Consider the following 55,961-nt stretch of genomic DNA (forward strand, 5'->3'; position numbering starts at 1 on the left):
TATCTCATTAATATTTTCTTATATTGATTACATGCTGAAATAATATTTTGTATATGTTGGGTCAAATAAAATATGTTATTAAAATTAATTTCACTTGTTTCTTTTTACTTTTCAAAATATGGCTACTAGAAAATTTAAAATTACATTTGCGGCTCACATCACCTTTCCACTGGATCCATGAGGTCCTACAGGATCTGGGCCCTTCTTACTCTCTGACCTAATCTCCTACATTTCTCTCCCTTGCTCACACCACCCCAACCACACTGATCTCTTTGCTTAGAACAAGCAAAATACATTTCTGCCTCAAGAACTTTGCACGCACTAATTTCTGCCTAGAGTTCTCTTTCTCAGTGTCTGTGTGGCTTACTCTCTTGGTTTCTTCAGGCTTCTGCTCCAGTCACCTAAGTTTTCAGAGATACTTACCTGATCTATATAACACCTCAACCCATGAACTTCATTCTCTATTCCCCTTAATCTGCCTACTTTTTCTTTATAATACTTATCACTAGTGACTTTTTTTGTTTTGTTCATTTATCTTCCCATATCCTGAGCATCTAGCATGATGCTGATACAGCACAGGTATTTGGTAACAATTTGTAGAGTGAATGTCTATAGATTGTGCAAATAATTATATCAAGTTCAATACTGACTTCTTCTGCAGTAAGGTTCGGTTTCCCCAAATATATAAAGATTAAATATTCTTCAAGTAAAATAAACTTTAATTATAACTACATGAAATTCCCTGCATAAGAAAACAGATGCTTTATAAAATGATGTAAGATGGCTGTTTTATGTTTTATTCCTTTCAATGGAGTTAAGGTAAAATAAATAACCTTAAACTAATAAATTTATATATATTTGTATAATTAGTAAGAAAATTTAGGGTAACTTAAGAGGAATTCAAGAAAGTAAATAAAATACAGACCAAGACTTATGGGTCAGAAACGTTTTTTATCCAATAGATAATATCTCACTTCTCAAAGGAATTTTCCAAATTCTTTTATTAGTTTGGCATTTTCATTGTATTAATGGTAATCTGGTAAGGTGGGTTATGTTAAGGAGCTTAGAATTTTTTTTTTGGATACACTGAAATTTTTGTTGTGCTAGTAATTATAACAAAACTTGATCTGTTTATAAAACAACTTTTCAAGGCAGTCATTGTTCTTTATTTAAAGCTAAAACTATGACGCATGGAAAGGAACCAAAAACGGAAAAAGGAAAAAGAACTATTTTTAACCTATGATCTTAATTTTAAAATGTACGATGACTAATGTACTAATGAAATAATTTAAAAACAAGGGGATCTTTTCCTTATCTGAATATATTTGCTTTTCTGTTTTCTGTTAATTTCAAATAGTCTTGGTCACAACATCCCTTCAACTGTAACTGTAAAAATGAAATGACAGCAACAAGGTATATGACAATTTGGATTGTGAAATTTTTTTAAAAAGATTTTTTGTTTTTTATTTTTTCCTTTTTCTCCCCAAAAACCCCCAGTACATAGTTGTATATTCTTCGTTGTGGGTCCTTCTAGTTGTGGCATGTGGGATGCTGCCTCAGCGTGGCTTGATGAGCAGTGCCATGTCCGCACCTAGGATTCGAACTGATGAAACACTGGGCTGCCTGCCCCAGAGTGCGCGAACTTAACCACTTGGCCACAGGGCCAACCCCTGGATTGTGAAATTTTAATAGGCAAAACTCACAAATCAGGACTAGCACTGTATTAAAGACCTTTTTATTTATTTATTTTTTTGAGGAAGATTAGCCCTGAGCTAGCATTTGCTGCCAATCCTCCTCTTTTTGCTAAGGAAGACTGGACCTGAGCTAACATCTGTGCCCATCTTCCTCTATTTTATACGTGGAACATCTGCCACAGCATGGCTTGCCAAGCAGAGCCACGTCCACACCCAGAATCTGAACTGGGGAACCCCAGACTGCTGAAGCAGAACATGCACACTTAACTGCTGTGCCACTGGGCTGGCCCCTGCTTTAAAGACCTTTAACTAAGACTTCTAAGGTATCCTCAGTGAGTTTTTGGAATATTATTTTGCACTCATTTAACAAACATTTACTAAGTGTATATTGTGTATCAATACTGCATGAAACACCCAAGATTACAAAAGTATACTTTCATAGTGGCTGTCCTTCGCTAGGAGCTAACAAAATGTCAAATAAGCGCTTTTCAGATAATATCCTAGTAAATTCTCACAGAAGAGGTAATTTTATTACTCTCAGTATACAGATGGGGAAACAGAGGCTTTCCAAAGAGCTCTGCTTTCAAAGAGTTCATCATCTAGAGGGATGAGAATAACCGTTGATAACATATAAAGTGCTAAATGTTACAATAGAGAGTGCAGAAGGATTGCCTCTGGGGGTGGGAATGAGGAGGGCCTTCCAGAGAACAGGATGCTTGTTCTGAAGCTAAAAGGCAGCGAGGAGTTTGCAAGGTGGAGAAGAGTGGAAAATATTGCTAGCATATGTAAAGACACTGAAATCTGAAATGATTTGAGCATTAATGAAAATTTTTCTACTAGCTTTTGATTTATTATTATATACCACACATTCTGTCTTTCCTCATGTGAAGGAAGATCTGGCTTGGGCAATGAGGGCTCATCTGATTGAGCTGTTATCAAGGGCCTGGAGTGCTGTCGGAGCTCGTCGGGATCATCGTATCGGTTAGAAATTCATGTCCCAGGCTCTGACCTTATCTTTGCAGGTCTCTCCGGGGCAGATCCTACACTGAATAGCAGAGTGGCTGAGAGAACAAATTCTGTACGAGACTGCCGGGGTTTAAGTCTCAGCTCTGCCACTTCTTACCAGTGGATATGACCTTGGATAAATCACCCAACTTTTTTATGCCTTTGTATCTTCATCCAGAAAATGAGAACAACAACAGTAGAACCTACTTCACTGTAGAGTTGTTATAAGGATAAAAGGAGTTAACATATACAAAGCTCTGAGAACAGTGCCTGGTACATCAGAGGCTCTACATGAGGGCTAGTTACTAGTAATATTCAAGACTGGCATTCAAACTGAAACGCTACTTTGTGAATTTAGAATAAACTTTGTTCCTTTCTAATGATGCTAGAGTCTCCTAGCTCCTACTTTTTCAGTATTAAAATGCCTGAGAAACTAAATTTTGAATCAGAATGTTGTTTGGTGGGAATGAGCATCGAATATTTATCTTAGATACTGGTAGAGGCCACTGAGATATCCCCATGCCATAACAAAGAAATATTTTCTATTCATTGGGTTACTTCTGTCTCTCAGAGACATTATCTTACTCCTGTGTTTCTGTCTGCCCAGCCAGATATAGCTGGTGAGTTCTGAGTGGATGGAGAGAGAACTTGGAAAGAAGTGCTAGACTTTAAGCCAGGATCTTTTTGATAAGACACCCAGGGTGACCTGTTTGAGGCATTCTCTCTATCTTACTACCTCCCCTGGGTGGAATGTGGCTGGAGTTTCCCTAACTTGGAAGGACTTTGTAATTGTAATAGTCAAGGATCTACAGGAACTGCTCAATGTCCCTGAAAGAAGACAGAAAAGGAAGGCTTTGCTATAGAGCTCTTGATGCATTCTTTAGAACCCTCAGCTAAGTAGAAGTGTCTCAGAAACTTTACCTTGGGGCCCTCAAAGGCTGTTTCTCCCGGTTTTGCTTGGAAGTGATGCTGCGATAGGCCATCAGAGGCTCAGGACATGACAGGTAGAAAATACTGTAGTGCTTAGGTACTCAATAACCTTGTCAGTGTGAAGTCCTCCAAGATGCAGGCCATAAAAGGCTTAAAGAAGTGAAGGCATTTTACAACCCAAGTGACATTCCAATATGTTCATACTGATCAAGGCTTGTCTGGAAGGTTGTTTTCCACTTGCCTCCTCCCAGAGTGAAGGTGAGGTAATAGGCACCTTGGAGTTCTTATTTAGTAAAAACTCCTTGTTCCAGGGAGCTACTTCAGAAGATCAGAGATCAGTGGGAGCCAATAACTCATGGATAGACCAGTCTGAGACTTCTGCTGTGGCCACAGAAACAAAACTTACATCTTTTTTTTTAAAGATTTTATTTTTTCCTTTTTCTCCCCAAAGCCCCCCAGTACATAGCTGTATATTCTTCGTTGTGGGTCCATCTAGTTGTGGCATGAGGGATGCTGCCTAAGCATAGCCTGACGAGCAGTGCCATGCCCGCGCCCAGGATTCGAACCAACGAAACACTGGGCCACCTGCAGCAGAGCGCACGAACTCAACCACTCGGCCATGGGGCCAGCACCCACAAAACTTACGTCTTTTGTTCTCATGAAGAAAACTGGGTTTTCCTCTGTCACCTATCTCTGTAATCTGTATCTTATCTAGAGGGAAAAGACGTGTCATACCATGTAAAGTGCTAAATTCTATAATAGAGAGTTCAGAGAAGGGACAGTCTTTGGAAAGTGGGAATCATGGAAGGCTTCATGGAAGACTGGATGCTTGGTCTGAATTTTAATGGTGCGGAGGAGTTTGCATAGCAGACAAGGGAGGAGAAAGGTAGGTGTTCCAGAAATATTGCCAGCATAAGCAATAAGGTGTGAAATCTGAAATGGTCTGAATATTACTGAAAACTTTTCACACTGTCAGCTATTTCAATGTTTTTAAAAGGCCTGAAACTGCAGGGCTGGGAAATGGAGTTACTTCCTTTCCAGAGGAGGGGAAATTTGAGCTGAGTCTTGAGGACAAGAGTTTGATAAGTAGAAATGGTAGAAGGAGGGCTGACGCTGCATTAGCCATTTTGTGATGATGAAGAAAGGCCAAGACCACTGGAGAGATGTCGGCCATGACATCATTTAGCTGCTGAGCCAGCTACATTTTGTTTATGCCACTCAAGTTGAGTTTTCTATTGTTTTTAGTAAAATGCATTCCTACCTCTAGAGAATTCAGTACCGTAAGTGGGATGCTATCAGCAAAAGACTTCAAAATATGGAATTGGCTGAGTAGTGAGGTTAGGATAGCAGACAGTGAGGACCTACAGCTTTCCTAAGCTGGTGGTAGCAGTCGAAAAATTGGTCAAATTATCATCTGCTGTGTTTTGGGACCAAGAATATGTAACAATAAAAAGGCTATAGTTTTAGGAGAAATGTTTGAAAAATCTCAGGCTTTTTATGTGTGTTGGCTACTTCCTGCTGTTGAAAATAAAAGAATGGAAAAAGATATACAATTGAGATAAAGTTGGTGTGGTTATATTAATAGCAGGTAAAATAGACTTTAAAAAAACCCTACTAAAATTGATTTATTTCATACTGATATATAGTTTAATGCACCAGGAAAATGTAACAATTATAACAATTCTAAACTTGTATTGCCTACTAAAGTTTAGTAGTATTCAAAATGTGTAAAACAGGGGCCGGCCCTGTGACCGAGTGGTTGAGATCATGCGCTCTGCTTCAGCGGTACGGGGTTTTGCTGGTTCGGATCCTGGGTGCGGACATGGCATTGCTCATCAAGCCATGCTGAGGTGGTGTCCCACACAACACAGCCAGAGGCACTCACAACTAGAATACACAACTATGTACTGGGGTGCTTTCGGGAGAAGAAGAAAAAATAAAAATAAAAAAATAAAAAAAGATTGGCAACAGATATTAGCTCAGGTGCGAATCTTTAAAAAACAAACAAAACATATAAGACAAAAAGTGAAAGAAGTGATTAAGTGAAAATCTGAAGGAGAACATTGTGGATCAAGCTGGCAACAACTGAACCCAGCGATCAATCTTAACATTACAAAAAGAGACAACCAAGCCTTGTATGTGTTTTCCAGATGGAAGTGCACACCACCACCTATGAGGTATTCTTGCCAAAAGTTTGAACCTCAATCTGATCAAGGCTCTAGACAGTTCATGAGGAATATAGAGTACAGAAAGCATGACCACGGGAATAGAATCAGTGGAACTCAGAATGCAGAAAACTCTACAGGAAAATGGGCTCAGTGTCCTCAACAAATACATTTAAAGGGGGAAAAAAAGAATAAACCCACAGATTAAAATAAATCTAGGACACTGTCTTTGCCTGGGTTTTGAAAGTGTGAATATTTTATATGAGACTGTGAACCCAGAGATTATCAAAGTAAAACAGAGATGGAAAGAGTCAATGCAAGGACAGGCTATGGATCAGGAAACTGCTCAATCTCATGGGACCTTCTGAGGAGCCATATGAAATGCATCTCAGAAATATCCATAGGGGAGAAAGAGGGACATGCTTATTGACTCATATTCCCCATTGGCCAAAGTTTGCTCTCAGGGCATTAACTTGCACTTCTGGGTTTTTGCCTGCACATGACGAACAGGCAGTTTCCTGCACTCTGAACAGAATGCTCCAGAGACAGGAGAGAAAGGCAGGAAGCGTGGGCTGAGGGCCTGGCACTGTCAGGTCACACTTGTGTGAAGCTGGCCAATGCAGCAGTGTCTGAAATAAGGACAGATGATCCAAGAGGATCTGAAATGGTATACAAGAGTTATCCCAAACAGAGACATTTATGAAAATGTGGCATGTGGACCTTGTTTGGACCCTGATTCTAACCAATTATGAAAAAACATATTTGAGACAACTGGGGAAATTTGAACACTGGATATTTGATGACATTAGGCATTATTATTTTTTAGATATTATAATAGTATAGTAGTATTTTAAAGAAGTGTCTTTAGTTTTTAGAAGTACATACTGAAATATTATAAGAAAAAAACCAAAAATTAAATATTAATGGAAAAAATTGGTGTAACTACAGGAGAAATTGCCAAAGCCATCATAATGAAAGCTTTTAATACTTCTCTTTCAATAATTGCTGGATCAGACAATTGGTAACACTTACAGAAGATCTGAACAATTAACAAGCCTATTATAATGGACATATAAAGAGTACTTCCCAAAACAACTGAAGAATATGTATTCTTTTCAAGCACATATGAATCATATCAAAAAACGGACCATGTACTAGGCTATAATGCATATCTCAACAAATTTCAAACAATAGGAATCATTCAAACCACATTCTTTGACCACAATGCAATTGTTAGAAATCAATAACAAAAAGGTAAGTTTTAAAAAATATATATTTGGAAAATTTCAAAACCCACCTACAAAATTCATGCATCAAAAAAGAAATCATAATGGAAAGTACAAGTCAGAAATGTATGATAATGAAAGTATCAGATAACAAAACTTGTGAGATACAGATGAAGCAATAATTAGATGGAAATTTATAGCCTTAAATGTATATATTGGACAAGAATAAATGCTGAAAACTACTGAGCTGAAAAGTCAATGTAAGAAGTAAAAGAACAACAGAAAAGTGCAAAGGAAATAAAAAGGAAACTATTTCTGGTAATATGACAGGTTAGTTAGGCTATTTGAGCCAATTCTCCTTCTGAAATTGACAAAATGTTGGCTAAAATATTTTTGAAAAACACACAACCCGTCTTCTTAAAAGCATCAAAGAGTTGTCAGGCTGTAAGGAATTATCATGCTAACCTTATTTTCCTGGATCACATTATGAAAATTTTCAAACACACAGAGGTTTATAATGCAATGAACACCTGTTACATGCACCAGTTAGATTCAACAGCAGTTGAACCATTTGAAAGAAATTGCTTGACATCATGATACTTGATCCTAAATATTTCAGCATGCATCTCTTGAGAATTATAGCAATCTCCTATATAACCACAATACCATTATAACAGCTAAGACAATTAATAGTAATTTCTAATATTATGTAATATCAAATCCTGGCAAATATCTAAGAAAATCCAAGAATTCAGACAGGAAAGCAGGGCACTAAAACAGCTCTTGCCTGAGGATATTAGTTGCTCCAGGTAAACTTGCTCTTTGGTTTTGATGACTTAGTTCAGTGAGAGAACTGAAGTCAAAGCCCAAGGCCTGCCCAAGGTGGGGAGTCTGATAGGAGACCCTCTCCACATTAAGCCAGGACCTCAAAGGGTGCAAAGTAAGGGCGAATGAGGTATATTCACCATATCCCCCTTATCCACAGAGGATTGCAGAGAAAATGACCTTGGTGCTGAGCTGGGTTGAGAGATGGAGAAGGGAGGGATAAACAGGTTCTGAAGTATGCAGCACCACCTTCTGTGGTCCTTATGAGAATTTGCAGCTCAAATTCACATCACCTGAGCTGTTCCCAAAACTTCAAGTCACAAATTCAGGACATAGTACCATCAGTAAAGTACTCTATTGAAAAGAACTTCTCCAGAATCTAATACCTAGTCAAGTCTTCAGATTTATGTACCAGTTTACAGGAGATATAAGTGCTAGAAGAACATATTAAATGACATCTTTTTGCAAACATTTAAATCAAGAAAGATATTCTACAAGAAAAATGACCCAGTTTCTTCAACAAATAAATGGTACTAAAAATAAGAGTGGCCAGTGGGAATGCAAACTGGTGCAGCCACTATGAAAAACAGTATGGAGACTCCTCAAAAAATTAAAAATAGAAAGACCATATGATCCAGCTATCCCACTACTGGGTGTTTATCCAAAGAACATGCAATCAACAATTCAAAGAGATTTATGCATCCCTATGTTCATTACGGCATTATTCACAATAGCCAAGACGTGGAAGCAAACCAAGTGCCCATCAACAAATGAATGGATGAAGACGCATATATATATACAGCAGAATGCCACTCCGCCATAAAAAAAGACAAAATTATGCCATTTGTGACAACATGGCTAGACCTTGAGGGTATTACGCTAAGCAAAATAAGTCAGACAGAGAAAGACAAATACAGTATGATTTCACTCATATGTGGAAGATAGACAAACACATAGATAAAGAGAACAGATTAGTGGTTACCAGAGGAGAAGGGGGACAGGGGAGGGTGAGAGGGATAAAGGGGCACATATGTATGGTGATGGATAAAAACTAGTCTATTGGTGGTGAACATGAGGCAGTCTTTACAGAAACTGAAATATAATAATGTACATCTGAAATTTATACAATGTTATAAGCCAATATGACCTCTTTAAAAAGAAAATCAGAGTAGAAGAAGGGGAACTGTTTAAATTTACAAAGACTTGTTATATATTAAGCACATATAAACCAAATGCAAAGTGTGGACCTTTATAATTAGAACAAAATCAGGGAAATTTGAATAAGGACTGGGTATGAGATAATATCAAAAAATTATTGCTTAATTCATTAGGAGTCATAATGATATTATGGATTTTTAAAAAGTTATTTGTTAGAAATACATGCTGAAGTATTTATGGGTAAAAAGATATGCTATCTTGCATTTTGCTCTAAAACACTTAAAAAATATTAGGAGAAGGATAGATAAAAGAAGAACAGTAAAATGTTGATAATTGTTAAAGCTGAGTGATGAGTACATTTTACTATTCTCTCTACTCCTGTGGGTTTTAAAATCTCCATAATAAAAATTTGTAAAAAGAAAAGAAATGAAATGGTTCCAGACTGGTAGTTTTCCTAAGCACATGGCCGAAGCAAATGTAATACATCTCTGGAAGAAAGCAACTTCAAGCTGGCCTTTAAGAATCCTCAAAAATAGTTCTTTAAGGGCAATGGTACCATGAGTGAGAATCAAAAGCAATTATTTAGCAGAAACAAGCCTGCAAAGGCTTTAGATAGCAGAATTACCCGATATAGATTATGAAACAACAATGATTGAATGCTATGTTTAAAGACATAAATGCAAACTTGAAAATATCTCCAGGAGACAGGAAAATGTAAAAGTGACTTAGCAGACTTGTGAAAAAAATAAGTACAATTTTTAGAAATGAAAAGATAAAATTTAAAGCTCAAAGGATGGGTTTAACAGCAAGTTGGACATAGTTAAAGAAAGAATTTGTTAAGTGAAGGATAGGTCAGAAGAAAATACCTAGAATGCAGCAAGGAGAATAAAAAAGAAGGAAAATGTGAAAATGAAGTTGAGAGGACAAAATAAATGTGTATTTTGAGCAAAAAGCTTTTAACACCACAAATTGTTATTAAAATAAATTCTTAAAAAATATACTTAAGGAGGAAGGGAAATGATCCCATATGGAAAGTCTAATATGCAAGAAGGAATGAGGCACAAAGAAAGCAGGAAATTTGTGGGTAAATGCCACACTCATTTGCTAAAACAATAATAAGATTTTGTGGAGTTAAAAAAAACAAATAGTTGAAAAATAACATGGAAGTCACAAAGAATATGACTAAAATAAGATCAATAAATAAGATAAGAAAATAAAATGACTGGAAAGAAACAAACAACTCTGTCATTTTAGATGGATAATATAATTGTTTATGCAAGAAATCTGGAATAATTTATAGTTGACTTAAAATTAATAAGTGATCTTAGTAATGGCACAGAATACAAAATCATTACATAAAAGCCAACTGCATTATTTATTCATTGGCAACAAACAGAAAATGTGATTTTAAAAGATAATATTTGGAATAGTAATAGGAACACACAATAATAAGAATAAACCTGAAAAACTCTATGCAGAAATTTTTGAGGGAAACTAGAAAACTTTATTAAAGAAATTACAGAAAACCTAAAAATATATATATATATATATATATATATATATATATATAGCAAACTCTTGGATTGGAAGACTAAACCCTCAAAGATAACTATTCCGTAATTGATCCATGGACTCAATACAATCCTAATTGAAGTTTCAATATATATGCTTTTGGTAGGATTTGACAAGCCAATTCTAAAATTTATATGGAAGTATGGAAAGTTCAAGTTAGTTAAGACTATCTTGAAGAAGCTTTGTAGCAGTTAGACTACCATATATTACTATTTATTTCAAAGCTGCCAGAATACAGGATGATTTTGGTAAAGTGTAAATAAATAGACCATGAAACATAATAAGGTATCTATGGCGAAAAATCCATTCTTATTTGGACACTTGATAAATCAGTAGAAAAAAGAAAATTTTCAATAAATGGTGCTGGGACAATTGGATATTAATATTGAAAATAATGAAATTAGATCCTTAACTTTATAGCACACACAAAAGTCAATTCTAGGTGGATTAACATTCTAAATGTAAAAAACAATATGGAAGACTATATTTATGACTTTTGGTTAGGGAGTGATTTCTGAAAGAGGACATGGATGATGTCAGCAACATGGTTGAGCGAGTAGTTTTCTTTGTCTCTCCCACTTCGAGCTACAACTAAATGGACATTCATTGATCAATGGAGGATACTCGCACAGCACTGCAGGACACTTGAGAGACCCACGTTGCTATACATTGAAAGGTAAGGTGGATGGACTGCCCCCAGGGAGGAGGTGGAGATAGTTGAGAACTCTCCAGCCCCCAGACAGCCCAGTACCTGAGAGCAACTCTCTCCTGGCTGAAACACTCATAGCACTGCCATGGCCCCGAGGGTGGGTGTGCACATTGACACGACTGAGAAAACAGGTGACTACAGCCCTAAGCCCCCCATGACTGCTCTTTGGACCAGTGGGAAGATCCAGTCCCATTGCTACCCCAGGGAGTGACTTGGGCTCAGACTCAGCAGGGAGGCCCCACTCACCAAGAACAAAGGCTGGGTGACCTAGGAGCAGATGTGGCAAGGCTGGGTGAGCTAACCACTGGTTGCATTAAATGCACATAGCTTTGCTGCAGCCCCGAGGGGGCAAATGAGACCTAGCGGGACCATAGGAGTGGGCAGTGACAATCTGGAGCCCCAGTGTGATCGATCCTTGGTCCAGTGGGAAAATCCATGGTCCCATGGTGGCCCCAGGGAGAGTCTCAGCTTGGCGCTAGGGGAAAGGCCCTGCCTACCAAGCACAAAGGCTGGTGCGACCTAGGAGCAGATGCGGCACAGGTGGGTGAGCAAACCACTGGCTGCCTTAAATGCCTATAGCTCTACCTAGGCCCTGAGGGGGGCAAGTGAGATCCAGCAGGACCAGATGGTGGCAGAGCTTCAAGTCTGGGTGAACAAGCTCCTGGCTGCCTTGAAAACCCATAATACTGCTGCAGTCCCTAAGGAGAGAGCATGTCTAGGTGGGTCTGTGGGAGCAGGCAGCAGCAACCCAAAGCCCCTGTGTGATTGTTCCCACAGTTGATGGGAGACCCCACAGGGCCACTGCAACCCCAAGGAGTGGCCCAGGCTCAGTCAGGAACAGCTGACGGGGATCCTGGTGGGAGCAGATTACACAGCTCCTGACCCCTCCTCCCAGTGGCAGCAAGTGGAAGCAGTAACCAAACTCTATCTCTATGTGGAGAAACAAATCCATGCCATCAAGCAGTATGAAAAAATATATTACATCTCCAGAACAGAAGGAAAAGGACAAGTACCCAGAAAACAATCCTGAAGACACAGAAATCTATAACTTAAATGACAAAGAATTCAAAATAGCTGTCATTAAAAAACTCGATGAGTTAAAAGAGAACACAGATAGACAACTCAACAAGTTCAGGAGCTACATTACAAAGGAGCTTGATACTATAAAGAAGCACCAATCAGAAATGTTGAAGATGAAAAACACAATAGATGAAATTAAGGAAAATCTGGATTCCCTGAACAATACAGCTGATAATAAGGACGACAGAATTAGCAGTCTGGAGGATAGGTATATAGAAATGCTTCAGATAGAGGAGGAGAGAGAACTAAGACTAAAAAGAGAGGAAGAAACTCTCCAAGAAATATCCTACTCAATAAGGAAATGCAACATAAGGATTATAGGTATTCCAGAGGGAGAAGAGAAGGAGAATGGAGCAGAAAGTTTATTCATAGAAATAATAGCTGAGAACTTCTCAAACCTGGGGAGGGAGCTGGAAACCCATGTGGCAGAAGCCAATAAATCTCCAAATTTTGTCAATGTAAAAAGACCAACTCCAAGGCATATAGTAGTAAAGCTGGCAAAAGTCAATGGCAAAGAAAAAATGTTAATGGCAGAAGGCAGAAGAAAATAACCTACAAAGGAACCCCAATCAGGCTGTCAGCAAATTTCTCAGAAACATTACAGGCTAGGAGAGAATGGAATGATCCTTTCAAAATTCTGAAAGAGGACACAAAAAGCAGAAACCATAAAGAAAAAGATGGATAAATATGACAACACTAAATAATTTTTGTCCATTTATGCTACCATTTGGAGAAGATATTTATAGCATATATAAAACAAAAGATTGTTATACAGAATATGTAAAGAACTCCTACAATGAAAGAAACAATCATAAATAGGAGAAATTTGTAAACAGGCATTTCTTGGAAGAGAACATAGAAACGCTTAATAAAAGTGAAGAGGTGCAACGTCATAATTGTCAGGGAGATACAAATTAAAACGATGTTGGCAAACATGAAAAGAAGTCTGACAGTTGTCAACGTTGGTGAGGACATGGAGCAACCTCAATGTTTATATTTTGCTGCTGGGAGCACAGTCATTTTGGAAAACAACTTGACATTATCTAGAAAGTAGAACATGCCTATATCACATGACTGAGCAGTTCTACACTTATCTACATAACCTAGAAGAATCTCCAGACCAGCAGCGTAGCATTAGAAATAAAAATTCTCAGCTCACTGCAGACCTTCTAAATCAGAAGAGCTGAGGGTGGGGTCAACAGTCAGTTTGAACAAGCCCTCCAGGTGACCTTAATGTACACTCAAGTCTGAAAATGATTGTCCTAGAGAAACGTTTTTTTAAGGCATATTTTTTTACAGCTCTATTGAGTTATAATTTACATATCATAAAATTGTTTTCAGCATGCCCTAGAGAAACACTTGCACCAGGAGAGATGTACGTTGCATATTCATAATAGCAATGTTTATAATAAGAAAAAACTGGAAACGACCCAAATGTCCATTATACTAAAATGGATAAGTAAATTTTATATAATTGCTTGATTCCTATTCAGAAATGAACAAGGATAATCTAATACAGACATCAAAATTGATGAATCTCAAAAACTCAAAGATGGTTTCAACAGCAATTTTCAGAAGAACAAATCTTATGACGTTCAAAAGGATGCAAAATTAAACATATGATTTAGGGATAAATTTTCCATAAAAAAGAAAGAAAAGATTAGCAATAATACTGGTATTGGTCTATTTCTTTTTTTTTTTAAGATTGGCCCTGAGCTAACATCTGCTGTCAATCTTTTTTTTCGTCTTCTCCCCAAAGCCCCCCAGTACATAGTTGTATATTCTAGTTGTAGGTCCTTCTGGTTCTACTATGTGGAACACTGCCTCACCATGGCCTGATGAGTAGTGCTAGGTCCACACCCAGGATCCAAACTGGTGAAACCCTGGGCTGCTGAAGTGGAGCGCGAGAACCCAACCACTTGGCCACCAGGCCCACCCCTGTGTTGGTCTATTTTTTAAGATGGATGGTGACTACTTGGATGCTCATTTTATTATAAAAAAACTAAACTGTGCAAATACATTATTTATGTGCTTTTGCATGTGTAATAAGAGTTCAAATAAAAATAAGAAAAATTGATTTTGTCTAAACATGTATTTGGCTGTGGTCACTCATACATACAGCTGATCAAAAGAAATAAAAACATTTGAAGCCTCCTAAATTTTTGAGGAAACTATATTGCCCCCCTGCCATTCCCCCCACCCCCATAATCTCAAGGCTGCCTGGAAAAGCTCATGTGTCTTCATTGCTTAACATCCCCTGGATCTTGCATTTGCACCGATAGGGAGGGGATTGTGAAAGTTGTGCAATTCTACCAGAAAAGTCTTTTTCCTCAGTGCCCACATTAGATGCTGCCACAGGTGGCTTTGGAATAAGAACATTTTCCAAAGAGGTACATCAGAAGCTGGAAGGGGATGGATAAGGGACATCTTTCCAGATAATGGAATCCGAGGCTGACTGATCTGATGGGTTGTTCAAGGAACTTTCTCTACTGTTGGAACTTGGAGTCGTTACTGTTCCTGCCCAGCAGGATTTGGTATGTGCCATGGACTAGTGTCTTCTGTGTATTCCCCATTCTCCCTTTCTCTGAGTTACAGTTTTTATTGTAATTATCCTATTCTATCCTCATCACTGGGTATTGGGTGTGTGGGTGGGTGGTGGAACAAAAAACTGTCTTGTCTTTTAGTTCTCAACTGCCAAATCATTAAGAGTGAATGACTGATAGAGAAGACTGCAGACTCCAGAATTCAAGGTGGGTGCAGTAGCTGACTGAGACTTTAGGGTTGCCTTCCTTAGGGGTCTAACGAATGCATTCAATGTAAGATGTCTGTACAGGAAGAAGAGTGTGCAAAGGTATTAAGCAGTTCAAGAGGTAAGTTGTGGCAGACTCTATGGATTGACTAACCAAACACACATTTCTAACGCTCTCCTTGACCACCTCTATCATAGAGCCTGGAAAACCTAAGTACTCTACTGGCTTTCCCAGCCTCCTCTATACAACTAGGATGGACATGTGACATAGTTCTGGCCAGTGATGCATAAGTGAAAATCTTTTGGGAGAGGGGCTTCTAGGAAAACTCTTTCTTACATGAGAAAAGGAATAGATGATGTTGGTTATCCCCCTTCTTCCTTCCTTCGTTTGATATGATTTCTGGAGCTCTTGCAACCATGGAGGAAATGCCCTGAATCAATGCCAGCAACGGCCTACCCCAACACTTCTTTAAAGTAACAAAAACCCCTATGTTTAATTAAGCCACTGTTAGTTGAATTATTCTGTTATTTGCAGAAGATAGCATTCCTAACTTATACATCACTGCAAAATGCTGATAATACCTATCTCATTTTATGAAGACTATATATGTAAAATATCTAACAGTTGTCTAGGCAAATTTCAAGTCCTTTTGTCTATCCTACTTCCTAGATCGATTTAGCTACCTTTCGGGAGGAAATTATAGTGCCATTATACTTGTTTATTAAAGTAGAAGTCAAATCCATATACAGTATTCTGATTAGCAACGGTGTGAGTTTTATACAAGGTTAGGATAACATTTTCTATTTTTTTCATAGTCTTATTTGTCACGTCTAATATTTTTGTTGACTTCTTTGGTCAGAAGAGTTTACTGCTTCAGCTTATTCCTGGAAGAGTCCACAGTTACACCAAGCCTATTTTAATTATTTACCTCTAGATTTATTAAATTGTATTTGCCTCCCTAGATACTCCCCTGCCACTAGTCTATAAGCTCACATAGCCTAGCACTTTCTGCTATTTATATTTGTTAGTCTAGCTGCTGCCTAAAGTAGGGCTAGGTGCTCATAACGAGAAATCTGGTAGCAGTGCCCCACAGGGCGTGACTGGGGAGAGTACTGAGCAGGGCTCCTTACCCTAAAATAACCCCATTTCAGGATCACTCCTTTATCTGAGTGTTGAAAGATTTTTTAACCTTAAAACCTCTCTATAAAATGCAAATATGTTCCAGAGACTTGAAAGTTTATTGGCTAAGGCTGAGTTAGGAGATAACACTCGTGGAGAGTAATTAACAAAAGGTAGTGAGGACGTCAAAGTGGGAATGGGATCGCCTTGAGAGGAGGACGACTTTAGAAGTGAAGAAAGGACAGTGAAAAGGGAGGTAGGAGGAGCACCTAAACAATCTGTCTACATAATATTTTGTTTTTTGGACCAGAAATATTCGGGAAAGTATTTTTGGAATAAAGTATTGTAGTTCAATGAATTATTTTTCTTGTTTGCCGGTTCTCCCTCTCAGATAATTTACAGAGGGCGCTCAAGCTGATCCCCAGGGAGCCTGAGAGTTTAGACTCCTGAGTAACGATGGATTTCCGACCCCTTTTCCAGGTTGCTAAACCAAATTATGGACAAATCACCAATCGCAAGGTAATTCAACTTAAAAAAAAAGATTTTGTGGCTATTTCCAAAGGTTTTAAAAAATCTTAACCAAATGGTTTCTATTTATTTCCCCTTAAACCCGCTTTTCACTTCCTTTGAAGAACATGTTGCTTTCGTGACAGCCAAACTGGAGGCAGGACTATTGATTACACGTCACAGGTTTTTAAACGCCAATTTTGAAAACACGGCTGGTGATTATGGGGAGGGGGTCCTGAAACTATCCAGAACTTTCTCAAAACCAGCGAAAATCTCTGCACAAAGAAATAAGCCACGTCCGTGCGTGCATTCATGCGAGGTATTGCACGCCCTTGTCACTTGTTCCTTTACAAAGAGTCCTGCCAGACCCGTGAAAGGGAGAAGCGTCAGCGGCAAGCTTTGGGGAGGGCGGTAAACAGCACCCCCTGTCGGCCGGGGCTGGCTTGGAGACAGCGCGCTCCTCGCGCCCGGCGCGGGCGGCCAGGTGGAAGCGCGCGCCCTGCGCCGACGCCGCGGTCTTCGGGCCGGGCCAATGGGGAGGCGGCCGGGCGGGGGCGTGGCCGCTCGGCGGTCTGCTCGCGCACTGGCGGGCGCAGGGCGGGTGCGGCTCCCTTCCCCGGCGGCCATGGAGCGGCTGACGTTCCCCGCCGGCGGCGCGGCGGCGCTGGACGAGTACCTGGAGTACCGGAGGTGAGGCGGCGGCTCCGCGGGGCGGCGAGGCCTCGGGCGGCCGGGCCCCTCGCCCCAGGGAGCGCAGGTGGCACGCTCGGAATCCGTCCCCGGGCTGTTGGGGGAGGCTTACGTCGATGTCAAGTTTTGTCTTTCTGTAATTGAGTATTTGAATGACGGGCAGTTCTATTCCAGTCAGTCTCTTCCAAGGCGGTTTAAGAGGTCTCCCGCAGCGACCGCTTCCCACAAGGATTAGTAACTCTAGATTTATGCAGAGGTCCAGTTGTTTTTTTCTAAATGGCCATGGAAGAATTACACATGGAATACTCGGGGCCTATGAACTTAGCAGACGTCCAGTTGGCATGGTAGTTTAGTAATGGGATGAGTGGTGAAATTCCAAGCGTGCTCCCAACCCCAAAGGGCTGGTTTTAGGAGAAAGACACCGACTGGTGTAGTTTCCGTGGTTCTGGAGAAACTCCTCTCCAGAAGCTGGAGAAGCAGCTGCCTCTTTGGCTTGAGAACACGACTCACTGCCCCGGGCCTTGACAGAGGCCAGTGCACCTGCGGCGACCTGTTCTTTTGGCCGGCATCCGAAGAAAGGTTTTGATAGTTGGGGAAGTGGGTGAGTGGGAATTACTGGAGAGGGACAAGCAGGAGGATGCGGGTGTGTGTGTGTGTGGAATGTTTGTGTATAACCGGGAAGTGAGACAATCACAGCTCTGCCTGGGAAACCTCATTGAGCAAGGGGGGCTGCTCCACTTAAAAGTGGTCACCCCAAATCACCCAAGAGTTCACATGCTGACTGCACCCCCTCTGACTGTCTCGGTGGTATAGTTTGGGTAATGCCTAGAAATGCCTGGTAGTTCTGAGCCAGAAAAGTGAGGGTGAGGAGCTTGGTGCGTCAGGCCTCATGCCCGGTTCAGGTGGGTCCAGGTAGCTCCAGGAGTCCTATGTCAGGACGGCTTCCACCCAGCCCTCACCCAAGGCAGAGCTGGCCCCTGAGTCTCCAGGGCTTTTCCCTGGGAACAAGTTGCTGGGCCCTGGTTTTGACTGATAACTTAAGATATTTAGATATGTGGAGTGTGGGCCTCCAGCTGTAGTCTCTTGCGTGGCCCAGAAAATGTTAGGGCCTGGTGGGAAATTATTTTTGCAAACATAGCTAACCTGAAACAATTTGCTATAAAAGGTAGAGCCGTGCTACTCAAAGTGTGGTAATCATGGACCATTGGTGTAGACATCACCTGGGAGCTTATTAGAAATGCAGACTCTCAGGCCCACTCCAGACCTATTAATCTGAATCTGCATTTGAACTGGATCCCTCGGGGGTTCCGTAAATGCAACAAAGTTTGAACTGGATTGGTTCAGAACTTAAATACAAATGATCTTTTTCTTTAAAGATCTGCGCTGATCTTAAAGTCTTTCCAGTACCTGTTGGTGTACTTCTTGGTAGCTATTATAAAAGTGAAATGGCCTAGAACTTAGAATAAAATTCCCTTTGTTTTTTCTCTCTTGTGTATCTAAATTATTTAAGGAAGAAGGGTGTGATGATTTCATAGCTTCTGAATTGGTTTTATTTATCTACTTCAGCTAAAGGCTTGAAAGTATGGAAGAAGGTATGGATTGCACAAAAAATTCTGGATCATTCTTCAAACAACACTTTTCATGACTTTTAAAGGGGGGTATTTTCAAGAAGTTTCTTCAGTTTTGAACAGATTCTTTTAATTGTGCTTCCTTCTTCTCTGGGGAAGCCAACTCTTAATTTCTTAAGAAATTAAGAAATAGCGGTGGATTAATTTTTCCCATAAGATTTTGAGGTCTTGCTTCTGGAATTAAAAAATCATGCGCCTGATTACCCAACACACATGTGGGTTTGAGCTTGTGCAGGTCCAGGGGTGTTTGTGGGTCCCACATGAGTTTAAGTTCCTAGCCAGCGTTTGGATTCAGGTGTGCACATTAGTCATGTCTTCTGTGTTGATGTTTTTTGTACTGTTTTTTTGCGGGGAGGGGTACTATTTATAAAGGAGGAAAATGTTAAAATTTTTAGCAGTTTAGGCTCCAGCTTTTAATGAGAAGACTAGGCATGTTCTCCTTCAGAAACGAAGGAGAAGTTGAGATGAATATGTGGTAATTCTCCAGTGGTGAACCTTAATCAAAGTCAGATGTTACAAATTCATTGACTGTCTTATTTATAATCCTCTTTGATATGGGGAGCAAAAGCTTTATTACCATTGTGTGTAATTTTGCTATTAATATGAGCTTAGGGGCCAGCCCCGTGGCCGAGTGGTTAAGTTCGCCCGTGCACTCTACTTAGGCGACCCATGGTTCACTGGTTCATGATCCTGGGTGTGGACCTACGCACTGCTCATCAACCATGCTGTGGTGGCATCCCACATAGAAGAACTAGAATGACCTACAACTAGCATATACAACTATGTATGGGGCTTTGGGGAGAAGAAAAAAAAAAGAGGAAGATTAGTAACAGATGTTCACTCGGGGCCAATCTTCCTCACCACAAAAAAGAAGGAAGAAAGGAGGGAGGGAGGGAGGAAGGAAGGAAGGAAGGAAGGAAATATGAGACTAAAGTAAAAAAAAAAAAAAAGTCAAAGCTGAAGCAGCCTTTCTTTTGACTATACAAGTATAGTTTACTTTTAGGGTTTAGTATTTTTAACCTGCAAAATAAATACTCAGGGCTTGAGAAGTTTTGTTTTGTTTTTTTTTTTTAGGATTGTTGGTGAGGACGATGGAGGGAAACTTTTTACTCCAGAAGAATATGAAGAATACAAAAGAAAAGTTTTACCTATGCGCTCAGAGAACAGATTATTTGTGAGCTGGCGATCACCAACTGGAATGGATTGTAAACTTGTGGGTCCTGAGACACTGTGTTTTTGTACACATAGGTAAGATATTTTATTTCTAAGTTTTCTGGTGATTAGAAAATATAAAACTGTAGCAGAGCATATCTTCCTTCTATAAATAACATTATGTGTGATAATTGAGAAACATTAAAAAACAGGCCATTATATAATATGCTGGAAATTATCTAAAGTGGTTTTCTTTGCTATAATATAAAAATTTCTTTTCTATTCTATTAGAATTCCCTATGGAGTCCATCACTTTAAGCGTCTCTTCTCTCTCCATTGCTAAGAAAGATGTGGTGCCCCTGTGGCTTTGCCAGGGCTCTTTCAATTAGGCTGGGAGCAGTCTGCTTCTCCCACCACCGGACAAGGTAGTGGAGGATGGGTCGTCAGACTGAACAACTGCTGTAAGAGTTGCTTAATTTGACCCACCCTGAACAGGTTACCAGTCTACAAATAGAAGGATTTCTCCTCAAATGTACTAATCTTCCTTTACACTTTAAGCAATGTGTTGTGTTGATATCTTTTTTTAACCAAACAAAAATATAAGCACACAGCTTTTTATTACAAGTGGTCCTTTTCCAGGGAAAGCACATGGAAGGAAGGAATACATGAGGCTTCAAGTCATTGATGTGTGTTGGCTGTACCTGAGGTTTGCGTTTGGCTATTTGTCATGTTCTACTTTAAATTTTCCTGCTGTCAGAGGTCCTGGTTGTAAAGCTCCAAAGGACAAAGCTGCTTCACGGAAAAATCACTGAACCCATAATATGTTTTTAGGTAACAACTGTAACTTTCTGTTCCCCAGGAACAGCAGAAGGAGGACTGCCCTGTTCTGTTAGTTTCTGGGGCTCTCTGATGAGAGACTCTTTGTCTACTTGCTGTTTACAGACTTGCAGTTTGCCAAAGGTTGTTAGGCAGTTGCTAGGATGAGTAATGTTGTGTATAGCTTGTCTTGAAACTTATGTAGCAACCCCAAGTAAAAACATTGGAGGAATGGAGGATGAGGGTTACATTGATATCTTTTGGAATTACAGAGGAGTTTGGTGAATTTGTGTTAGTTTTACGATTTATTCTTGTACAAATTTAGTGCCAGTCTCTTATCAATGTATGATTATACAGCATGGAATTAGCCTTCAAAATGGACCCAACCCAACTTCGATGGAAAAGTTTTCTTTAGTACTAGTCACCCAGTGAGATCTCTGTCTAAATTTTTTTTTTCCCTAAAACTGAAACATGGTTATTAAAGTAAAAGAGGAATATATAGAATAGTTGAAAGAAGACTCACCGCCAGAAGCCACCCGCTGTCCCTACGTTTTACTATATTCGTGTAATTTTTTCCTTATGTAGTTCATTTAGTTGTTAAATGTGTGCGTATAAATATTAAACCAGTTTTTCTTGACAGAGTCACAGAAATATGTTTCCACATTGTTATGCAGTAATTGTAAACAAGACTGTTAATCCTTCTCGGTATTCCGGCTGGTCCAGTGGTGTTCATGGTGTCCTCCAGAGCTGTGAGGGCGTCTCAGGGTGTACCAGGTGGACAGGCAGGTTAGAGGAAGGACAGACTCCAATTCTGGCCCTTTCCCTTGCTTTAACCAATTCTGCCTTTACCTATTTTATATATTATGATTCTGTAAAAGATTTTATTTGAAGAAAGGGTTTCACTGCTAAAAAATTTGAAAATTATTGTCTAGTAACTCGCTTATCCATTCCCTTATTATTAGTATGTTGAGTATGTGTATGTACATATATTTTTTGCCAGTTTTAGGTATTGTTGCTACTACTAACTTTATGCACAAAGCTCTTTCTATACATGGAATTATTTTCTTAGGGTATATTTTCTAAAAAAGAGCTGTCTAGGTTAAAGGATGGATCTTTTTAAGTTTCTTAAAACATTATTTTGTGGGATTGGTTCTTCTGTAACTCTCTTGACGGCATTGTGAATTGCATATAGTTTAAAAATTATGTATAGTTTGGCTCTTCTTGCTAAGTGAAAAATGATATCTCATTGTTATTTTAACTTCTGTTACTGAAATTAATATTGAGAATAATACATTTAGTATTATTTTACTGAGTACCATCTTATGAGAAGAACGCAAGTGGTCTATTTAAGAAAATTACTTACAGTGTTTTAATGTAGAGCTTTGTCTTTTGAAAATGTTGATAATTTATCTTGAAGTTAAAAATTAAATTATATTAAAATATATTTTTATAAATTCAGTTTATTTTGATTACATTTAATTTTTTAATCATTTATGCAATAAGCCTTTTTTAAATTGAGATAACATTGATTTATAACACTGTGTAAATTTCAGATGTACCTCATTATATTTTGCCTTCTGTATAGACTACATTGTGTTCCCCACCAAAAGTCTAGTTGCCATCTGTCACTGTACGCATATGCCCCTTTACCTGTTTTGCCATCCCTAACCCCCATTTCCCCCTGGTAACCACCAATTCGTTCTCTGTATCTGTATTTTTGTTTATCTTCCACATATGAGTGAAATCATGTGGTATTTGGCTTTCTCTATTTGGCTTTTTTTCACTTAGCATAATACCCTTAAGGTCCATCCGTGTTGTCACAAATGGCAAAATTTCAACCTTTTTATGGCTGAGTAGTATTCCATTGTGTGTACATACTATATCTTCTTTATCCATTCATTTGTTGATGTGCATTAGGTTATTTCCAAGTCTTGGCTATTGTGAATAATGCTGCAATGAACATAGGGGTTCATATGTCTTCTTGAATTAGTATTTTTGTGTTCTTTGGATAAATACTCAGAAGAGGAATAGCTGGATAATATGGTAGTTTTATTTTTAATTTTTAAAAAGCTTCATACTGTTTTCCATAGTGGTTACACCAATTTACATTCCCACCAGCAGTGTACGAGGGTTCTCTTTTCTCCACAACCTCTCCAACACTTGTTATTTGTTGTCTTTTTAATAATAGCCATTCTGACGAGTGTGAGGTAATATCTCACTGTGGTTTTGATTTGCATTTCCCTAATAATTAGTGAAGTTGAACATCTTTTCATGTGCCTGTTGGCCATCTATATATTTTCTTTGGAAAAATATCTGTTCAGATATTATCTGCCCATTCTTTAATTGGGTTGTTTGTTTGTTTGATATTGAGTTGTATGAATTCGTTATATATTTTGGATATTAACCCTTTTATGGATGTATAATTTACAAATATCTTCTCCCAATTGTAGGTTATCTTTTCATTTTGTTAATGGTTTCCTTTGCTGAGCAGATCCTTTTTAGTTTGATGTAATCCCATTTGTTTATTTTTTCTTTTATTTCCCTTGCCTGAGGAGACATAATCAAAAAGATTCTGCTCAGTCTGATGTCAAGGAGTATGTTGCTGGTCTTTTTTTCTCAGAGTTTTATGGTTTCCGATCTTACATTCAAGTCTTTAGTTCATTTTGAGTTAATTTTTGTGTATGGTGTAAGATAATGGTCTACTTTCATTCTTTTGCATGTGGCTGTCTAGTTTTCCCAACACCGTTTATTGAAAAGACTTTCCTTTCTCCATTGTATGTTTTTGGCTCCCTTGTTGAAAATTAGCTGTCCATAGATGGGTGGGTTTACTTCTAGGCTCTCAATTCTGTTCTCTTGATCTGTGTGTATGTTTTTCTGCCAGTACCAAGTTGTTTTGATTACTATAGCTTTCTAGTATATTTTAAAATCAGGGAGTGTGATACGTCCAGCTTTATAATTTTTTCTCAGGATTCCTTTGGCTATTTGGGATCTTTTGTTCCATATAAATTTTAGGATTCTTTGTTCTATTTTTGTGAAAAATGTTGTTGGGATTTTGATAAGGATTGCATGTTGTCTGTGGATTGCTTTAGGTGATATAAACATGTTAACTATGTTAATTCTTCCAGTCCATGAGCACAAAATATCTTTCCATTTCTTTGCATCTTCTTCGATTTCTTTCAACAATGTTGTATAGTTGTCAGTGTATAGGTATTTACCTCCTTGGTTAAGTTTATTCCTAGGTATTTTATTCTTTTCATTGTGATTGTAAATGGGATTGTAGTCTCAATCTTTCTGCTAGTTCATTGTTAGTGTATAGAAACACAACTGATATTTGTATGTTGATTTTGTTACCCTACAAATTTACTGTATTCATTTATTATTTCTGATAGTTTTTTTGGTGGATTCTTTAGAGTTTTCTCTAAGAATCATGTCATCCATAAATAGTGACAGTTTTGTTTCTTCCTTTCCAATTTGTATACCTTTTATTTCTTTTTCGTGGCTAATTGCACTGGTTAGGACTTCTCATACTATGTTGAATACTATGAGAGTGGGTATCCTTGTCTTGTTCCTGTTCTTAGGGAGATAGCTTTCAGTTTTTCACTGTTGAGTATGATGTTAGCTGTGGGTTTGTCATATATGGCCTTTATTATGTTGAGATATTTTCCTTCTACACCCATTTTATTGAGATTTTTTATCATAAATGGATGCTATATCTTGTTGAATGCTTTCTCTGCATCTATTGAGATGGTCATGTGATTTTCATTTTGTTAATGTGGTGTATCACGTTGATTGATTTGTGGATTTTGAACCATCTTGCATCCTCAGAATAAATCCCACTTGATTGTGGTGTAGGATCCTTTTAATGTATTGCCATATTCGATTTGCTAATATTTTGTTGAGGATTTTTGGATCTACGTTCATGAGTGATATTGTCCTGTAATTTTCGTTTTTTGTGTCATCCTTGTATGGTTTTGGTATCGAGGTAATATTGGTCTTATAAAATGAGTTAAGAAGCATCCCCTCCTCTTCGTTTTTTTGGAAGAGTTTGAGAAGGATGGGTGTTAAATCTTCTTTGAATGTTTGGTAGAATTTACTGGGGAAGCTGTCTGGTCCTGGACTTTTGTTTTTTGGGAGGCTTTTTTATTACTGTTTGACTGTCTTTACTAATGATTGGTCTGTTCAGATTCTATATTTCTTCTTGATTCAGTTTGGAAAGTTGTATAATTCTAGGAATTATCTGTTTCTTCTAGGTTATCCAGTTTGTTGGCGTATAGCTTTTCATAGTATTCTCTTATAATTTTTGTATTTCTGTGGTGTCCATTGTAATTTCTACTCTTTGATTTCTGATTTTATTTATTTGAGCCTTCTCTCCTTTTTTTCTTATTGAGTCTAGCTAAATGTTTGTCACTTTTGTTTGTCTTTTCAGAGAACCATTGTTAGTTTCATTGATCCTTTCTATTGTCCTTTTAGTGTCTATATCATTTATTTCTGCTCTGATTTTTATTATTTCCTTCCTTCTACTGATTTTGGGCTTTGTTCTTCTTTTTCCATTTCCTTTAGATGTAATGTTAGTTTGTTTATTTCATATTTGTCTTGTTTGTTGAGATAGGCCTGTATTTCTATAAACTTCTGTCTTACTACTGCTTTTCCTGAATTCCATAGATTTAGATATGTTGTGTTTTCATCTTCATTTGTTTCCAGGTATTTTTTGATTTCTCCTTTGATTTCCTCATTGATCCTATAGTTGTTCAGTAGCATGTTGTTTAGTCTCCACATATTTGTGACTTTCCCAGCTTTTTTCTTGTAGTGGATTTCTAGTTTCATACCACTGTGGTTGGAAAAGATGCTTGATATGATTTCCATCTTCTTAAATTTGTCGAGTCTTGTTTTGTTTCCCAACATGTGGTCTATCTTTAAGAATGTTCCACGTGCACTTGGGAAGAATGTGTATTCTGCTGCTTTTGGATGGGATGTTATATATATATATATATATATATAAAGTTCTCCTGGTCTAATGTTTCATTTAAGGCTGATGTTTCCTTGTTGACTTTCTGGATGGATGATCTATCCATTGATGTAAGTGGGGTATTAAAGTCCCCTACTCTTATTGTGTTGCTGTCAATTTCTCCCTTTAGGTCTGTTAATAATTGCTTTATATATTTTGGTGCTCCTATGTTAGGTGTGTATATATTAATAAGTGTTATGTCTTCTTAGTGGAGAGTCCCCTTTTTCATTATATAATGTTTATCTCTATCTTTTGTTATCTTCTTTGGCCTGAAGTCTGTTTTGTCTGATAGAAGTATGGCTACACCCACTTTATTTTGGTTGGCATTTGCTTTGAGTATCATCTTCCATCCCTTCCACTCTGAGCCTATGTTTGTCTTTAGAGCTGAGATGGGTCTCCTGGAGGCAGCATATTGTTGGGTCTTGTTTTTAAATCCTTCAGCCACTCTGTATCTTGATTAGTGAATTCTATCCATTTACATTTAGGGTGATTATTGATATATGAGGGCTTAATACTGCCCTTTTATCTTTTGATTTCTAGTTGTTCTACATTTCCATTGTTTCTTTTTCCTTGTGTTTCTGTCTGCCATTTCAGTTTGGTGGTTTTCTGTAATGTGTTTCTCGGTTTCCCCTTTGTTGTGTTTTGTGACTCTGTTCTGAATTTTTTGTTTTGTGGTTACCATGAGGTTTGTATAAAAGGTCTCGTAGATAAGATAGTTCTTTTTCTGCTGATAGCTTTGTATCTTTATTTGCCTTTGCAGATTCTGTCCTTTTCTTCTTCCCATCTATGTTTTTGTTGTCAGGAATTATCCTTTTTTTTTTTTTTGAGGAAGATTAGTCTTGAGCTAACTGCTGCCAATCCTCCTCTTTTTGTTGAGGAAGACTGGCCCTGAGCTAACATCCGTGCCCATCCTCCTCTACTTTATATGTGGGACGCCTGCCACAGCATGGCTTGACAAGCGGTGGCATGTCCACACCTGGGATCCGAACCGGTGAACCTCGGGTTGCTGAAGCAGAACATGCGAACTTAACTGCTGTGCCACCAGGCTGGCCCCAAAATTATCCCTTTTTGAATTGTGAGTTTGTTACCAAATTGAAGTGGTTATAGTTATTTTTAATGCTTCCTTTCCCTTTAACCTTTATGTTATAATTAAGCATTTACTACCTTATTTTGATACAGATTTGCAACTTTCTCATTCCATCTATTTATCATGTTGCTGAAAGCTTTGTATATTGTTGCCTTTTTGTTTCAGGTAGGAGAGCTTCTTTCAACACATCTTATATACAGGCAGGTCTAGTGGTGGTGAACTCCCTTAGTTTTGTTTGTGTGGGAAAGCCATTATTTCTCCCTCACTCCTTTATATCTGAAAGACAACTCTGCTGGATAGAGTATTCTTGGCTGAAAATTTTTATCTTTCAATATTTTGAATATATCTTTCCATTCTCTCCTGACCTGTAGGGTTTCTAATGAGAAATCTGCTTAAAGCCTAATGAGGATTCCCATGTAGGTTGTTTTCTTTTTCTCCCTGGCTGCTTTTAATATTTTTTCTTTGTCATTGATTTTTGACAGTTTTATTATCATGTATCTTGGAGAAGTTCTTTTTGTGTTGCAATAATTGGGTGTTCTATTAGCTTAATGGATTTTGTTTTTTTCTTTTTTGTGAGGAAGATTCGCCCTGAGCTAACATCCGTTGCCAATCCTCCTCGTTTTTTTTTTTTTTTTGCTTGAGGAAGATTAGCCCTGAGCTAATATCTATGCCAGTCTTCCTCTACTTTGTATGTGGGATGCCTCCACAGCATGGCTGATGAATAGAGTAGGTCCACACTGAGGATCCAAACCCACGAACCCCAGGCCACTGAAGTGGGGCATGTGTAACTTTAACCACTAGGCCATGGGGTCAGCCCCTATGGATTTTTATATCCAGTTCCTTCTGCAGGTTTGGGAAGTTCTCAGCTATTATTTCTTTAAATAAGCTCTCTACTCCCTTCTCTCTCTCTTCTCCTTCTGGGATACCCGTTACCCTTAAGTTGCTCTTTCTAATGGAGTTGGATAATTCTCATAGAGTTTCAACATTTTTTTTTTTTTGATTCTTCGTTCTCTCTCCTTTTCTACCTGCATCATTTCTAGGTTCCTATCTTCAAGCTCACTAATTCTGTCTTCTGTGACATCTGCTCTATTTCCAATGCTTTCTAATTCATTCGTTGTCACATTTATTGAGTTCTTCAGCTCTAGAATTTCCGTTTGGTTCTTTTTTAGAGTTTCAATCTCTTTGGTCTTTCTGTTCATTGATTTTATTCTTGAGCTCATTGAACTGCCTTACTGAGTTTTCTTGTAGCTTGCTGAGTTTCTTCATGACAGCTATTTTAAATTCTTTATCAGTTAGATCACAATATTCTATGACTTTATGTTTAGTTTCTAGAGAATTGTTTTCTTTTTGTAATGCTCTGGTACCGTGGCTTTTTGTGGTGCTTGCTGAGTTATACCTCTGCTGGTGCATTTGTAGCAAACATGTTTTTTATTTAGGTATAGCTTTGTTTTGATTCAAATTTTTCAACTGCTTAGAGATTAGAAGGCTTTCTTTTGTTTTTCAGTAGGTGGTGCTGCAGCACTAGTTTTTAGTATCTATTACATCAGCTGCCTCTGGCTATATTTGAGGATTTGCACATTCCACCCTCCACTGCCTCTATTGGGGCAGTTGCTGGTACTCTCTTCATTACTGCTTGCGCTTCTCGGGGTCACTGATGCCTTGCTGTTGCTTGTGTTGCTGTGGTCACTGATTTTGCTGCTGGGGCTACAGGAATGGCTGGCACCTCAGCCGTGTCTGGGATCATCTGGATTGGAAGCTCAGCTGCCATGGTAGGAGAAGTGTGGGGAGGGAACCTGGTACACAGGGCACTGTCTCAGCTGTTTCCTGTTACCTTGTGGTGACACATGCCACTGTTGTTGGGATGTAGGAGTGCCATGCACACCTTTGCTGCTGCTACCAGGGTCTGAGCTGAGCCTGGAATCACTGGGCTCCACCTCCACTGCTGCTCCATTCCCTGTGGCTGCAGGAGTTGCATGTGTGCCTCTGCTGCTGCCTACCAACTTCTCTGGGGCTGGGGATGGCTGGCTCAGCTGCTGTGGCCAGAGATCCAGCATCTTGGGTTCTGCCTCTGCTGTTCCCCTGTTTAGCCTCCTCTCTGTGCTCCAACCCACTCACCTTTGTGTGTACCAATGTATGATGTCTCCGGCATCCTGATCTGTTGGGCAGTGGAGCCTTTGTTGGGTTATGGATGTTTTACTCACTGTAGATGGAAGGAGGGACAAAGGGATTTTCTCATGCTGCCATGATGATGACATCCTATTAATTATATGTTTATTAAACTTATTTCACTTTTAAATAGCAAACCTGTGAAAATAAATGCAAGTCATGCACTTTGATAAAAAGAATTTTTATAACAAACTTTTTTCATACTCTTAGGTTGTCTTGCATATTAAAGAATCTATAGTGGTAAGTATTTTAAGGGAATTATATGATAATTCTTTGTATATTGCTGTGAAAATTCTTCTTAAATAACTGAAAATAAAAATGTAAAGACTGGAGATTTTCCCTGACCAAAGCAACATGGCTGACAGAAATACTGCATATAGGGGAGTTTATTTTCGCCTTACTAACAAGAACAACGAAACAAAAATAAAAATAAGAAAGAAGCGTTTTGTATATAACAGAAGAGAAATTGTAATCCCTGGCAATACTTGCAATATGTTTTTCCCTTTTATTTTTTTATTATTAATATTATTTATTCCCTTTTATTGTTTTTAGGTATAAGCAACATAAAACTGACTTCAGAACGATTCCACAGCAGCGCCCCCTTAGCCTGCCTTGCCGAGTGACTGGCTGCCAGTGTGGAGCTTACCTCTATGTCCCTTTGAATGGTGCACAGCCCGTTCGCTGCAGGTGCAAGCACTTTGCTGATCAGCACAGTGCTGCGCCTGGCTTTATATGCAATGCCTGTGAGTTGCATTGTTATAAACACACAAACAAAATATTTTTATTTCTTTATTGAATATTTAATGTGTCTTTGTGCCAGTTTTATTCAGCTGTAGAGTATTAAGCAACCAAGAAAAATTTGATGGGTAGCTACTCTAAAGTTTTATTGTTGTGGGAAAACTCAGAGTTATTTGTATGCTTTGTACTCATAAACCCTAATCTCATACAATTCAAATAAGTAATAGTAAAAGTTTTTTTTTAAGATTGACACCTGAACAAACATCTGTTGCCAATCTTCTTTTTTTTTTCATTTCTTCTTCTCCCAAAGCCCCGCAGTACATAGTTGTATGTTCTAGTTGTGGGTCCTTCTGGCTGTGCTGTAGTCAAAGATTTTAAAGAATCACTACACGTGATCTGATTCAAATTTTTGAATGGGGGAATTTTATCAACTAAATCCTATTTACAAGTTTTTAAAAAAGATTTTATAAGTCAGAAAAAAGTTTATAATTTGCTGGTAGATTATTGTTATTGCCTAAAACATAGGCTGATGGGAAAATCAAAATGTAACAAGATAATTTTAACACTTTCTGTGGAATAGCACCATTACCTCAATATCTATACCCAAATTCCAGCCCCTATCTCACATGCCCTTTTGCTTAATCCTCCTTTTAAAAACCCTTTGAAATAGGTAGGATATTAGTCCAGTATTTTTCTTCAGGGGATAGTTATTCCAGTTGTAGTACTTTGAATTGAAATTTTATGATGAAATATGTTATAAAACATTTTTAATGACGATGGCAGGATTAGATCTGTTTCATTGGCTAAGTATTGAAGTAGTTGGATAAAACTCATTTGTTATGTGCCTTGGTTCTCATACACATTTGTCAGAAGTGTGAGTGTGTAAAGATTTTATTAATGGTGTATTCTGGCCTCCATTTCAATATGGCTTTTTAAAATATAATAATTTTATTAAGATATAATTCACACACACGCAACTTATCCATTTCTAGGAGGCAATTTAATGGCTTTTAATATATTCACAGAGTTGTGCAACCATCACCCCAATAAATTTTAGAACATTTTAGTCACCGCAAAAAAGAAACTCCATATCCATTAGCAGTCATTCCTTATTCCTCCCTCCCTCCATCCCTAGCCAACCAATAGTCTACTTTCTGTTTCTCTGGATTTCTTATTCTAGACATTTCATATTAATGGAATCATAGAATATGTGGTCTTTTGTGGCTGGCTTCTTTCACTTAGCATAATCTTTTTATGATTCATCCATGTTGTAGTGTGTATCAGTATTCTTTCCTTTTTTTGTTAAATAATATTCCATTGCATCCTTTCTATGTCTGTGGGTAGGCCTTCCAATATGGCTTTTTTTGGGAATTGGTCCACAAGGAGGTTTCCACATTCTCTCTTCACCTGGTCCTGGCCCCTGCGCTGTCCCTGCCACACCTGCTTTTAACTCAGTATTTGAGGAGGGGGCCTGCATTTCCTGGCTTTCCAGTGTTTAACCCAATTTCTTTTAATCCCAGTTGGTTTTTCCAGTATGTTTTTTTTCTACTACATACCCCTTTACCACTTTAGCATCTTTAAGAAGTGTGATCAGTGGCTGAGAGGGAGTCCAGGGGCTGGAGGTGGAGTTACAGGGCCAGAGGACTGTGTATGAGGGATCCAGATTCAGGTGATTTTGGCTAAGCTAAGCATTTTTAGGGCAACAGCTCAGTACCTATATTTAGAAACATTTACTTTCCTTTACATCTTAATTCAGGTTCCAAGTGTTCAGGATTCCATAGTTGCTTCACTTGTGCTTGTGGTCAGCCTGCATATGCCCATGACACAGTAGTGGAAACTAAGCAAGAAAGACTGGCTCAGGGAAAACCAGTGGGACAGGATGTTCCTTATGCAGCAATGGGAGGATTAACTGGCTTCAGCTCACTTGCAGAAGGCTACATGCGATTAGATGACAGTGGAATTGGTAAGTGATGATATATGAAATGTGAGTTTGTCATATTGTTTTATGTGTGCTAACAATATGAAGCCTTATATTTGTTTAGCACTTTATGTTCTTCATGTTTTATTTCAGAAAGCATTCTCTCCTTTGATTTTTATTTTTTAAAAAGGTTTTATTGCCACTATGCAATCTATAGTTATTATAGAAAACTTAGAAAACACAAGAGAAAATATCACTTCTACCCCAGTACTCATACCCAAATTCTAACCCATAACCCCATTGTCTGTCATAGCTGAATAATACTTCTTTAACTTGATATGATACAGTTTACCTAAACTACTACCCTATTGTATGCAGTTTTTGCCATTGTAACCATCTCATTTTGGAAACATGGGCTTATGTCCATGTGTGCATATGGTACACATATGTATACATGTTATCACATCTATAGTAATGTATACACACATGCATGTGTGTCTGTACATGTATGTGCACATATACATCTGCTTGTATATGTAAAAGTTTTAAGTAATGTAGGGAAAAGTTTGCTTGGTTATATCTCGAACTGTTGAAGGAAGCTGGATCCCTCTGAATTGAGTGGGATTGGGGAGAAGAATATGGTTCCTGTTTATTTTAAATATTTGTGTGTGTATGGATTTTTTTTACAAGTATTTGTTTTATTTTTTCATTACAAAAATTACGTAAATATAAATGAATATTTTGTTATAAAAGATTTTAACAAGAGAAATGAAGTATAAGGCCCCCTTGAATACTTCTCTTTACCCCAGATTCTTTCCCAGAGGGTAATTTGCTGTCATCAGTTGATATGTATTTTTCTTTTTTTTTTTATTAAGGTTATGAAAGTTAACATCCTTGTGAAATTACAGTTGTACATCATTATTAGTCATGTTGTAGGTACACCACTTCACCCCTAGTGCCCTCCCCCAACCCCCCTTTCCCCTGGCAACCACTGATCAGTTCTCTTTGTCCATATGTTAACTACCACCTATGAGTGGAGTCATACAGAGTTCGTCTTTCTCTGTCTGGCTTATTTCACTCAACATAATACCCTCAAGGTCTATCCATGTTGTTGTGAATGGGACGACTTTGTCCTTTTTTATGGCTGAGTAGTATTCCATTGTATATATATACCACATCTTCTTTATTCAATCATCAGTTGCTGGGCACTTAGGTTGGTTCCATGACTTGGCTATTGTGAATAGTGCTGCAATGAACATAGGGGTGCATGGAACTTTTGGAATTGCTGATTTCAGGTTCTTAGGATAGATACCCAGTAGTGGGATGGCTGGGTCATAAGGTTTTTCTATTCTTAACTTTTTGAGGAATCTCCATACTGTTTTCCATAGTGGCTGCACCAGTTTGCCTTCCCACCAACAATGTCTCAGTGTTCCCTTTTCTCCACAACCTCTCCAACATTTGCCACTCTTGATTTTGGATATTTTTGCCATTCTAACAGGTGTAAGGTGATATCTTAGTGTAGTTTTGATTTGCATTTCCCTGATGATTAGTGATGATGAGCATCTTTTCATGTGTCTATTGGCCATCCGTGTATCTTCTTTGGAGAAATGTCTGTTCATGTCCCCTGCCCATTTTGTAATTGGGTTGTTTGATTTTTTATTGTTGAGTTGTGTGAGTTCTTTGTATATTATGGAGATTAACCCTTTGTTGGATAAATAACTTGTGAATATTTTTTCCCAACTAGTGGGCTGTTTTTTTGTTTCAATCCTGTTTTCCCTTGCCTTGAAGTAGCTCTTTAGTCTGATGAAGTCCCATTTGTTTATTCTTTCTATTGTTTCCCTCATGTGAGGGGTTATGGTGTCCGAAAAGATTCTTTTGAAGCTGATGTCAAAGAGTGTACTGCCGATATTCTCTTCTAGAAGACTTATTGTTTCAGGCCTAATCTTTAGGTCTTTGATCCATTTTGAGTTTATTTTAGTAAATGGTGAAAAAGAATGGTTGATTTTCATTCTTTTACATGTGGCTTTCCAGTTTTCCCAGCACCATTTGTTGAAGAGACTTCCTTTCCTCCATTGTAGGCCCTCAGCTCCTTTGTCAAAGATTAGCTGTCCATAGATGTGTGGTTTTATTTCTGGGCTTTCAATTCTGTTTCATTGATCTGTGCATCTGTTTTTGTACCAGTACCATGCTGTTTTGATTACTGTAGCTTTGTAGTATGTTTTGAAGTCAGGGATTGTGATGCCTCCAGCTTTGTTCTTCTTTTTCAGGATTGCTTTAGCAATTTGGGGTCTTTTGTTGCCCCATATGAATTTTAGGATTCTTTGTTCAATTTCTGTAAAGAATGACATTGGAATTCTGATTGGGATAGTGTTGAATCTGTAGATTGCTTTAGGTAGTATGGACATTTTAACTATGTTTATTCTTCCAATCCATGTACATGGAATGTCTTTCCATCTCTTTATGTCGTCGTCGATTTCTTTCAAGAAGGTCTTGTAGTTTTCATTGTATAGATCTTTCACTTCCTTGGTTAAATTTATCCCAAGGTATTTTATTCTTTTTCTTGCGATCGTGAATGGGATTGAGTTCTTGAGATCTTTTTCTGTTAGTTCATTGGTAGCATATAGAAATGCTACTGATTTATGCAAATTGATTTTATACCCTGCAACTTTGCTGTAGTTGTTGATTGTTTCTAATAGTTTTTCTATGGATTCTTTGGGGTTTTCTATATATAAGATCATGTTGTCTGCAAACAGCGAGAGTTTTACTTCTTCGTTGCCTATTTGGATTCCTTTTATTTCTATTTCCTGCCGAATTGCTCTGGCCAAAACCTCCAGTACTATGTTGAATAAGAGTGGTGAAAGTGGGCACCCTTGTCTTGTTCCTGTTCTGAGAGGGATGGGTTTCAGTTTTTGTCCATTGAGTATGATGTTGGCTGTGGGTTTGTCATATATGGCCTTTATTATGTTGAGGTACTTTACTTCTATACCTATTTTATTGACAGTTTTTATCATAAATTGATGTTGGATCTTGTCAAATGCTTTCTCTGCATCTTTTGAGATGATCATGTGGTTTTTGTTTCTCATTTTGTTAATGTAGTGAATCACGTTGATTGACTTGCAGATGTCGAACCATCCCTGTGTCCCTGGTATAAATCCCACTTGATCATGGTGTGTAATCTTTTTGATATATTGCTGTATTCGGTTTGCCAAAATTTTGTTGAGGATTTTTGCATCTATGTTCATCAGTGATATTGGCCTGTAGTTTTCCTTCTTTGTGTTGGCCTTGTCAGGTTTGGGGATCAGGGTAATGTTGGCTTCATAGGATGTATTAGGGAGTGCTCCATCTTCCTCTATTTTCTGGAATAGTTTGAGAAGGATAGGTATTAAATCTTCTTTGAATGTTTGGTAGAATTCTCCAGAGAAGCCATCTGGTCCTGGACTCTTATTTTTGGGGAGGTTTTTGATTACTGTTTCTATTTCTTTACTTGAGATTGGTCTATTCAGATTCTCTATTTCTTCCTGATTCAGTTTGGGTAGGTTGTATGAGTCTAGGAATTTACCCATTTCTTCTAGGTTGTTCAATTTGTTGACGTATAGTTTTTCATGGTATTCTCTTATGATCCTTTGTATTTCTTTGGTATCTGTTGTGATTTCTCCTCTCTCGTTTCTAATTTTATTTATTTGAGATTTCTCTCTTTTTTTTTTAGTGAGTCTGGCTAAGGGTTTGTCGATTTTGTTAATTTTTTCGAAGAACCAACTCTTTGTTTCATTGATCCTTTCTACTGTTTTTTTTGATTCAATATCATTTATTTCTGCTCTAATTTTTATTTCCCTCCTTCTACTGACTTTGGGCTTTGTTTGTTCTTCTTTTTCTAATTCTGTTAGGTGTTGTTTGAGGTTGTTTATGTAAGATTTTTCTTACTTATTGAGGTGAGCCTGTATTGCAATGAATTTCCCTCTTAGGACTGCCTTTGCTGCGTCCCAAATAATTTGGTACAGTGTGTTTTTATTTTCATGTATTTCCAGATAATGTTTGATTTCTTTTTTAATTTCTTCAATAATCCATTGTTTGTTCAGTAGCATGTTGTTTAGTCTCCACATTTTTGGCCCTTTCCCAGCTTTATTCTTGTAGGTGATTTCTAGTTTCATAGCATTATGATCAGAAAAGATGCTTGATATTATTTCAACCCTCTTGAACTTATTGATGCTTGCTTTGTTTCCCAAGATATGGTCTATCCTTGAGAATGTTCCATGCGCACTTGAGAAGAATGTGTAACCTGCTGTTTTTGGATGAAGTGTCCTATATATATCTATTAGGTCCATCTGATCTAATTTTTCATTTAATTCTATAATTTCCTTGTTGATTTTCTGTCTGGATGATCTGTCCATTGGTGTTAATGGGGTGTTGAGGTCCCCTACTATTATTGTATTGCTGTTGATGTCTCCTTTTAGTTTTGTTAATAGTTTCTTTACGAATTTTGGTGCTCCTGTGTTAGGTGCGTATATATTTATAAGTGTTATGTCATCTTGGTGGAGCGTCCCTTTTATCATTATATACTGCCCCCTTTGTCTTTCTTTATCTGTTTTGCTTTGAAGTCTACTTTGTCTGATATAACTCTGGCAACACCTGCTTTCTTTTGTTCATTATTAGCTTGGAGTATTGTCTTCCATCCCTTTACTTTGAGTCTGTGTTTGTCTTTGGGGCTGAGGTGTGTTTCCTGGAGGCAGCATATTGTTGGATCTTGTTCTTTGATCCATCCTGCCACTCTGTGCCTTTTGATTGGAGAGTTCAATCCATTCACGTTTAGAGTGATTATTGAAACGTGGGGGCCTACTGTTGCCATTTTATCACTTGTTTTCTGGTTCTTTTGCATTTTGTCCTGATGGAGAGCTGTTACTTTGTGTTATTGTCCTTCTGCTTATCTCCTTTGTTCTGGATTTTGTAACCCCTTTCCTTTTTTTGATTTTTCAGGAATGAGGTTCTTCCTGAGCATTTCTTGAAGAGGAGGTTTTGTGGTGATGAACTACCTTAACTTTTGTTTATCTGGGAAAGTTTTTATTTCTCCATCGTATTTGAAGGATATTTTCGCTGGGTAGAGTATTCTTGGCTGCAGGTTTTTGTCCTTCATAGTTTTGTTTTGAATATTTCATTCCAATCTCTTCTAGCCTGTAAGGTCTCTCCTGAGAAATCTGCTGATAGCCTTATGGGGTTTCTTTTGTAAGTTATTTTCTTCTGCCTGGCGGCCCTTAGTATTTTCTCTTTGTTGTTGACTTTTGCTAGTTTCACTACTATATGCCTTGGGGTTGGTCTTCTTGCGTTAATAAAGTTTGGAGATCTATTGGCTTCTGTCACATGAAGTTCCATCTCTCTTCCCAAGTTTGGAAAGTTCTCAGCTATTATTTCTTTGAACAGGCCTTCTGCCCTCTTCTCCTTCTCTTCTCCCTCTGGTATACCTATAATCCTTATGTTGCATCTCCTAATTGAGTTGGATAATTCTTGGAGAGTTTCTTCATTTCTTTTTAGTCTTAGTTCTCTCTCCTCCTCTGCCTGCAGCATTTCTGTATTCCTATTCTCCAAATTGCTAATTCTGTCCTCCATATTATCGACCCTACTGTTCAGAGAGTCCAGATTTTTCTTAATCTCCTCCATTGTGTTCTTCATCTCCAGTATTTCTAATTGGTTCTTCTTTATAGTGTCAAGCTCTTTTGTGACATAGCTCCTGAACTCATTGAGTTGTCTATCTGAATTCTCTTTTAACTCATTGAGGTTTTTAATAATGGCAGTTTTGAAATCATCGTCATTTAGGTTATAGATTTCATTGTCTTTGGGATTGTTTTCTGGGTGCTTATCATTTTCCTTCTGTTCTGGAGATTGAATATATTTTTTCATACTGCTTGATGGTGTGGATTTGTGCCTCTGCATAGAGATAGAGTTTAGTCGCTGCTTCCACTTGTTGCGACTGGTGTGTGTGGGGGGGCAGCTGTTTAGACTGCACCAACCAGGTACCCTGTCAGCTGTTACTGACTAGACCTGGACCCCTCCTCGTAGTCACAGTGGTACTATGGGGTCCCTCGTCGGTTGTGGGGGCAATTGCAAGGGGGCCTCAGGCTGCTGATGCCTACTGTTGCAGCCCACTTAGACACGCTCCCTCCTTGTGGTGTGCAGCAGTGTTGTGGGCTTTCCCAGCAACCAGGAGCAGGATCACCTATAATCGCTGCTTTGTCCCTAACAGAGCCCACAAGATCACACTTGTCCACTATAGGTCCCAGCAGAGCTATGGGTATCTTCTGAAGTCTGTCGTTAGCTCACCTAGCTGTGCTACTTTTGCCCCAGGGCCTTCCCGCCTTGCGATTGCCAGTCAGGACCTCTCCACTAGTGCTGTGCAGAGGCTTTCGCTGAGGCTGCTGTAGGAACCTGGAGTTCCCCCCGGGCTACGTAGCCGTTTCACCAGAGCTCCACTCTGCCCCACTCCACTCTCACGGGATCTCTGGGAGCCCCTTGCCTCGTCTGGATCATGGCCAGAGTCCGTGGGCCTGGCAGTGGCTTGTAAGCTGCTGCCTTGTGGGGAATTCTGCTCTAGGGAGCTTCCTGGTGTTCTGAATGCTGGGTGGGGGCTCCCAGCTAATGGTGAGCAGAGGCTTTCCCTGCCGGGGGGGTGCAGGACCCCGGAACCTCCCCCTGAGCCACAGAGCCGGGTGCTGGAGCTCCAACCCTGTCCCCAAGCACGTCCACGGGAAGTCCCGTGTGCCGGAGACCGTGGGCCCAGCAGCAGCTTGCAGTCTGGTGCTGTGCCAGGGAATCCGCCCACTGGGAGCTTCCCTTTGTCCTGGATTCTGGACGTGGCCTCCTTGCTAATGGTGAGCAGAGGCTTTCCCTGCCGGGGAGGTGTGGGACCCCGGAGCCTCCCCCCGGGCCGCAGATCCAGGCACTGGAACTCCAACCGTGTCCCCAAGCACGTCTACGGGAAGTCTGGGTTTCCCCCTGCACTGACCCGTGTGCTGGAGACCGTGGGCCCAGCAGCAGCTTGCGGTCTGGTGCCGTGCTGGGGAATCCGCCTGCTGGGAGCTTCCCTTTGTTCTGGATTCTGGGCGGAGCCTCCCTGCTAATGGCAAGCGGAGGCCTTCCCTGCTGGTGGGTGCGGGACCCTGGGGATTCCCCCTGGGCTTAGGTGTAATCGTGGGGGGCTTGAGTAGGGCTGTTGTCACCTGTTTCCACCGTCGCTCCGCTGGTGAGTGCACACTCCCGCCCTTGGTGTGTGGCGATGCTATGGGGGAGTCTGCTGGAAGAGAGCCTCCTGCAGGAACTAGGCTGTCCGGGGGTCGGGGGTCGGGGTCAGGCTCAGAGAGTTTTCACCTATTTCCACCTCCTCCCAGGGGGAAGTCCGTCCACCTTCCGATGTATAGTAGTACGAGACTCTTAGGTGTCTTGAGATGCTATCTGGATATCCTTTGTTAATTGGTGAATGTCCAATTAGTTGTAGATTTGACAGGGGAGAGACAAAGAAGACCACTCATTCCGCCATCTTGGTCCTGCCTATTATCACACTGTTATTGCAATTGTCCTCTTAATTGGGTTGGTACCCAGTGTAGCTGGTTGCTAGGCTCAGGGGCGTACAGTTGTGATAGGCGTGAGGCCAACAAGGCTGATGTCAGTTCTCTTAGGAGTGCGGCTGAGTAAGGCTAGCCCTTGGCATGGAGGCACTCAGTTGTTTCAGGGTTTGGAAGGTGGGGCTGGTCCTTTTTATGGCTGTTTGTGAAATACAGGTCTTCTGCTGCTGATAAGCCTCAACCCTCTCTGGACCACATACACTGTCAGCACAGTCCTAGTCTGTGTACACTTCTCAACCCCCTGGAGCGTACCCTACTGCCACACTGCAGAGGCCCCCACCTCTGCCCCAATGCCCCCCAGAGTTCACCAGGTCCTCACACAAGCCCTGCCCCACAGAGGCAGACACCTTTGCCTGCCTGTAGAGGATCAAGGCATTCAGTCAATGCAGGCTGAAAAGTAGCCTGAGGGCTTGCTGTTAGGTGGGGCCAGTCCCTAGGGCAGGTTGCCTGCCCTGGCTGAACTGGATTAAATCTGTGCTCTAGTGGGTGTGGCAGACCCCTGGGCTAACAGCCCAAGGGATGCACCTGAATGGCCCCCACCTGTGTCCGTATCAGCACGCCTGGACCAGCTCAGAACAACGGCCCCCACCAATGTCTCTGTCTCCGGAGAGGATCCTCCTCTCACCAAGATGCCCCCCAGAGCCCACCAGGTGAGTCTCGTTTCACCAAAGGACAGTCAGCCTTCTCTATGGTGATTTTAGGTTTCTGCAATGAGTGAGTTTGTGCGTGGCCCCTTTAAGACCCGGATCTTTTCAGCTTTCGTCCGATAGCTTTTCTCGGGCTGTCCTCACTGCAGTTAATAGCCAGCAAACCCAGACAGTAAGACCCCCCTTCTCAGTTGGGCTAAGTACAAAGGATGGTTATAGCAGTATTGTCCCGCTCCGGACCTCACTCCTCCAGGGAGGGCTGCGTACCTTAGGTTGGCTCCTGCCTGGCCAGCTGAGAAGCTCCGCTGCTCCCATAGGTGGCTTTTGTCCTCTCTAGCCAGAGTTACTGCCTCTTCTGCTTTCGTCAGGACTGTCCCTTGTTGTGGGGGTTCTTTTTGTCCAGTTTTCAGTTTTCAATCCAGGGTGATTCTTCCTAAAATTGTTGTAACCTGGTTGTGTTTGTGGGAGGAGGCGAGTTCAACGTCTGCTCACAGCGCCATCTTGACGAGAACTCTATGTATTTTTCTTTTTAACATACATTTTTATAGTTTACTTTTTTTTTTAACTTAGAAAAATTTTGAAGGCTTATTATGTCAGGACACACAAATCTACTTAATTCTTTTTAACTGCTGCATGGTATTCCACCTATAGATATATCAGTTTACCTAAACCATTTTCTTTATGGCATTAATCTAAAATTTCCATTTTTTTCCTTTACAAACAATTATGGCAAAAAAATCCTTGAACTTATTTCCTTGTACACTATGTGAATATGACTCTAAGATAGATATAGAAAAGTGGAATAGTTGGGTTGAAGTGTGTGCAGGAGTGAAATTTTAGTACCTTCTGTGAAATCATCTAATAATGCTGTACTTGTTTCTACTTCCCCCAGTGATGTTTTAGTTTACCTCTTTCCTCTTGTTTATGCTGATCATTGATGTCATTAAACTTATTTTTACCAGTCTGATGTGTGAAAACGTTATTGTTGTTTCAGTTTTATTTCCCCGGTTGTTAGTGGGATGAGAGTCTTCTCATATTTATTTGTCTTCCTACTTTCTTTTTTTAAATTCTTTTAATTTTATTTATTTATTTTTTGAGGAAGATTAGCCCTGAGCTAACATCTGCTGCCAATCCTCCTCTTTTTGCTGAGGAAGACTGGCCCTGAGCTAACATCTGTGCCCATTTTCCTCTACTTTATATGTGGGACGCCTTCCACAGCTTGGCTTGCCAAGTGGTGCCATGTCCGCACCGGGGATCCAAACCGGTGAACCCTAGGCCACCAAAGTAGAATGTATGAACTTAACTGCTGCGCCACTGGGCTGGCCTCCGGCCTTCTTACTTTCTATTCATACACTTTGCTCATTTTTCTGGTTTTATCTTTTCTCATTGATTTATAGGAAATCTTGTTATATATTCTGTATACTAATCCTTTGTTATTTATCTTGCAGCATTTCTTCTAATCTATCATTTTGTGTTATTCTTTTTTTTTTTTTTTATCAGTTTTTAAATTCTGGAGGCAAGCCTTCCCTACTCCAATTTCATAAATATGTTCTCCTTCATTTACCTTTAATACTTTTTTGTTTGTTTTTATGTTTAGCTTTTTCATGTATCTGAAATTTATTTTTTTGTGAAAGTGTGAGGTGTACATAACTTCAGTTTTTGTCCAAATTGATGGCAAGTTATCCAAGCACCATTCTTTCCCAAATAATTTGAAACTTGATTTTTATAATATTCTGTCATACTCTCTATTTTGTGCCATTGCCCTATTTGTCTATCCTATACCAATATTACATGTTTTAAGTTATTATTCTTCATAGTGTGTTTTGATATTTGGTATGGTAAATTCCTCCTGTTTATGTTCTCTTGTCAAGATTGCCTTCATATGTTTGTGCATTTTCTCTTCTCGGTAATTTTATAACTGGCTTGTTAAGTTCCATAAATAAATTCTCTTTCAATTTTCATGGGTGCATGATTGTATTAGGTTCATGCAATAGATACAGAAAACCAAGTTACCAGTGGCAAAAAGTAGTGATGATAATGATGTTGTTGATGATGGTTGCAGCTTTGTACTGCCAGGGTCGTTCCAGCCTCTTTACATCTATTAGCTCATTTAATCCTCATAACAACTCTGAGGTGCTATTATTAATCCTGTTTTACAGATGAGGAAACTTAGCACGGAGAAGTGAAGCATGTTGTTCTGTGTTATTCAGCTAGTAAGTGTTAGAGTTGGGTTCAACCCAGAAATTGTTCCGGGCTCATTAGTCTGCCTTGTTGTTGGTTTCTGTGCAGCTGCCGTATTGTTTTGATTACTACAGCTTTATAGTAAATTAGTATTTATGACTTCATTTTAATATTTCAGAATTTTCATGACCTGTTCTTACCTTTTCTTTCAGAACTTTGGCATCATTTTTTAAAACATTCTGTTGTTATAAAACATACTATTATTATAAAAACGTTATTTTAGTTGATGTCACATTGAATGTATAGATTAATGTAGGAAGAATTGATATTTTAAAATACTGAGTCTGTTCATTTATTCATCTTCTATGTAGCTAAGTGGAATTCTACAGTTGTCTTCATAAAAGTTCTGCATAATTCTTAATTTTATTTCTAGGTATTTCATCTTTGTTTTTTAATAGCTATAATACCTGAGTTTTTTTCTTTCCTTTATATTTTCCAGCTGATTATTGTTTGTTTATCTGAAAGCAAATGTTTTATGCTGCTTTTGTTACCAGTCATTATTACTTAATCTTAGAGTTTTAAGTAAATGTTTAGTTGATTTTACAAATAATGATATTTTTGCGTCTACTTTTGCAATATTTATGACTCCTTACTCTTGACTAATCAAAATGGCTGGTACTTCAGAATAATGCTAAGCAGTAGTGGTAGTAGTGGCATCTTTGCCTTTTTGTGACTGCTAGTATTTTATCACTTCAGGATCTTATAATATAAAGAAGGAAAACCTCCTCCCCTTTCTGGCCCCTGCGGGAAGGTGATGTGAAGAAAGGGGAGAGTGAGGAGAGGAACAGAATGTGTTTTTGTCTTGATTTCAGATGTGAGGGAGCTTGGGGCAGAGGGCCATCTGCTCTGTCAGCCATGTAGTCCTGGACAGAGATGACTTCTTGCTGGAATTTGTTCCTTTATGATGTGGAAGGAGTCCATAATTCTCAGCTCTTAGGGGGTGCTTGGAAGGCAGCTGAACTGTCAGGCAGTGTGTCATAGCCTAGGGCAAAGGTGACCCCAGAGCAGAGCTAGAGGTGGGTCCCCTGAGCTCTGGAGGATTCAACAGAGGAAGTGGCAGGCATCAAGTGGTCTGTAGTGGTCGTGAGAGCAAGCATGAGGTTACCAGGCCCTACCAAGCTGAGAGACTAAATTATAGCCTACACCAGCCTTGAGCGTTTGAGATCAGCAGTGCGTGCAGCAACCAGAGGACAGCACAAGGACCTGACCCGACCTAAGCCTCCTCTTACATTCCCACAAGCCACATGAGAGGAGCTGCAGAGAAAGGGGGCAGGAATCTGAAAGACCGAGCTATTGTCCCACGCTGTTTATGTTATAAGAAAGGATTAACTTTTGAAACCAAATAGGACTGAAAGTTCATTTCCTTCCCTCTACCTGCGGTGTGGGGAGAGGGATGTGGGGAGGTGTGGTTTGTGAAGAAGATAGAGCTCTTATAAATTTTCTCTACAGCTTCCTAATTTTTGGTCCAAAAGTCAATGTATGTAGCAGTTGTGGTTTGGGATTGTGGACGTTTCCTCATTTCACTGAAGAAGTTTTCTTTATTTTTCATACTTTGTTTTTAGATGGTTTCCTAGTGAGGAATAGAGTAAAAATATACTTAATCTGACGACTTCAACTAGAGGGTTATCGCACATATCTTGCTTTTGGTAGTGTTTTCTATGCTGATACACCATTAATTTTCTGCATATTTTTTTTCTTGTGAAAAAGGTCTCTGACAAATGCAAAAATACTTTTACCTTTTTGTCTTTACTTTATGTGGCAGATAAAAATCTAAATAAAAATTTCCTTTTTACAGATTTTGCTGAAGTTCACATTTGAAATAACTTCTTTGTATCTGAACAAATAGAGATTTGATTTTCATTCTTCATATATTTTGTTCTCAGGTGCACCTTCAGTTGAAGTTTTAGACTCTCCAGTTACGGCCAGGGACCACCCATTTCTAAAAGCATTTCAAGCATCATCTAGTTCTCCAGAAACACTAACAGATGGTAATGAAATTGGGAAATATTTCTGGTTGTAGTAAATAAGAATACAGATTGATTCATTTTCTAGATATCACTCTTTTTTTTTTAGTATTACCACAGTTTGATTATCACTTTATTTTTATATTGGCCAGGCACTGAGAAAAAGCAAGGAACTTCATTTTTTTATTGGGAAAAATTGCTAAATCTGAGAATTATGAAGATTCTGGTAATACAGTAATTGGAAGTTTTGAAACCATACTGTGGTCCACGTTATTGCTTTGCTGTCTGAGAGAGTCCTCTAGTGGACTAATTGCTTCGATCCTTTAGGCTCTCTCAAGCAGGATGTAATCCAGTGATAACTCTAGGTTAGCAAGGTTTTATCACTTATAAATTATACATAAAAATGAATAGAATCCATTCTAAGTGCAAATATTCTATTTCCTTTGTTGAAAAGAAGAATAAAAACATTGAAGAAGGAATTCACATGATTAATTAGGTATTGAATGTTTAAAAATATTTTAAAATGAGGATTTTCTTTGATTTATTTGTATTTTCGTACCTTTCCAGATATCCTGACTTTCTCCACAAGGGATTCTAAGGCAGCTTACAAAAACGACACACAATGAAGTGATGATAAATTGTAGAGAGAAGTAAGAAATCAGAACCAAGAAAAATGACACAGTTGTGTCAGCTTTCGAGGTTGATATAATTGCTGCATTAAGCTTCAGTTTTGACTTGAGTGTAGTGGCAGCCAAGGCACAAAGGAAGGTGCCATCCGTTAAATGTTTTTCATTATTAGCAAGGAGGAAACATGAGTTCTCAGTGCTAATGAAAGTTGTACCAATGTTGGATTTTAAAGACATCTATATAGTGACCCTCAATGATGCAGTGGCCCAAGGTCCTTAAAACTTTTTTTCAGCAAATGCAGCATATGTTGCCCATTCCTAATAGTCACCCAAAATGGTAATATACCATTTTGCCAGATAAATGGTAACATATCATTGAAATGCAACTCAATGAAGGTGATTCTGCAAGAGGCTTAGCTCAAATGGTCCGACATGATCCAGGGAAAGACCCAGGGTTTTCAGATGAATGGATAGATAGCATATATTCAAAGCAATTTTTCTTATTTTTCTCAACAAGACTTTTGTTAGATAGTTGATAGAGTGTGATTATACTCTGTGGTGATTATCTGGAGTTATGTGATTTTCGTGTTGCTGGTTGAGGGTGAATTCACATTCTTTAAAAACTAGACAGGTGTTCAGGTTGATATTCTATTTTGGATATGAAGGGACCCAAACAAGACACTTTGGTGTCTTTTTTGTAGTCTCATTCATGAGGGCTCCACCATCATGACCTAATCATCACCAAAGGCCTCACGTCCTAAGACCGTCACATTGGGTATTAGGATTTCAACATATGAATTTTGGGGGGACACACACATTCAGACCATAGCATAAACCTTCTATAATTACTTCTGTGCATTACTTGTTACAGTGATACATGAATTTCTATAAAATATATCTATATTATCTATAAATTATCTATAAAATATAAAATGTAGTCGAACAGAGCTAAATGTGCTCTTATGTGAAATAGCTATATGGTGTTAATAACCAGTTGAATATTTGAAGAGTGTTTGCCAATGAAAATTACTTTTGTCTTATGAAGCTCTGCTTTCTAAAAAGGATTTAGGTGGTAGGATTTATTATCCATTTAGACCATTTCTGGTTTGAAAACTAAAAAATTATTACCAGGTAGGAGAAAAGTTTTCTTTCTGTTTTTTATTTCAAGAGAATTTATAATTATATAAATATATTATTTAGATTTTTTTTGCCTTATTAGTAGGTACAAGTAGTCGGGTTTCTTCCTTAAGGAGACCTGAAGAGGACGATATGGCTTTCTTTGAAAGACGGTACCAGGAAAGGGTAAGCCTGTGGGGAAATCTGCTTACATTAAGCATTTACCTGTAACAAAGATACTGTGGAATGATTCTATATTGATTATGGATCATCATTAAAAATAATTCATAAAGCCTTAGAGTTGGTGTTAGATCTTGAGGCTTATTTAGAACAATTCAGAGAGAAACAGGACTAATGAATAATACTATATGTAATACATTGGTTAATTTATGGAGGTCATACATATTGACAAAATATACAAATAAAATTGTCACTAATAAACATCAACCATCAGCAGATTCATAAATTATATGTTTCTTGAATTCTTAATATGTAGTATTTCTTCTTAGTGGCTTCTAGGCATATCTAGACTCAAGTTAAAATTACCCAGCAGCCTTTAAGAAACACAACACTAAACATAAACATATTTTAACAATTTCCAGGGCTCAACAACTACAATATTGATGTGTTCCTAGCTTTCAGCAATGATAACTTTCATCAGTTCTCTAACACACTGTAAAATCTTTGGGGATAACCATAGTATTTTATTCTTCTTTGTATTTTCCCCAGAACTATGTGCCGTGCCTAGTACTTAATACATTTTCAATAAATATTTATGGAAAATTGAAAAAATAAACACAGATATAATAGATATTTGCTTTCATACGCATCGTCTACTTAGACATTTGATGCGGTCATGGCAGCATTCATATTTGAGAGTTTTGTTTTGTTTTTGTTTATGGCCAGATGAAAGGATGTTGGCTTGATGAGGTATGGGGGATGGTAACCAGCCGTATGGGACATTCCCTTTTGTGGGCTTTTATTATCTTTCTCACTAGGTAATAAGCGCCCTGAAAGTAAAGGCACTCTTGTCACTTTTTATTGTATCCTCTATAACACTTATACAAGAGCTTGTTGAGTACCTGATGTTGTGGAAAAAGATGGCCGTTAAATAAATTCACCATCCAAGAGCAGAGGGAGTGAGTAGGGGACAGAGTTTAGCTTGGTTGTCCTGATGAAGAATTTTGCAGTGGACAGGGAGAGTCCTGGATATGATTTTAGGCAGAGCCTGAAAGTAGAACTTTCTGCAGTGATGGAAATGTTCTGTATCTGTGCTGTCTCCATTCATCATATGTGGCTGTATAAGCCTAAATTTAAATAAATTAAAATTTAAAATTTGTCTCCTCAGTCACACTAGCCACATTTCAAGTGCTCAGTAGCCACATGGGCTAGTGGCTACCTTATTGGACAGCGCAGAAAGTTCTTTTGGAAAGCTCTGGTTTAAGGGAAAGAAGTGGTAGTAGGATCTCAGGGAGGGAGATGAAATGGTCAGAATGAGGGAAGAAAAGGCTATTTTTGCAGCATCATCAAGGATAGACTTTTAATCAACTTAGTCTCTGTCCTTGAAACACAAGCGTTCACAGCTGAATTTGTTTTTCCTCATAGGCTTATGAGGGACGGCGTTCTAGAACTCCTTCCTTCCCTCCTCCAAAAGCCTGGGTAGTGTTGACTGCGTCGAAAACATCCCACGGTATTTGCTTGTGGAAGATAATAGGGGCAGTTCTTATTTGTGAATGTTTTAGACGATGTACCTGGCCCATCCAGACTGCTTATTATAGGTAGACCCAGGATTTATGGATTTATGAGATGTGGTTACAACTCTCCAGCCTGTGCGATTTATGGATTTATGAGATACAGCTTATAAACTCTCCAGCCTGTGTGATTAATGGAGTATAAAAACTAAGAAGCTCGGGCCAGCCCGATGGTGCAGTGGTTAAGTGCGCACGCTCTGCTTTGGTGGCCTGGGGTTTGCTGGTTCCGATCCCGGGTGTGGACATGGCACCGCTTGGCAGGCCATGCTGTGGTAGGCATCCCACATATAAAGTAGAGGAAGATGGGCATGGATGTTAGCTCAGGGCCAGTCTTCCTCAGGAAAAAAGAGGAGGGTTGGCAGCAGTTAGCTCAGGGCTGATCCTCCTCCTCAAAAAAAAAAAACAACTAAGAAGCTCAAACCTAAACGACTTACTCTGAGCTGATGTGTATCATACACCTTGTTAGTACTCGTCTTTTACTTCAAAAAACAAGACATGTACCATTGAGGGAAAAATCTGATGGGTTCAGGGCCCTCTTAGAAAGCGGTGTACATCTGTATCTGGTTTTTGCTTGTATCCTTTGCTAATCAGTGGTAACATTTGGTGTGGGGAAGAACCTATGATTAGTGTGAGTCAGCTTTGATAATTAAAGCCTTCATGGTAACATGGTTTACTAACTACTTTTGGATATTATTGAGGAGTTGCTTCTTTTATGTAGCAGGTCAAATTATTTTCTTCTGCTGTGGAGACCCTTGGTCTTGTTTCCCCAAGCAAGGAGGATTTTATTAAGAAAACATTTATCAAACGTCACCTAGGTGCAAGGCACTGTGTTAGTCCCAGGACATTTTTTAAGAAAGGAGAAAAAAAAAAAAAAAGGAGGAGCAGGAGGAGCTTCTTTGCTCTTCGGACACTAGGTGGATGGATTTGCTAAATACTGTTTCAAATGAGCAAACACTGCTTTGGCTTTTGTTTGTTTAGCATCTTTGCTCTTTTTTGATGTTACTAAAAATCGAACACTGCCCTAAATGAGAGGGGAAAGGAGACTAGTATTTGTTGAGTGCTTATTAAGTGCCTAGATCTTTATATATATGATCTTATTTACACCTTTAGATCAATCCTGTGAAGTACCTATTACTATGACCATTTTTACAAATAGGAAAACTGTTGGTTAACTAGCTTGCCTCAAATGGTTAATAAATGGTAGAGGTAGGATTCAAATCCCCTTCTGACGCCAAAGCCTGTAATGTTTGCCCTAGAATAGGGTGTTCTCTGGAGGTCCTTCCTTCTGGTTTCTCGATGTTATTCCATCACCTTAGACAGAAGAGCCTCTGCCTCCACCCACCGTGCTCCATATTTTCTCCCCCGTTCTCTGCAGGGGTGAGGCAGCGGTGCTGCCTCTGGGAACTGTGCGTGTGAGTGCAAGTGGTAGTGAGGAAGAGGTGGGTGGACTTTGTGTTCTCTGGGGTCTTTTTTCCCATGGAAAGGGTGTATATGTTTCTCAAAGGTCAGAAGGTCGCTGCTTAGGGTATGCAGGCTTCTTCATTGCTTCAGTGACAATGAAAAAGGACAGCCTTCAGGAAGGAACTGTGGAAAGGTAGAAACAGGAATTACAGAAAACCATCTTTAAAGCAGACCATGTTCAGAGAGAATGCAGCTGGATTGGATGTATTATGTAACCCTGTAGGGAATGTACATAGGCTGGATGTAAGGTTAGGCATTTAAGTCCTTTTTTTTCCTTTAATTTTAATGGCAATTAAAATTAATGTATTCATTTTCTTCAAAGCAATATTCATTATATGTTATTTTTATTAAAATACTTCTGTGAAGTTGAAATCAAGCCATATTTTAAAAATGCAATTAGGTCCCTTCAACTATCAGATTTTGGCTTTGGTATTTAGGAGCTTAATAACTGCTAAATAACTGTGTGAAATGGCTGTGATAAATAAGACAAATACAAATGAGGTATGTGCAACCTTTTTTTCTTTAGAATATTTTACAGATGATTATATCAACAAATATTTTAAATTTTCAGATAAAAATGGAAAAGGCTGCTAAGCTGAAAGGAAAAGCACCATTGCCACCAACTACAAAACCTTCATGAAGATTATTGGGGAAATTAAAACCATGATCCAAATATGTCTCTTGTGTTTATTTTTTCCTCTATTTATTTGCTTCTTTTACTGTATAAAAATGTCTTTTTGGATGTTTCCTTAATTTATTTAAATAAGTGAAAATACCTTATATTACTTTTGTCAAAATTCATGATTTACTACTTTGTATATACTTTTTACCTCTCCTAACATATGAGGTTATTTTCATATTAGTCAAACCTGAAAATACAGTGAATATTTTTAGTCTATCATAATTTAACTTTTTCAGGCTTTTTAAAAAATTAAAGGTGTTATTGAGGGTTTTGAACAAATATAAAAGGGCCACTGTTTTCATTCAAAATAGTAAGTTAAAATCCTTAATTTCTTATCTTTCAAATTTCATAATGTTGATTTATGTTTTTAAATAAAACACTTTTAAAATTATAGAATTTTCTGTCAGTGTCTACTGATTTTTAAGTTGTTTTGTTAACTATACATCATACATGATTGTATTGACTCCTCTCATGTGCTACTTCACCTCCTCCTGGCCCCAGCTGTTACTCCAATACTGCTGTGAAACACTTCCAAGCAGGCTTCTGACAGCTTCATCTGGAAGCCATTGGATGGCACTTTGTCTTGGGACCATGTCAGGACTCTCTTGCTTTCTTCTTCAGGGATCCTCTGACACCGTGGCTTGGGATGTCCACTGGAAACCCTCTGCATCATACATGTATGATGGGGGAGTTAATGACCTTGGGACCACCCTTGACTAATGCGAGGTGGAAGCCAATAGATAAATGCTCCTGATTCTGTCTGCTGGAAAGACAGTCCTGAGATGCCTTTCATAAACTTCTTCCGAAAATCCTGTGAGACTGAGCACCGGTCACTCATAGCAGTGTCCAATTCCATAATATATCCTTATGTTAGCTTTCTCTTTTTCCCTTTTCATTCCCTGATCCCTTCCTCTGGTTCCCTCAGATCACTTTCCGAATAAATTACCTGTATGTGAACATTTGTCTTAGGGTTTGCTTTTGGGTGGAGGTGGGGGAGTAAACCCAGGCTAAGATGGGTACCAGGAAAGCTCATAGAAAGCAAACCCTCAGGATGGGATTCTGTGACTGGATCATTCTCTGGATGGGTGACAATAAAGGCTGCATAACTGGTGGTAAGTAGGGTAGGGATAACTCCTGGCGTGTAGATATATCACAGTTACTGTAGTGGATTTAGGTGAAGTGCAAGTAGAAGGTGAAGTGTTAGGTTACATAGTAGCTATGACATTACAGTGGAATGGGACTAATGGAAATTATAAAGATGGCAGTGTTTGTTAGCTATTGTTAACTACTTTAGTAACCTTCAAAGAAAAATGACATAGGTTCATGTTAGCTACTTAGTCAAGACATGCTGTGAAAGCCTGAGTGCCTCATAGCACCGTTTAAGGAAAATCTCATCTCCTGCAGTTGTAGGCAGTCTGGGCTGACAGTCTGGCCTAAATCTAATAGTAAAGGTGGCAAGATGGCAAAGGAAACTGAATGCACAGCCTCGATCATCTCCTTCAACAAAGTGAGCATGCTGACAAGAAGACTGAAACCCTGAATCATTGGATGGGGACATTTGTGTTGGTGAGCCTGGGAATCTTGAACCCTCAGCTTTCCTTGAACCTTTGGGCTTTAGAAGCAGCCTCCTCCACTTTGCTAGAGGAGAGCAGCCTATGCTTGCCTGGAAATCCTGCAAAGGCTTTATCTGAGGCACTTGCATTGTAAGATGACACTTGTCCACCCTGCTACCTCCCCTTGACTCCCAAACTTAAAACTAGGATCAGGTCTCTGCATACTCTAAGTGGGGAAATACAGTCCTTCCTATAGGAAGATAGGTTACAATCTGAATGAAGTGCACGTTCTGGTTAAAATGTATTGGCAGGAACCCAAGAAACATGTCTAGGAGTAGATCTTGGGAGTGTTGGATCAGGGGGTGGAATATACAGCTTGGTTGAGAGAAAGTTGAGGGTGACATGGTAGCACTTACTCATGATTCAGGCTTTAATGCCCTGGTGAGGATATCTGGAGTAGGTCCTAACACATTGCTAGGATGGCATATGGAAGATATGGTGGAAATGCGAGAAGTTATTTGGCACAGAATTGAGGAAGGGGTCAGAAAGCTCAGGGAAGTGGCAATGTTAGAATGGGTTTGTTTGAAACTGGAGAAGCTACCACTTGACTATTTTCCTTGAGAAGGCTCAGATGACAGTCATAACTAAGGCAATAAAAAAATGTAATGGTGAAGAGTATACTGGCAACTTTGAGAAGCTTGACAGTGGATGAGCTTTACAGGCTAGAATTGATGGTAGAAGAAGCTGCCATGATGCTGGGCTCCTTGATGTCAAGGTAGATGATGGGATGCAGAAATGTTGAAGGCCAACTTTTGGAACATAACTGTAAGGCCCAGGGGACATAATTAATGTGTACCAAGGCATGGATCTGTGAAGAAGGTTAAGATCATGTTCCAAGGGGCAAGATACAAGGACAGCTGATCAGGATGTTATTTGACTTGTATAACCGTGATCCCTCAGCCAGTTTCCATATCTAAGGCAGTTGAGATCTAGAGCCCATTGACGGAAGAGAAAGCCCAGATCCCCTTGAGGAAGGATCCTCAAGTATATATGATAAACTTCCCCTTGAACCTTCCCCAAAGAGGCAGTTAGCATCTACCAGGGTAACTATGCAGTGGAGAAAGAGGAATACTCTGACTTTTCAACCAAGGACTGTTGGATACAGGGTCTGAACTGATATGGATCCCAAAGAACCAAAACCATCATTGCAGTACTGTGGTTTTATGGAAGCCCAGTGATAAATGGAGTCCTGGCCAAAGTCCATCTCAATGGGTCTGGCCTCACTCTTTATTTTTACAATCTCTAAATATGCATATTATTGGGCTATACTTAGAAGCTGATGGAATCCTTCGGCCGGCACTGATAGCTCTTGCTTCTTGCCCCAGATGCTTCTCAGATGCTGCAGGCTTGGGGCAGAGTTAATGATCTAGGGGCGTCTCTTGACCATTGGGTTATGTAGACATAAAGTCAGTAAAAACACAGAAGACTTGAACACCTATTAACCAACTTGACCTAAGTGACATTTATAGAACACTCAACCCAATAACAGCAGAATACACATTCTTTTTCTTTCATGTACACAGAACATTTGCTTAGATTGACCATATTCTAGGCCATAAAATAAGTCTCAATAACTTAAAATGATTCAGATCATAAAGTATGTCCTCTGACCACAATGGAATTGAATTAGAAATCAATAACAAACACGTGGGAAATCTCCAAATATTTGAAAGTTATATAACACATCTCTAAATAATCCATGGGTCAAAGAAAAAAAAAGAGGAATCAAAGTACTTTTAATTGGATGAAATGAAATGAATGAAAGGAAAACATGACAATATTTGTGAGATTCAGCTAAGGCAGTACTTAGAGGGAAATTTAAGGCCAATATCAGAAAAGAAACAAAGATCTCAAATCAGTGACCTCATCTTTTACCTTAAGGAACTAGAGAAAGAAACTAGAAGAGCAAATGAAAACTAAAATAAATAGAAAAAAGGAAATAATAAAGATTGGAGCAGAAATAGAAAACAGAAAATCAATAGAGAAAATGAATAAAACCAAACACTTTTTTTGAGAAGACCAATAAAATTAATAAACCTCTATCTAGCTATACTGATCAGCAAAAGACAGAGACACAGGGAGAGAGAACATGCAAATCACCAATGTTAGGAATGAGAGTGGTGACATCACTATAGATTCTACAGATATTTAAAGGATAATAAGAGAATGTTATAAACAATTTTATGCCAATGATTTTGACTACTCAGATGAAATGGATAAATTCCTTGAAAGACACAAACTATGAAGCTCATTCAGTAACAAATAGATAACCTGATTAGCCCTATATCTTTATATGATGATTAGCCCATATATTAATTAAAGAAACTGAATTTGTAGTTAAAAAGCTTCTCACAAAGAAAATTCCAGGCCCAGATATCTGCACTGTGAATTTTAGCAAATATTTATGGAACAAAGATTACCAATTCTATACAGACTTTTCCAGAAAATTGAAGTTGGGAATTCTTGACAACTCATCCTGTGTGACCAGCATTATTCGGCTATCAAAACCAGACAAAGACATTACAAGAAAAGTTCAGACCAATATCTCTCTTGAACATAGATGCAAAAATTCTTAACTATTTTAGCAACTCTAATACAAGAAAATTAAAAAGTATAATACATGAGGCTGACTTGGTGCTGTAGTGGTTAAGTTGGTGTACTCTGCTTTGATGGCCTGGGGTTCACAGGTTCAAATCCCAGGCATGGACCTGCATGCCGCTCATCAAGCCATACAAAATAGAGGAAGACTGGCACAGATGTTAGCTCGGGGCCATCTTCCTCAAGCAAAAAAAAAAAAAAAAAAAACATTGGTAACAGATGTTAGCTTAGTTCAGGGCCAATCTTCCTCACATACACACATGGAAAAGGATAATACATAATGACCATGTGGGTTTTAAAAAAAAGGTTTTTTTTTTTTTGAGGAAGATTAGCACTGAACTAACATCTGCCAATCCTCCTCTTTTTGCTGAGGAAGACTGGCCCTGAGCTAACGTCCATGCCCATCTTCCTCTACTTTATATGTGGGATGCCTACCACAGCATGGCTTGCCAAGCGGTGCCATGTCCACACCTGGGATCTGAACTGGTGAACTCCGGGTCGCTGAAATGGAATGATGTACACACTTAACGACTGCGTCACCAGGCTGGCCCCAATGACCATGTGGGTTTTATCCAGGGAATGCAAGGTTGGCTTAACATTTGAAAATTAATCAATCTAATTCATCATATTAACAAACTAAAAAAGAACCACGTGGGAGCTGGCCCCATGGCTGAGTGGTTAAGTTCATGCACTCCGCTTTGGCAGCTCAGGGTTTTGTGGGTTCGGATCCCGGGTGTGGACATGGGACCGCTTGTCAGGCCATGCTGAGGCAGCGTCCCACACAGCAAAACCAGAGGCACTCACAACTAGAATATACAACTATGTATTGGGAGGCTTTGGGGAGAAGAAGAAGGAAAAAAAAAAGATTGGCAACAGATGTTAGCTCAGGTGCCAATCTTTAAAAAAAAAAACGAACCACATGATCAACTCAGTAGCTGTGGGAGTATTTGACAAAATTCAACACACATTAATGGTAAAAACTCTCACCCAACTTAGAAGGTAATTGCTTCAATCTAATAAAGGGTATCTACTAAAAACCCACAGCTAACATCATACTTAATCCTGGAAGGCAAATGCTTTCCTTCTAAGATTAGGAACATGGCAAGGATGACTGCTCTCAGCACTTATATTCAACATACTGGAGGTTCTGGCCACCGTAATAAGGGAGATAAAAGAAAAGATAACCAGACTGGAAAGGAAAAAGTAAAACAGTATTTGCATATGACATGATCTTCTATGTAGGTAATTCTATTAAATCTACTAAAAAAAAGTTATCACTAGAAATAATAAGTGAATTTAACAAGGATGCAGTAAACAAGATCAATATAGAAGAATTGTATTTCTATATACTAGCAACAAAACAACCAGAAATTGAAATTAAGAAAATAATTTTTTTGATATATGAATTGTATCTTTTTTTCTTTTTCCAGGTGTACCTCATTATATTTTGATTTCTGTGCAGATTACATCATGTTCACCACCCAAAGACTAATTACAATCCATTACCATACACATGCACCTAATCATCCCTTTCACTCTCCTCCCTACCCCTTCCTCTCTGGTAACCACTAATCCAATCTCTGTCTCTATGTGTTTGTTGTTATTTTTATCTTCTATTTATGAGTGAGATCATATGGTATTTGACTTTCTCTCTCTGATTTACTTTGCTTAGCATGATACCCTCAAGGTCCATCCACGTTGTCACAAATGGCTAG

At 38.9% G+C, this 55,961-nt stretch overlaps 1 protein-coding gene across 4 annotated transcripts; it reads left to right on the forward strand.

The window, feature by feature from the left end:
• The first annotated feature begins 17,146 nt into the window (after positions 1-17,146).
• On the forward strand, positions 17,147-50,428 carry FAM221A (family with sequence similarity 221 member A). 4 transcript variants are annotated; one of them, XM_023639379.2, is made up of 8 exons: positions 17,260-17,430; positions 20,133-20,306; positions 29,837-30,027; positions 31,779-31,985; positions 44,319-44,423; positions 46,245-46,327; positions 47,747-47,831; positions 49,925-50,428. In XM_023639379.2, exons 1-8 carry the CDS (start codon positions 17,273-17,275, stop codon positions 49,945-49,947), a joined length of 1,026 nt encoding a protein of 341 aa, XP_023495147.2. In that variant the 5' UTR covers positions 17,260-17,272; the 3' UTR covers positions 49,948-50,428. The 4 variants fall into 4 exon arrangements, 3 of the variants coding, with proteins under 3 accessions (XP_023495148.2, XP_023495150.2, XP_023495147.2); XM_023639380.2 differs by lacking the exon at positions 47,747-47,831 and having other exon boundaries at positions 17,147-17,430; XR_011437878.1 differs by lacking the exon at positions 47,747-47,831 and having other exon boundaries at positions 17,274-17,430; positions 44,967-46,327.
• The last annotated feature ends 5,533 nt before the right edge of the window (positions 50,429-55,961 follow it).

Source organism: Equus caballus, chromosome 4, assembly GCF_041296265.1.
Source record: "Equus caballus isolate H_3958 breed thoroughbred chromosome 4, TB-T2T, whole genome shotgun sequence".
Taxonomy (NCBI): Eukaryota; Metazoa; Chordata; class Mammalia; order Perissodactyla; family Equidae; genus Equus; species Equus caballus.

Excerpts from the sequence above, each read along its gene's own strand:
- FAM221A (XM_023639379.2), top strand. The coding sequence starts at position 17,273 with ATGGGGAGGCGGCCGGGCGGGGGCGTGGCCGCTCGGCGGTCTGCTCGC. Across the intron at positions 17,431-20,132 it reads GAGTACCTGGAGTACCGGAG|GATTGTTGGTGAGGACGATG; the intron begins GTGAGGCGGCGG and ends TTTTTTTTTTAG. Across the intron at positions 44,424-46,244 it reads TCCAGAAACACTAACAGATG|TAGGTACAAGTAGTCGGGTT; the intron begins GTAATGAAATTG and ends TTGCCTTATTAG.